The following is a 57,596-nucleotide window of genomic DNA, read 5'->3' on the forward strand; positions in this document are numbered from 1 at the left end:
TGGTATTCAGGGTTTACAGGAAGAAATCCTTGGGTGAGAAATTCAGGATGGTGGTCTACTGAGTAAAGGGGCCAAGGGACCTCAACTGTATTTGTCAAGTTTTATAAAACTTGGCATTAGTGGTTCATGAGTGTTTATGAAATTATTTTTTCTGCATTTTATAAGTCTAAATTATTAAATGAAAAGAAAAGAAGAAAACACCAAGCTGCTAACCCAGTTGGAAACTATTTATTGATCACTGAAAGGTTTTTGCTCCAAAGTGTGACACCAGACATATGACTACAATGTCTCATGCGTCTTTTTGTGCTTCAGTTCATAATTGCAAAACGAACACACACTTAGCATTGAAAATAAGAAACACGGCAGCAGAAACAAACCACACGGACTAGATTTCTCTTTTCTTGGTCCTCACCTCGACTTGGCTTAGGCTGCAGTCACCTGCCACCCAGGACTCCTTACACCCCACAGGGATGGCCTGTGAAGAACTGTACTTCCATTTTGCTCTCTACATTGCATCGCTTGGGGTGACTTGTCACTCAACCCACACCGAGAGTCATATCTCAAATTAGAAATGGAGAGACGCATGCAAGGTCTTGCTCAATAGGCACTCAACAAATAGATATTGATTTGATGTAAGAAGTGGAGCCACAGATGAATGAGTGCGGACTTTCAATTCTTTATCCTCATCACTGTACCTGTGAAAAACCAGATCACCTCGTGGGCAACAGCCTAGTGTGAGATCGTTTCTCACTTTATGTTCACCTCTGCTTCATGCCCTTCTTAGAAAATGCTCCCTGGCAAAGTAACGGTATTCCTTTCAAAAAGATCAGATGCACTCACACAGACTCAGTTACTCTAATTTGGTAGTAAATTGCAAACGTATCTGGTACAAGGTAAACTGATGCAGAGATTACGGAAGTTTTACGATCTGGCAGTCTGATATCTCTGGGTAATATAAAATTCACCAAGATGGAGTGTGAAAAGCACAGTGGTTATATTCTTTTCTATCATTAATTACATTTATACGGAGAGCTACGAATTGTCACTAGGTGAATGACTCAATGCCATGAATTTCTAAGCCAACTGAGATTTTTTATGTCTTTTCCATTCAGAAATTAGTTAGTGCTCTGATTTTTATACCATTTGCAGTGTCCTTTTCTGTCTACTCCCTTGTCTGTCCTGTATTCATTAATTCATTCAACAAATGTTTTATTGCGGGCCCATGAGTCAGCTTTATTCTAGGCGCTTGGAATACACTAGAGAACACAACAGACAAAACCCCTGCAAAACGTATCCCATTTCTAGACATGCCTTCTAAGTGAGATGATAGCTGACACCTAAGATGATTTGTGGTGGCATTTGACTCTTATCAGGGGTAGCCTTTAGTTTGGAGATTCTGGAAAACTAAACCTTTGAGATCCAAAGAAATGAATACCTCGTGGTAGAATGACCATGGGTAGAGTTGATATTTCTGGGATGAGAGACCCTAGCCAACCCACCTCAAACATCCTTGGGTGTGATGGTAAGGCAGGTACATAGATACCTGTATAAGGAAGTGGAACCACGTTTCCTGATTTTAAGTCTCGAATCCAGACTTTCCTAGATTGGAGTAGCAGATGGTACCAAGAAGGCAGTACTGGTCAGCTTACACAGAGAATGTTTTGTTCTCTTTCAGTCATGCCAACCCAAAAAAGGAAGACCAGAATGGTGGTGGGGGAGGGGTCTCTAAAACATGATATGGGAAACTCACTAACAAAGGTTTGCCTAAAAAGAACTTGGCAGGAGGTGGTCCACCATAGTGATCAAGATTTCCAACTATCTGAAAGACTTTCCCATTAAAGAAAGACTAAATATTTATTTTGCTTCTTCCAAGGGTGAGTGGAAGTTATTTCTAATGCTTTTCTACTGCTGCACAGAAAAGGAAAATAATGACTAACGGTGATAAGGTCCCTGCTCGGATTCTCAGGGAGAGGCCAAGAATGACTTGACTCGTTGAAGGTTGAAGGACAGCCCTTATCTATTTTGTCTAGAACAGGGGACTGAAGTGACATCAGAAGGCCCGGAGTTTGGATGCCCGTCTTGAGGAGTCCAAATGCAGAATCCATGGTTCTGGCAATGGCGGAGATGGTTGTGGCACTTTCCAGGCATGAATGTAAAGCTTAAAGATATCAGCAGGTGGCCTCGGCGTTTGTTTGTCGCCAGGGAACAACTACAGCTTCGGAGCACTATTTTGTCCGTCACATCCTCCACACACACACAGCTGCCATTTCATCACCCCTCTCTTGCAGATGGCCAACAACGGAACCCAGGAATCCTGGTTCATGGGCCAATATTATATCCACTCAGCAAGGCTCATCACGTAACTCACGATATGGACAACTATTTCGAATTATAAGGTAGGAATTTTAAACCTAGTTGCTGGTTATTTACTGATTATAAATGGATAGGCTCTGAAAACTGAAGAGGGAGGCACGGCTGCAAGGTCTTGCTTTCCTATTTAAAGTTACCTTCCTTCTCCACATCCGCATAGCCAGGCATAACAGACTGAATTAATATGTGCCCCGAACCGAGTTCCTCCGGAAGTGGCGAGAATGCTGAGAAGTGATGGGTCTGTCTTAGAGGGTCACTTCGGTATGCTGGAGGATGTGACCACTAGTGCCCAATGACTAATAGGGGATCCCACCTAAACGTTGTCAGGCAAAGTCCCCCCATGTATAACTGATTTTGAGATAAAATGATAAACTTATTCAATAAAAAGTACAAATTCAATCCAAGAGCAGAATCTGAAAAGCACAAATGAAAATAAGAATTAAAACAACTACAAAACAGAGGGCTCCCCCAATTTCACACTGACGGTTGAGATGTCCAGTGTTGGAACTGGCTGCCCCAGGGTATTGTGGCCCCAACAAGGACTGTAAAAACCCGCCTGGAATGTTGTAGAAGGGATTTCTCCAAGTGCAGTGCTCCAACCTCTGCATCAAAACCACTCAGTGCTTTTTAAAAAGGCAGGTTCCTGGGGTCCAGCCAGGACCACTGATTTGGAATGTCTACAGGTGGGCCCGGGAATCTGCTGGTGTTTCTTCACACACTAAGGTTTGAGAACCGCTGGGTCGCTGCCCTGGGTCGGGAGATTGATTTAATCCTGGCTAAGAGTTCACCCCACCCTGACAATCTCTAATTCTATGAGTTGATCCAGAATACTTTTATTTCCTTCATCATTTTTGAAATGCTTTTAAAGAAAGCCACATTCTTTGCATCCATTATTCCCCAAATTCCGCTTTCTCTGCATCTGTCCTGACACCCCCCTGCAAAACCTGCACATGGGCTGTGTTTGCTGTGTCTCTTCAATGACACGGATGAGCAAAATGAATTCCTCCTTGTGACCCAAATGTCCACACACTTCCCTGCCTTGCTTATTGTTTAGAAATGGGAGTGTGATGAGAGAGGATTAGGATTCTGGCCTTTGCAAACACGTCTGTCTTCCGGGTGTCAGCATGAGGATGGGGCACAAAAGGAGGTCGCAGAAGACAGCGGAGCTGAAGGGGTGGGGCTGTGCCCAAGAAGGGAGGTGGCCCGGGGGGCTGGCTACAGGTGAAGCTGGTGCCACATGGCGATCTGCCGGCGTGGGTTCTTGAGCATCTCCTCCCAGTGGCTGTGCCCGGAGCCCGAGGCGTGCAGGCCCAGGCTGCAGTGGCCCAGCGCGCAGGTCTGCCCTTCTTCCTCCTGCCCCAGCACCTCCAGCTCCACGCTGGAGGCCCGCAGCAGGTCATCGGGCAGCTCAAACATGATCATCTCGTTCCACACGGGGTTGATCTTGTGCTTGGCTCGCTTTGTCTGCTTCTTCTTCAGCTTCCGAGCCTGGTGCTTTAAGGTCACCTTGACAGAGACATCTGGGGAGGGACAGAGGGGGAAGAGAGACAGAGAGAAGGGCTAAGAGTGAGTTTCTGGGATGCGGTGGGGCCTGGGATGATGCTTCCTCTTGGGAATGGACAGGCAGGTTCTCTGGATCAAGACTGGCATTGACACCCCTTCTCTACTCAGCCTCCCACAATGGACCATGTATTCAGTCAACAATGATTAAATGTTCAGCATATGACAGGCACTGGTCTAGATGTGAGGACATAGCTAAAGTTCCTGCCTCATAGAGCTTACACTCAAGCATGGAAAACAGACAATGGCATAATATATAAGGCTGGTCATTGGGTGGCACATGATTGTGTCACGCTAGAGTATAGCCAGGGGACCACCGTTGGCCATGAGCCCTTCCCAAGTGCCTTCATGTTTCACATCCAACCAGGTCCAGGACAATGGCCCAGATATCCTGCCCCTTGATTTTAAACTCAGACCTGAAAAACCAAGTCGCCCCCACGTCTTTATCCTCTTGGCTCTCCGTCTAAGCGTTTTTGTCTATTATTAAGATAGTAGGTCACCTGCTGGTTGGTTGAGTTCTTCTCTGTTCTTTTGTAAGTTTTCCTTGAGGACCCCAACTTCGTGTGGAGGGTGAAGGCAGACTGCCTTGGCCCCTGTTGGAACTGCACCAATGAAGCCATCCCCTAAGAAGTCCCCCGCCCCCTGGGAAAACAGGTCACCAGATGAGCTTTCAGGTACTTCCCAAGGCTCAGGACCTGGATTACATTTTCATTAGTCAAGGTTTCCAAAGCTAAGGTGAGAATACTTGTTACTCTGCCTTTGTTGATACAATTATCACTCCCGGGTGGTTAGTTTGTTGCTTCAGCAGCTATTTGAGAGACAAGGTGTTGTGCTGTAGTTGTCCTGAAAGGAGCTATAAAAAAAAACAAAAACAAAAAAAACAAAAAACTGGAGGGGATAAGGAAAAAGCACTGAATTCTGACCTTTGACTCAGGAATCTGTCAGCTCTTCTGATTTCATTCACCCAAGAGCTTTTGCTCAAAGACTCTGAATGCAGTGGCAATTCTTTATTCATCCTGCTATAAATATGTATTTATTTATATCCTGCTATGAGCATTTGGCTCCGGGTCCAGGTATCACACAGCTCACCAGTGGTGTTTTCCTGCTCTGACAAGAGAGCCTATTTGGTCCCCAAGACTTGGGGCCTGTGCTGAAATATCCAGGAGAAACCAAGGTTTCCGGAATACTGAAAAGATGTTTATTTGGGTATATGGGGCACAGACGCCTTAAGCTGCAGGCTGCCTCAGCCCATGTACCCACATACCTTCTGCCATCACCCACACTCAGCTGGTGTGGGGGTGGCAGGTTGGCAAAGGCTGAAAAGATGGAAGAGACTGGGGTGGGTGTGGGGAGCATATTGATGGCTCGCTGAGATGCGACAAGGAGAGACTGAGCTTCTCAACACCTGCCCTGTAGGAGGTTCAGCCAAGTCCATGTGACAAGGGCTGGGCCAAGTTCCCTCTACAGCCCAGATATTCCACTCCATGGCTACAGTCTGACCCTTGGCTTCCTATGACCCATGGGGAAGACTGATTCTCCTCACAGTGGGTCTCCAAAGTTGGGAGTCCTGGGTAGGTATGAGCTCGTACCTGGGCTCTGATGGATGGGATTGGCCCAGGAGTAGGTGGATATGAACTTAAGGAAGTAAGTATGTCCTTAAAAATTGGTTAGTGGACTTGGGGTGAAGGACACAGCTGAGGCCGACCCCACAAATGTACACATGTCCCACCTCCCTGCTCACCTGTGTCCATTGCCTCCCAGGAGCCACCTCCCTCTTCACATATTCCCAGAGGCCAAAGGGGCCCTGGTTCTCTCCTTTCACACCTCACTCACCTTTCCCCAGGAGCTCCTTGGACTGGTTAGAATGGAGGTTCTTGGCCTTGATTAGCACTACGAGCAGGCGGTTGGCAGCCGGGAGGTAGCTGATGGAGAGGAGGACCTCTCCAGCTCCTGCAGAAGATTCCTGAAACAAGAGAGGAAGCGTGAGGGGGACTTCATTTAGGAGAGTCTTCTGCCCCATCAGCTAATGCTGAGGCTGCTGTCACGTTGAATCCGAACAGGCATCCTAAAACCCATTTATCCACCAGCGCTAGTTTCTCCACCTTGCAGAAGAAAGGAGGGCGCAGAAAAGTTATATATGGCATGTGCGGCAATAAGACATTGTTTTGTGTGACTGACTGTGATTTTCCAAATATCTTATATTCAACCCCAACATATAAAATAGATCAAAGAGATGGTGCCCAGGATGTGGCCAGGGCAAAGGGTAGGAACCCCTCTTACCTTCACCCCCACCCCAAGTCCTGGGGTATCTTTATAGAACCCTAGAGTCCTAGGAAACACAGCTGGAGAAACACAGTTGCACTGACCGGTCAGGTTCCAGGAGGCAGTGGGGAGTTGTGATTCATTACTCTGTTTGAAAAGATAATTCCTTCTGGCCCCTGCCGGGCTGAGAGAGTCAATAATGTCATGTACTAACACTCAGCAGGGCCTTGCTTGGTCACCAGAATAGCCAACCATGTCAACAAAAAGCCAGGCATATGATGTTAGGTAAAGTGCCAGAGAACACTGGCAATAACTGCGCTTTGCAGGAGGTGCGGAAGCCTCCACGAAGCATCCACCGCGTCTATTCCCATCTGCAGCTTTACAGAGCGTCTCCACTGAAATTCCTACAAGGATTTGTTCGGAATCTCAACAAATCCATTGAGGGACAAAAATGACCAAAAGAGCCCCACAGGAGGCAGATGCTAAGAATGTAGACTCTAGAACCAGACTATCAGACGCTGAGTTCTAATCCTACCACATACTAGCTGTGTGACCTCGGGCTAGTTACCTATCTTTGGAATATCTCCACCCAACGGGACTGTAAACGTTAAATGAGTTAATAGTTAATGACTTAGAGCAGTGCCTGACACACTAAGCACGGTGGCACTGTTTGCTTTGGTTATCACCATTAGTTATTAAGGAATGACAAGCACTACTTCTTGGGAACATTGTTTGTGGATGATTGAGGGCCAATCTGGGCTTTGGAAGGGAGGCTGAATGAAGTTGCTGGCCAGCCCTCTGCCTGAGTCACAGCTTTCATCTAGGAAAAATGTCTTCAACATGACCCCGTCGATTCAACTAGCCAACGTGACTAGACATATGATGAAATGATTTGGAAGCTGCAGGGAGCTTTGGCAATGACATGAATAATAGCAGCTAACATTAATTAATTAAACACTTACTATGTGCCAGGTGTAATTATTTTATCTATCCCACTCGGCTGTAAGCTCTACAAAGCCATCTCCAGCACCCGGCACAGTTGACACATCATAAATCTTTGCGAGATTTAATCTTGACAACAACCCTAAGAGCAATGTTGATCTTATTCCCATTCTAAGCATAAGACCCTGAGGCTCGAGAGGACTCATCACTGCCTGAGGCCACGTAGCTAGTAAGTAACAAAACTGAGCCTGGTCTGGTCTGACAGCAAAGACCGAGTCCTAAATCCGTGGCTCTCCAGAGTCCTCGGTGGATAGATCTTTCCCTTCACAGTGAAGGAACTGAGGCCCAGGGACTCGTCCAGGCATCCAGAGGGGTGGCAGCACAGCTGGGATGGGTACCAGCCTCCTGATTCAAGGGCATTTATTGGCAGTCCACAGGTAGCCACAGAGTGACCAGGCTTGAGCGCTCCACTGCCCCCAAACTAGGTGAGAGAAGCCTTGACCCGATGTCAGCCTGGGAAGGGCTTGTCACCTTGTATAAGGTGCCAAAAGCCCCAAACAAGCCCAGCCAGCTGCACCACAGCCAGAGGGTTTAACAGCATCTGCTGCTTCAAATACCTACCGATAAAAATACAGGCCTACTTTGCAGGTATTGAGGGTTCGGTTCTGGACCACTGCCATAAAGTGACTATCTTAATAAAATGAGTTGTAATCTTTTTGCAGGTGGAGGGTCTTGCCTTCAATTCATAAAAAAAAAAAAAAAAAAAAAGCAACATCTATGGAGTTCAACAAAGCCAGGTGCAATAAAATGAGGTATGCTTGTAACCCTCTTTCTTTCTCTCTCCTCTCCATCCATGGTTTTTCCTGTCCCATCTCCCCCATCTTTTTCTTCAGCTATTAATGAATCATTCAAGGTACCCTTGGAGTGAATCGCTGTACGGTCCCTGGGGATGCACATGCCACTTTTGGCTGAGTGTCTTCCTGTGATAATTGGGGCACTGCTGGCACCTTTGTTAACCCATTCTGGCCTAGAGAAGAAAAACACCTGGGCTGCAGCAACTGAAGGCTCCACCCACCTTGCTCACACGGCCTACCTCCTCCAGCTGGAGCCAGGGCCCCTTAGACTGGTCTCAGGGCTGTCTCCTGCCACATACGCTGAGAGTGCCTTCTCTTCTCTCTGACTCCAGGCTGCTCTCTGAGATTGCTGACATTTGTGGGACAACGGCCAGCAGTCTAAGTGGATGTGGGAGTATATCTGTGCCACAGAGATGACTACAAGTACGATGGTCATTAGAATGGATGAGCCATGCGGGCAGGGCTTTGTTTTAACTACCGCTCAGGTCCTAGTATGGTGCCTGCACATGGTGAAAACTGGGCAAGGAGTTTGTGGAATGAATGAATGATTTTTGCTCTTCTAGGGGGAAGGATAGAAATGGATTCAGTGCCTGACATGTCTGCCAAGATAGACTGGAGCTTAGCCTTTTGGGGGGCAGCACCTAAGTCCCCAGAGCCCTGGGGGAGCCCCTCCACCTCCCAAGAAAGACGGTTTACCAGATGAATAAACCAAAGTGTTGGTTCCTCTTCCCAGGGTCCCCGACTATGATTCTACACAAATCCCAAATCACACACTAATTAGAGAGTGTGCTTTGGAACAGCCTTGTTCCAGCTGAGAGTGGTTGTCAAATTTTTTTTTTTAATCAATTTCCTGAGCCCTGAAAAGAGAGAAAAACAAGGCAAGGAAGAGAGCGTAGCAAAAAAGTGTACTCCCCACTCCTGTGTGTCCATCAGGAGAGGCGCCTGTTGGTGGCACCTCACACACTCAGGAACTTACATGGCCCAGTGGCAAAGGGATGACACAGGCTTCATAGCCACACCCACCTGGTCTCAGGGCCAAGCTTGCTGTATCCCAGACAGGAGACCTTGCATGGGCGACTGAACTACTACTAAGCCCCGTCCCTTTGTAAAGGGGGAAGTCATGGTGCTACCTGGTTGTAATGCAGGGACTCTGGTCCCGCTTCCTGCACAAGAACGCAGGATATAGTGAGGTCAAAAAGGAACACCCACGGAGCCATGGATAGGGGAGTTATACCACTATATTCTCGCTGGCGGCTGGGTTGGAGACACCAGAAGCAGGAGCCACACAATCTGCAACCTGCCGTCCACTTCTCTGCCAACCAACCTCACTTGCTAACTGCAATCCGTGCTTACTAGCTCAGCCACGGCAGTTATACCAGTGCCTAATGGCTAACCAGTAACAGCTGATGGCCAACCAGTCGCAGATGATGACCACCTACTACCCAAGCCAGCACCATTCCACGTGAGGCCGAGAGCCTGGAAACTGCTCTGTGGGACTCTGTCCCCACAATACTCTCAACACCACAGCCAATACACTCATAACATGTTTCCCATGATGGCAGGGGAGGTCTTTGCATGGTAAGTGTGGGGACAGAGCCAGGAGTGCAGTTTCCAGGCTCTCACCCTCACGTGAAAAGGTGCTGGCTCAGGTAGGAAATGGCCATCAACTGTGATTGGATGGCCGTCAGCTGTAGCTAGTTGGCCATCAGCTGTAACCAGTGAGCCATTGGCCACTAATACAACTGCTGTGGCTACGCTGGAGAGGGGAGTCGGTCAGTTGGCAGAAAAGCGGACAGCAGGTCGCACATCATGTGAATCCAGCCTCCAGTGAGACTATCGTGGTATGACTCCCCTACCTATGGCTCCGTGGGTGTTCCTTTTTGGCCTTACCATGTCCTGCGTTCTTATGTGGGGAGAGGGAACTGAGACCCCACAGTCCTCCCCGCACGACACATGGCGCAGCGAGCAGGGTCTCCGGCATGACAGTAAGCTAGAAGCAAAACTAGACACCAGGAATCCTAAATCCTGGCCTATGGGTCTGCTCCCACCCTCCACTCTGTTCAAGACTTCAACTGTCCTTACACACACACACACACACACACACACACGTGTGCACACACACACACACACACACACACCTGGCTAGGAAGGTCTCTGAAGCTTGTTCCAGCCAGCTGGTCACCAAGCTTGGTCACTTTACCTTTCGTGGTGAGAGGTAATCCTACCTTAACTGAAGTCTTCAGCTCACCCCATTGGGCAGCCCCCAGAGGCACGGAGACCCCATCCAGGCCCACGCGGAGCTCCCCAGCCACACTGTGGCGGGAGAAGCGGTCACAGGTCCTCAGGGTGAGAGTCAGAGTCGCTGTGGGGAGCTCCTCCTCAGCCAGGGGGAGCAGCAGACCTTCCTCCCAGGTGGTGTGTAGTTCCCGCTTCTTTAGAGCTGTCTGGGCCTCCACAGAGCCTGTCCTGTTTGCCACACTGCCTTGGACATAGCAGTCACAGCCTCCGTCGTGGTCACTGGTCACAGCTGCAGCCAAGGACAAACAACACAGACATGGGGCTTCTGGAGGAAAAGGAGGGAAGGGAAGGAAGGGAGGGAGGGAGGGAAGAAGCAGGGCTCTGCTTTAAGCTGCGGAATCTGGCTCACAGGTCATGGCCTTGGGTGTGTGAAAGACCCCAGGGCTGATCACCAGGCTTCGGGGAATTGCCTTTACAGATGGGCGATCTCTGAGGGAGTCAATGTCAGTGCCTGCTAGTGCTCCTTGGAGAACGGGGACAAGACTTAGTGCTGCCCAGAGCCCTTCCCACCTCATGACTCTGAGATTTCCCCCAAGGCACCACAGCCCATAAACTGCTGGTGACTTTTATCAGCGTTGTTGCTGCCACCAGTAATTCATTTGTTCTGTGCTTTAAATACTTACCACACAACTACTTGTGATGTGAAACACTAGACCACCGCCTCATGAATGTTGTTTTATACAGTGGTCCCTCGGTTTTCGAACATAATCTGGAAGACCGTTCGAGTTCTGAAACGTTCGAAAACCGAGGCACGGTTTCCCCATAGAAAGTAATACAAAATGGATTAATTTGTTCCAGACCTTTAAAATCAACCCCTAAAACTGCAAATTTAGCATGAATTTTACTGTCTAATGATACCACATATCCATAAAATTTACGGCGTTCGTAAACTGAAACGTTCGTCAACCGAAATGTTCGTCAACGGAGACGTTAAAAATCTGAGGTACTACTGTATTCTGAACCTTGGTGTTTTTAACACTTACAATGTGGAAAGTTGCACCTGTGGTGCTTTTATGACTGGTTCCTGAATTATAACGTGAGAAGTGGTAGCTGATGTTCCCCAGGAAGTGAAGACTAAGGCCATGTGTCCTTGAAGCTCTTCACGGAGCTTCAAGAGAACTGGGTGGACTCCTGGCTCTGACACCAATAGTTGCAGTGATCTTAGACAAGGTTGCTAGACCTCAGTGTCCTAATCTGCAAAATGGGACCATGGTGAAGATCAAATGTAATAAAGTATGTAAAATCACTTTTTAAAATCTTAAAAGAAAATAAAAAGGAAAGACACTCCCTCAAAAAAATAAATACAAAAGTCCAATCAATCCTGCCTACAGCTTTCCGCTTCCTGGAGCCATGAAGTAGCCCATGGTTAGCCCTGATTCCTTTGTAAAGTCTTAGCTTTGTTTGCTGACAGTAATGTGAACTGTCAGGGTAGGGAGACCAAGGACAGCCTGACCTACTTGGAAAGACTACTTGGTTCTAGGAATGCTGACCATTCAGAACCTCCTCTGTGTCCAATGCCCTGTCCAATGGGAAAGACGGTTAGCTGTTCACCAAAAACCTATTTCCTCTTTATGCTGGGCACCACACATTATCCCATCCTCCTTTGCAGGAAGTGGCATGTGACTGAGTCCTAGCCAATGAGATGTAAGCAGGAGCGATGCATGCCATGTGTAGGTTATAGTTGTTTTTGTTTTGTTTTCCCCTTTTTTGCCTCCCCCCCACTCCAGTTCAAGCCGTCATTTCTCAGTCTAGTTGTGTAGGACACAGCTCCGTGGCCCATGCTGGTACTATGAGCCTTGCTCTCCCCCCGGGTACCAGCCGCTCCTGGCAGCAGCTGTGGCAGCCCGCGGCAGCTCATGCCCACCTCCGGCTGCTCAGGGAAGCCCAGCTCCAGGGAGAGCCGTTGTTCACAATCCTAGCTGTAGAGGGTGCAGTTCATTGGCCCATGTGGGAACTGAACCGGCGACCTTGACATTAGGAGCACAACACTCCAACTACCTGAGCCACCGGGCCAGCCCAGGTTATAGTTTTTAAGGAATAGCTGTGCGCTCTCCCTGTTCTCCTCCCCTTCCACCTGCTAGATACAGATGACACAGAGGATTGAGGGGATTACGGAGTCACAGATGGAAAAATCTTGGTCCTTGAATGACCATTTGGAGGAAAGATGCCCACCCCCCTGGAATCTCCACTTTGAACTGTTATATGAGAGAGAGAAAAAAAAGCCCTGTGTGTCTGAGCATGTTTCAGGATCTGCTTGGCACAGAGTACTAACCTGGCACCCAGGGATCCCTCCAGCTTCAGATGCTCCCATCCCACCTGCACAGCTCCTCCAGGGGAGACAGACACCCAGAAGTCCCTGAGAGTCAACTGACAGCATACCTTCCAGACGAGTCACAAACAGTTCTGCCTTCTGCTGGTCATACTCCAGGCAGTAGTGGAGTTTGGGGGCTTGGTTCCAACTGGCAGCCTTCTCTGGGTTCCAGGTCTCCATGACACAGACATCCTCCACCACACCTGTTAAGCAGGTAAAGCCATCACTGCCACCCACCCTGGGGTCCTGTTTCCACATCACACCTTTCCCGTCTCTTCTACCTATGGCACCAACCCAAACCCAAAGCTTCCTAGCCAGGTGCAAAATCATGGGGGCTGCACCTGGGGAACACCTGTGGTCCTGGACCTTATATTTCAAGGGACCGTCACAGCCCAGTGGTCAAGATGGGCTTTGGTGTCACATATGACACTGTTACATAATAGGTATGTGACCTTGAACAAGTTATTTGAATTCTTTGAACCTCAGTTTCCTCATCTTTACAATGGTAATGACGGTAGTTCCTTCTTCCTGGAGTTACTATGAGCATTAAATGAACTAATGTAGAGAAACTACTTAGCCCAGGGCCCTGCCCATGGCCCATGGTGAACTTTCATTAAGAAAAACTGTCACAGCCTGTGTGATTCTGCTCACCCCGTCTCAGCAAACCATCCCCAGCCCATCTGCAGCTCCACCTCCCCACAGGGGCCAGTCCCTGCGCCCCAGAAGTTCGTGACCAAAGAGAAATATAAAAGAATGAGTCAGGAGGAGATGCTGGGGCTAAGATCAGAGATAGTGGATTTGACTTTAGTGCATGTTCAATAAGTACTTGCTGAATGAATGAATGACCTTATCTTTAATTCAGAAGTTCCTAAAACCACAAATACTTCTCACTCTGCCCCTCACTTGAACAGGAGCCAAACATCTGGAAGATTCTCATTATTTAATCATAATACAAGAATTAAAGGATCCAGCAGCGGCAGCAGACTCCACGTTAAGCAAAATGGAATTTAAACATTTTTATTTTTAGAACTAATTTAGAGGGCAGATATATAAAGGACTATTTAACTTCCAAAATGGTTCATTATTGGGTTCCTGCAAGGAGTCAAAAATCTCTCTGGTGCATCTAAGCAAAGAACAGATTGGCCGGGATGTGAGCAAGACACCCCTGCACACAGGACCTGTGTGGCTTCCAAGGGCATGACAGGGACAACAGCAGCAAGGTCAGTGTTGGAAAGGACTTTTCTGGCCCCCAGAGCTCTCAGCCCTCTGAAGCCTCAGCCTTCAAAATCAAACCAAATGAAAACCAAACCAGAGCCCGAGCCACTTGGAAAAGCGGGAGTGGATCCAGCTTTTCAAGAATCGGGACTTTGGGCTGTACAAGTTGCTGGTGAGGACTGTGGCTGGTGGGAGACCGCATTCAGCGCGTAATGGGGACAGTGTCTGATCCATCGGGTGTCCCCCTCCCCTGTGTTCCCTTGCCTCTGGTCAACGTTTGCTGAGCCAATCAACTCTTGATAGATTTCTGTGGAATCAGAACTTGGTTGTTGCCTTGTGGTATGAGGAAAGGAGGAAGGAAACGTGAAAAGAGAGGACGAACTAATTTGTTAGGAATTCTTCAAAGTTCCAGGCTCTGATTTGCTCTCCTGCTCTCCTTGGTGGAGAGTTGTCCAATCCTGGCTTCATCTGAGCTTTGACACATCTGGGACTCCTGAGACAAGGGAGCCCTCCTGCCATTTTGATTATAATTAGCACCTCCAAGGGTCCTCCAGCAAATTGTTTCCCACCCTCCAATCTTAAGCTCTCAAGTCTTCAATGGGTGTGTATTTTCAGTCTATTTAAAATGTGGTTGGCAAACCTGCAGGCTAAAAGCCAACCAGGATTCCTGCATGATGCAGGCACTGTGTGAATTTGTTCTTAAAGAAATGCTAGGCTAATCACTGTAGTTCTGGGCCAGATTGGGGTCGGGGGCACCTATTTACTGACCAGCATGGGGTACAGTTGAACCCAGGCCAGGAGACACATTAGGAGTAGGGTCAATGTCAAAGCTGGTTATGCTGCTTCTGCTTCCACTGTCTCCATCTCCAGCCACACAAAACAAAATCCCAAACCACACAATCAATTCTCCTAGCTACAGTTTTTGCCTCCCTATAAAGGTCCATATGCGCCTTTGGGTTAGGGACTGTCTCTGCTTTGCATATCTGCCCCAGTGCCCAGCATAGCACTGTACACCTGACAGTGTTACATTCTTGCTGGTGATACTGACAAGGAGAATAGAAATAATAATAATAATATATTTTGATGACATCTTTTGTGCCAGGTCCTGAGCCAAGCACTTTACGTGCATTATTTTATTTACACTTTACAACTTGACCAAGCAGGTAATAGTATGATTCCATTTTATAGATGAGGAAACTGAGGTCCAAAAAAGTTAGCAACATGGCCAAGTCCACACAATAAGTATATAAAAGGACAGAGCATTTAACTCAAGTCTCTGAACCCTCTCCATAGCTGTACATGTGACTTGAAAGGGACTCTCCAGTTCCTAGTGGAAAACTGGGGGGGAGGGAGGATGCCTAGGAGAGAAGCCATGTGGCAACACATCGGCTGGAATAAAGGACTATAATTCTGAGGCCCTGTGCCCACCTGCTTGCCCAGTGTCAGATGCCACAGACACTGGAGCTGGCCACACCCAACACCTACAGAGATGCTGGCAAACCCCCTGCGTGTTGCTCATGGAAGTGAGGTGCAGGAGACCCCTACCATTCTGAGGAAGAATGAACAGCTCCTCGGTGACCTGCCTCTTGAGGCGGCTGTCACTCGGGGCTGGGGGGTTGGCAGACACGGCCGGCTCCTCCGTGGTCCTCAGCGTGTAGTCTGCATAGTTGATGACTTCTGGGGCCGTCACAGCCGGCCTGGGTCCGTAGATGTCTGGGAACCTGAGGAGGGTTCGGGGCTGGACGGGCTCCGTGGATTTTTTAACATTGAACTGCAAACCCAAATCACTCTGGTTAGTCCATGAGAGAACCTCTTGTCGGTTTTCCACCCACCGGAGGGAGAAGTGATGACCTGACCTTTCACGGGAGGCAGGAGGGCTGTGGTTCCCTCCTGCACCAAAGAGCGTGACCTGGGAAGGCAAAACATCACCTCCAAACCCAGCAGAACCCACAACATCATAGTCATGCCAGGACCTGCAGAGATGTGAGCCTCATTCACCCATGCCTTCCTCCATCCATCCCTCCTACCATCCTACAGCCGAGCCCCCAGATATTCTCCTGGCCTATGACGGGTGGTCCTTCCTCGCTGCTCCTTCTGTGCCACCAGCCTCTGTTTTCTCTCCTCCCGGTCTCGCTCTCTTATTCCTTCTCCCCCACCCCTTTTCCACCTCATGGCTCAAAACTGCCAGTGGTCCCACCACACTTAGAACAAATTCCTTGCAGTGACCTCGAAGCACTTGGCCAGCCCGGCCCAGCTCACCTTTGGGGTCACCGCAAACTGCTCTCGTTTTGCTCCCTTCCAGCCACTGAGCTCCCTGCTCCTCAAACAGGCTGAACTCTTTCTGGCTCTAGCCTCTGCCCCTCAACCGCCCCCCTGCAGCCACCCACCCCCACCTCCTCGTGCTCTAAGTTAAGTTCCTCCCCCAAGCCTCTCCCTCTCTGTCACCACATGCTGCTCTTTGCTTTCCGGCACTGATCTCACTCTACATTGTTTTTGTCACAGGTTGGCCTATTTGTGGACAGTCTCTCCAGTTAACGCATGAGGTCCATAAGCACTGGGATGATGTCTTATTGGGCTCCTGCTGCGTCCCCGGTGCCTAGCAGTGTCTGCTCACAGGGAGATGGGATACATACCTGTTGCTAGGGCTGCCATGTTCAGTTGTACGGTTTGTGCACTGCACAAGGGTCCCTAGATGAGGGGCAAGTGGGGGCTGAAATGCAGTCTGTGCACCCCTTGCCCGGCTGTACGCCCTGGGGAAGGGCTTACTTAGTCTACCTGGGAGGAAAGGACATCTTTTTCTTTCCACAAAGACTCGCTTGCTTATCCAGCCTTATGTATATGGGACTGCCTCATGCAGGAGTGGAATCTTCTATCTTTGCCTCCATTAGGGACTGAGGTCTCTCTAACTTGAGGGATTCAAAGTTATAGAACAGGTAGCAATACCAGGGACCTGCCTGGTCCCCGGGAAATCAAAGACTGACGACCAGATCAAGCATTAGAAACGCTGGCACACTGGCTGGGCAGCCCACACAAGGGCTTCCAAATAGAGGTAACACAGACCCATCATGGAGTCCCCTAAGAAGCTTCCTGCCCACCATGCTGGTCCTCTGCTTCTCCCTTCTGAGGCTGCTGGAGGGGCTGACCAGGGGTCAAGGCTGCTCCACCCAGTGGCAGGAGTGGCCCAGGGGCCGAGGAGTGCAGGGTTGGGGATAGATGCAGACCTGGGGGGCAAGCAGTGCTTACATTTTACACGGCTGCAGAGTTCGCGTTTACCGTGTTTTCACCCTCTGTGTTTCATTGCTCAAGACAAATCCTGGATATTTAGCCCTGGTTGACACTCTGAGGGTGGTTGGACCTTGGTGACAGGGGCATCCCAATGATCCCCATCAACTGGACAGTGGACGGGGAATGCACAAGAAGGCGCAGCAAGGCCCAAAGGGGCAAGAGGCAGGAGCCAGCGTCTCCTGCAGCCCATCATGTAGGTGGCCGCCAATGCCTCACCTCCTGTATTCTTCAGAACTCCCTAAGGGGCTCAGGGGAATAACATACTTCATTCCCCTCTCAGAAACGCTGCCCAGCAGACTGTAATGCACCCAAGCAAGGAAGCATCTGATCTATGCTGAGTGGACCTGGCACGTGTGGGCACGAAAAGCATCTAAGTGGAGTGAAGTTGCTGAGATCAAACAGTGAGGTAGAGGCAGGATTCAACACATCAGCCTGCCTCCAACGCCCACTGTGCCAGTGGCTGCCAACCTTTCTTCTGCCCTCAAGCCTTTGCCAGACACAGGACTCGCCCATCAGAAACGTTTGTTACACATAGTAACTACTACCCCCCAGGAAGGACCTGTATGAGTTGCAAAATCAGGTCCCCTTTGCACCTCCACCCCACGAAGGGGGTCACTGGACATCAAGGGGCCTGGTTCTTCTTGTGCTGACGCTACCACCGGAGCTGAGGAACTTTGGGGAGGTCATTTCACCTCACTGAGTCGTCACCTCACGTGACAGGCGATTTCAAGGCTTGTTCCACTCCCACATTCTGAGCTACAATGAAGTGGGAGATACAGGTCTTCATTTGTCAGGACAGGTGAGTCGGGGACATAATCACAAACAAGAGAGTAAATGACAGGTACGTTTGGCAGTTCGGAATCAGCGTGCAGAAGCAGGAAGCAGGCAGTGCGTGTGAGTGACCAATGAGGGAGAAAATGATACACGTGGGAGGCAAGCAAAGCAGTCCAGGAGGCCGGGGAGGGGTTGAGGCAGGAGCCAGCCCCTGAGCTAGACCTTGGAGGGGTGACTGGATGATGAAGGGAGGGATGGGGAGGAAAGCTGTGCTCCTGACACAAGGAGCTCAGGTTCCCTGGGGAAGACACACAGAGCAATGACAAATGTCCCCATGTCTCTCTCCTTTACAAAGTGGTGTCCACCTCCAATATTTCATCTAAGTCTGACTTACATTGATTACACTATTTCACAGGGATATGGAAGCTCAAAGTTCAAGGTCATACCACTGACAAGTGGTATATAACTGAGCTTTCACTTGGTTTGACTTCGTATTTGTGTCATTTCCACCACCCTGCAGCTTCTTCTCAAACAAAAAAAGTCCCGTTCATCTTGGGTGCTGGATTCTAAGTGGCAATTGCAGCATCCTGGGGTTCGGCGCCCTGCTGCTCCCTCCCGCTCACCAGCACACAAGTGCTCAGCTCCCCACAGGCCACGGAATGACGCGTCCGCTTCTGAGTTATCCTGTTCCATCACTTATTGGGGCCAGAACGAAGCCCGTTTGGCTGGTTTGGGGACGATTTGGGGGTTTATATTTGGTTTCATCCCAGTTCAATCATGTTAGAATAAAGCTATGCTGATGAATTCCCAGTGTGATACGATTTGGCCGACTTTGCATTTTTACTGGGGCAATAACTATCCGCCTCAGATCAGAGTGAGGTTCACTCTGTGTTGCCTCAAGTCTCTGCAGAGCCTGGGTCCACCCGCCTCCCTACTCGGTGCGTCTCAAGTTATGAGGCCCCACATAACCTCCAGGGCCAGAGCAGTAGGTCAGGCTTTTCTCGGCTGTCCACCAATATCCATCCCCTCACCTTCCGCCTTCCTTCAAGTCACCGGGTTTTCTGGGATCCCCTTCAGCTCCCAGAGAGGAGAGGAGAGGTTCTGTTTGGTCTAACCCTCGGCTTAGTACCTGTCCTGGGGAAGCCAACCCAGACAGAATGGAAGGACTTGCGTTCCACGGCAGAAGAAGAAATTCTCTCCTCTGCTGGACTGGAAGCGTGTGGCCCCGTCTTGTGACAGTGTAGACAGTGGGTGGAGAGACAGAAGAAGCTGTGTCTCTGATACAGTGTCATTCAGCCATTGAATCAACGCAGCCCCAAACCTGTCCTACCTCTGCTCTTCAAGTTACATGAGCAATATTATTCTCACTGTTTAAGCCGGTTTGTATTGGGGTCTTGCAGCTAAGAGCATCGAAACTGCATTTTTACCAAGCATCCCAGGAGATCATGACCCTGGTACAGAGAAACTCTGCCTACCGTCGGACACCCACCCCCATCCCTGAACCTTTCTGCCTCCAGCCAAAGGCACCCTCATTTGCTGTTCATCCTTGCCCTGCCTTGGTAAGATCTTGTGAGCAACGGCTGCCTATAGTGGATAATGATTTATAGCCCCTCGACCAGGCCGAGAGCAGAGTCTGATGGCTGCTACACGAGCCTCTTCACGTAGTGCCAGCAGCAGCTGATTACCTATCTCATTCTCTTGTACAACTTTATTTATTGCATTTCCAAACCCTGGTTTCACCACATCATTCAAATGTATCTATGTTTCCACTTAAATAGCTTGAACTTCAGTGCCCAAGAAGCAGAAAAGAGGTTTGGGAGTTGAGGGAGGGAGCCTAGGAAAGGATTATAGGTGGTGAGCGTAAACGCCGGGGAGGGAGAAGGCCTTCAGGGGACCAGGCCCCCGCAGAAGGGCCTGTGCTCAAGCTCTGCATCTCCATGTAGGAGGGGCAGGATTTGGAAGTGGGGTTTCTCTCTAAATGTCCCCTAAACCCAGGGAAGAGGATCTGGAAACATAGATGCAGGACAGATGAGGGACGGTTTCCAGTGGAAGCAGACATTCAATAATTGGGGAATGCCCAGCTGTGCTCGGCCTTGCAGGTAGAGGAGAAACAGCCTCAGAGGGTGTATCACACCCCTCTGATGTGTCTCTTTGGATTCGCCCTGTCTCGCCCGTCTCTGGGGCCTTGGACTACTTCCTCCTCCCCATCATGGCCGGCTGTGCACGGACTCCGACTGGCTTCCCGGGCACAGCCACACAATGCCTCATCGTCACGCTCACACCCCACCTCTCTTGTCACCTGTCCTGGGGCTTCTCAGTGGCTGCTGAGGTGTGAAACACCCAGGGACACTCTGTGTCCACCCCAGGGCAACCCAGGTGTGTTAAGAGTTAAAACTCCACAGAGGGAACGTATCCACAGCGAGCTAGAAGCCTAAAACCGAGCTCTTCTCCCTTCACGACCCCTCCCAGCAGGTCTTCAGTGGCCTTTTGGAAGAGGACACCTTGGGATCCAGCAGTTGCCTTGGACACCAACTGGTGCACCCTGTGTATGCCCCCCCCGCTCCCCTGCACCCCTGGATAGCACTTCCTGGTGGAGAGCAGCACAGAAGCCTCTAGCAAGCCCAGCTTTCCCGTAACACAGGCTAAGACAGATGGCGCAGGGAGGTGGGACCCAAACCTTCATTAATGAACAAATATTTATTAAGCCCTACTACAGGAAAGGTCCTGCGCTAAACGTTAGGAACACAGAGTGAAAAGACAGATGCTGTTCCTCCCTATGGGCCTTCTGTTGGAAAAAGAAAAAAAGAAAGAAAGAAATTAATTATGTAATTAATGATCTGTAAACAAACACTTAACCTTACCAGAGAGATTACGTGACCGCTTTTGTGACATGATTACTTTTTTCACCTAAGGATTGTTTATTAATTTGGGTTTTCACACTGGGGTCTTCATCTTAAAGCATCACAGCATCCAGGAGGTGACATGGGGGTGGGGGAAGCAGAGTGGCTGGAAGAGGGGACAGATGGTTTTGACTTTAAAGACCAATGACTTTGACTTTGAACTTTAAAAAGGAGAGAGAAGAGTTGGACAGAGTATTCTAATGGTGCCAACCATGGGCCACTGCAGCTGGGTTCTGCAGCTAAGCAAAGTGAAGCCCCTCAGAGGAGAGCTGCGCCAGGGAAAGGCACCCACCAGCCTCTGTCACTCTGAGCTCTAACATGGTAAGTATGCATACTAACATGTACACAAGAGTTTGAAATATGACCTGGTGGTCAGCGTTCGAGCTCTAAAACAAGACCGGTTGGTTGGAGTCCAATTACTTGCTGTGTGATCTTGGGTCTGATTAATTAACCTCTCTGTGCCCCATTTCTTCATCTATAAAATGGGGATGCTTACTCCAGGGAACGGACAGTCTCTGAAGCAATTGGGAATCTTTCTTGAAGTTTCCAGTCTTATCTGAGAATTCATGTGACTTTTTGTATTTGACTTTATATGATTGTTTTAGTATGAAAACTTCCCATTGTTTATTTTGTCACTTGGGATGTATCCGAGGACCCTGGCTGACACCACTCTCCCTCTGCTCATCTCTTCCCCTCCCCACCACACACTAACACTCTCCCCTAATGGAGAAGCAGGACTCTCTCCCTATGTTGGCCAACATGCTGGAAGTCAAGCTAGAAGTTAACAGAGAGAAACAGTCATTTTGCCTCCGGGGAAGGACCAACTACTAGACGTTGAGTCTGTCAGTGGAAATGCCCTCTGTCCAAGTTTTCCTTCAACCATATAAATAACTCTTCTAGAGAGAATTTGCGGTGTAGCTGCAGAAGCTCTTAACCAACCCAAAGACTTGATCTCCTCTGCCCTTTCCCTCTGTGGAGCATCTTTGCACATACAATTGGTTGAACCTTCACAGGCAACAGGCCACTCTTCACAGCCTGTATTAGTCAGGGAAGGCCAACTGCTATGTAACAAACCATCCCCAAACCTCAGTGACTGAACACAATAAAAGCTGATTTCTCACAGCCTGAAAAGAGTATTAGCTCTTCTCCAAACTCGGAGTCCCGGCCTCTTCATTCATGTGGTTCTGCCCACCTGTGCTCTGCACTGGTCAGATATGAGCTCACTGAATCCTCATAGCAAACAGGATCAATCCCATTTTACAGAGGAAGATTCGCGGCCAGCTTGTGGTGGTAGAGGTTCAATTCAAACCCAGGCTGACTCACTCCAGAGCCCTAAGGTGACCCACACTCCAGGGCCTCCATTTGCCCACCTGCTCACATTTCTAGTCATACTTTACTGCCATTAAGCTGATGCCTGGGCCACTGCCTGGCCCACCATCCCTGCCCCTGCCCCTGCAGGCCCTTTATACAGAGGAACAGGATTGTAAGCGCTGGTTCCCACGCTCTGATGTGCATACATTTCACTCGGGGAAATATCAAATTCAGATCCCCAGAAAACCCCCCAAAGGGTTTGACCCAGAGGTCTTAGGTGGAGCCCAGGGAATCTGCATGTCTAAGAAGCTCCCTAGGGTGACCGTGATGTGGGTGCTCCCTGAGGCTAACATGGGAACACCCTGATTTGGGGGAGGCCCCAGAAATCCAGGTTGGGGAGATGCAGACATGTCCTCTTATACGGTGAGCCGGTCCAGACATAACCTCCCCATGTCTCAGTCAAGTAACGGCTCCCCACAAACATTTGTCTGGTAGATCTCCAGCTCCTGGTGAGCTGCTAGTACTAGGATTTCTATTTCTTGGCTGTTTATCGTCCAATCCACACGGCCAGGGCCCAGGGGGAGAGCATATTTCAAGTTGCAAAGTTGAAATTCACTTTGAAGAAGCAGCTTATCTTCCGGTCCAGGCGCCAAGCCGTGTTTCCATGGTGACCCAGGCACAGCACCATCCTTCAGTATCCCTTCCAACACCTCCTCTTCTGTTTATTACAAGGCTGTGCCCCAAATCCCTTCTCAAATCCCCTTCCCTGGGGACTCACCTCCTGCTAGTCTCTTTCCCCTCCGTGCTTATTTTAATCTAAAAAGGCTAGTTTGTGGTTCGCCCAGTACACTCCCCGCCCCCTAGCCTGTACCTGATGCAACGGCCTAGGAGGTTTGTTGGTGGATGAGCCCTGCTGTCTGTAGGGTAAATGTACCTCCCAACCTGGCAAGAATGAGACATTACTGGAAATAACAGCCACCCTTTCTCTGCTGATAGTCACTCATCCAATCATTTGTTCAACGTTTATTAACTCTCTAGAGGCTGATCAGCTATAGAAACAACCCTATTCAATCATTTGCCTCGTGGAAAGAGCATGGCCAGTGGAGTAGGGAGCAAGAAACCAGCAGAGGTAATCTCATAGGAATAAGTCCTATCAAGACAGGGACAAATGGGAATGGGGAGTAGTGTCCACTAAGAATCTGAGGGCCGGGAAAGGCTTCCTGAGCTAAAATTTTGGAGGAAAATCGTATCTAACATGAATCATGTGTCAGATACAGGTGTAAGCATTTCACCTTCATTTAAACCTCATGAGGGCGGGCTTATTGTTATCCCCACTTTACAGAGGAGGAGAGTGAGGCACAGAGGACGTCAGTCTAAAGTCACACAGTCAACTAGACACAGAGCCAGGATTGAAACCCAGGCATGTGACTGTGGAGCCTGCAGGCTTTCCAGCTTGGCCAAGTACTTCCTTGCCTGGAGACCAAGGAACCAAAGGTGCAATGGTCCGTTATCTTTCTAAGGCCTTTGGTAGATCTAAGGAGAAGCCTGTTGGGGCTGGGGCAGGATGTCCCACCTCCACCCTTAGACCCCAGCCAGCAGGCCATCCATTCATTCATTTCATTAATCGTTGTTCGACACTGAGAACCTTTTACATGATGGAAGCCACGGAAGACACTGGTTCTTGCTCTCACACACTATATGGGTGGGAGGAGTGGACAGCAGGGGGTTTAGTATAATAACTGCTCTGATGGAGACCAGCAAAATACGAGACAGAGTACATAAGAGCAAATGTTGCCTGGGGAGGCGACAGGGTGATGTGTGTATTGGGGAGAGGAGATGTTTCCGGAAGATTCAGAGGCCCTCACTTTTGGAGGGCAACCTCCTCTGCAACCCAGGCAGCAGTTGGCCAGGTAGAGAGGTGGGAGAAGGTCATTTTGGGCCAAGGCAGTGGCTTGAGAGTCTGCGGTGTGTTCAGAGGACAGCAGGTACAACTAAAGCGTAAAGCCCCAATGAGAAGAGGAGGGGCAATGAATGTTGCCATTATCCCAATATTTCCAGAGGAAACAGAATTCAAAAACAACATTGAACAAAACAAAACAAAATTCCACGGGACTGGAAACCACCAAATGTCAAGGTCCTGCCTAGAGATTTACTTCTTGTAGGTAGTTCCTGCATTGACTTCATCAGTCACCATCATAATGCCTGAAAAGGCAATATGGCTGCCATCTCTTGACCACTTCCTGTGTAGCAGATGTTCTGAGAAGCGCTACAAACTTTATTGTATATAATCTTCACACCACCCTATAGATAAGTGTCTACTGTTTTCTCTATTCTATACACCATTATTAATAAATTAAAATAACTTCAATATTTTCTCTACAGAGGAGGAAATTGAGGCTCAGAGATTTTGACACTTGTCCAAGATCCCACAGCTAATGTATGACAGCTCCAGGCTTGGACCCCAAGTCCATTCTAACCACACACTACATCACACGGTTCCCTGGGGGCTACGTCTCTGGATACCAACCATAAACAGGTAAACATGGAAACATCCAGATTCATTGTTTTCGATTTGCTGGCAGGTACCACATCATTAGATTGATGACCCCATTCTTCTCCCCAACCAGTTGCCTGGGTTTTTTAATGAACTGCCTAGATGTTTGGGTATCAGTTTTGTTAATACTCTCAGTACTAAACCTAAGCTCGACATTCTTTGTGCTGAAAATGTGTTTCATTTGTGACATCGGCCAAGACAATGTCAAAACGATGTCACAACCTCATTAGCACTTGTCATAAACATTTCTGAAAGCTGGGATATCGATAAAGGTCACTGAAAACCCCTTTGGTCAGTAATCTGGGGCTCAAACAGCCTTCCCACTCCAGCCACCATAGCAGGGCTGTTGGCAGTGAGATTAACTCCGAGCAAAGTCTCTCAGCCCTCCTTTAACTTCCAAAATTTCCACTCCCCCACCCCACCCCTGGCACTGTATTGGTTACTAGGGCCTTAAAAGTCTTTCTGTTAAACTGAGCCCATGTGTAGGAGCGGATCTCAGCCTTGCATCATCAATAACGTCTGTGAGACGAGAACACTCATGTTTAATATCGGTCTCTCTGGTCTTAGCCAACAGTGTCTGTTTGAATACTCTAGACATTTTTTTCTCACTTTCTCATTTCTGGGGGCTATGTTTTTAATGTAAGAGAGCCATTTGGTATTAAAAGCTGGAAAATCTGGTTATATGCCAGTTTCCTTGACAATGAATTCAGAATCTTCTTCCAGAGCAGCTATAGGACATTTTGATTCCATGATGCTTGACTCATTGATGAAACCATTGACAAAGGCGATAATTTTTAACCTTGGTATTATGCCAATATTTTACAAATGATAGCTAAAGTACTGAAATGTGATAGCTTTTTGTTTTACCCATTTTAAAAATTGATTAGAGCACATTCAAGGTTATTCTTATAATAAACAATACCTCTTTCACACTCTGATAAGCTTTTCTTAGTGGGAGAGAAAAAGGTGAATTCTGTAGAACCCTTTGAACATGTGAATGCCGTCCTTCAAAGGTGGTGCAGCATGGAAAATACGTGCAGAGAACCACTGATGGAAGACATCCGTCCACTTATGTGCAGACACTTGGAAAGTACATCAATTTCCAAACTGGCAGTTTAGAAACAGCCTAGTTGTAAAGTGTGACTTCAAAACAGGACAGTGACTATTTAACTAGATTCTCCTTATATTTCGGTTTTAAGCCAAAACCCTTGAATCAAGCAACCCCATATTCCTAGCCAATCAAACAGAAATCAGCACACTTGTTGCCTGCTCTGTATTCACCCACCCGACAGACCACAGAAGATACATGAATTAGTCCTTGCCCTCAGGAAGTGTATCATCTAATGATGGAGATCATCCCATATATGGGAATTATGAAGTGCTAATGCTACCCCTCTCCTACCCTATGCCCATGGCAGACATGAGTAAACTGATTAAAGCATTCTTTCTTGTCATGCTCAGACACAGCCTGTTCAGCCCAGGGCTCCAGGAAGCTACTACCAATTAAATAAGAATTGATACGCAAGATAAAAGCTATATGCTCTTCCTGATGCGTACTTATAAAAAGGTACGTGAGTAGAGACAGTAGTCTTAAAAGGCCAAATGTCTGCACCGTGTGCTACAGAAGACCTAAGGAGGAATACCTCATTGTCAACGAGATCAGAGAAGTCTTCCTAGAGGAGAGCTTCAGCCCACCATTCAAGGATAACTGCAAACAGGAGAGGCAGAGGTATCTCAGATGGAGAGAAAGGCAGCAGCATGGCTACACAGGGGGCCTGGTGAGTCTGGGAAACCTGCCGAAGAGAGAGGTTGGATGGCTTGGAGAAATGGATTTGCGAAGGAATGGGGAGGCCAGGAGATGAAAGGCCTTGAGTGCCCAGCAAACTATTTTGAATTCTGTTTTCTAAATAGTGGAGAGACTTTGACAGTTTGTGATCGGGAGAATGGCGTCAGTAAATCAAACTAGCAGATGCGTGCAGGAGAGACTGAAGCAGAGCAAGCTGGAGGTGAGCAGGCCAGCCCGGAGACACGGTGGGAGTAATCCAGGTGAGAGGAAGTAAGGGTAATGTCTGTGGAGATGACAAAGGAAAGCAGCAATGCTTGAGACTTCTCCAAGGAAGATGTGGCAGTGTTTAGGGGTGGAGTGACGTGTAGGGAGCGGGAGAAATACAAGAGAGCTATATCAAGAAATAAGTACTTTCATTATTATCTCTCAGGTCTGCTATTCCAGAAAAGCATACTCCCTGAGCATCATTACATGTCAACAGCCACAGCCACTGGGTCTTCCGTGTGACTTTCGTGAGAGATCAGCAAGGAGATTTCAAGGGACCGCCGCTGAGGGGCTGCTTCTAACATGCTCCTCTCAGCCGTCATTTTAGCTGACTCAAAACTGGTGAGTATCATCCACAGATGTAGCTGTTCCTTCTTTTAAGCAGGATACAAGCCTACTGCATTTTCTTTCTGCCTCACACGAGACACCATTCCAACAGTCTACGAATGTTGTCACGAAAATACGATTTCATCACGGAACGTCGGTAATATCAGAGTACTTGTTTCTAAGTTACTACAAATGTCAAATATTTTTCCTTAGCTCACTTCAAGCTTTTTGAAATGAGAAAGAATTGAAATTTCTTATCAGCAGGGGGGTCTGCGTGGCAAGCACGTGTCAAAAGCTTTGAGATGCACAGAGCACCAGGCTAGAGACTGGCTCAAATGGGAAAACAAAAGCAGTTTTGAAACAATCAAGCCTTGTGCAAACAGAGGGCTTGCTTTATTGTTGTTGGCCCCGAACTTTGCCAATCTGTACACACTCACTCTGATGCACACTGTCCCGTTATTGTTATTAATTATTAGGGTTGATAATAATAGCTAACGTCGATTGAGGACCCTACCAATAAGGGTTTGGGAGGAACAGAAGACACATTCAAAGTGGGTTATTGAGGGAAGTTTCACAAAGCAGATATTTATGAAGGTGTGGATGGTGAAGGAAAGCAACAGGAATGGAGAGTATCCTGGGGCCAGGAGAAGCTGGGTACCGTTCACACTTCCAGACCTGGCCTTCTGGGGTTAGGGCATGGGAGGTAGAAAATGGGACAGGTTTGGGGGGAGCGGGAGTCAGGGTGAGGGGAGGAGGATTAGAGATGCAAAGGGCCAGGCACTGCCCTCATGGGATTGCCTGATTTAACTCCCATAGCAATTCAGTGACAATGACACAGTAAACAAATGGCCACACTGAAGCACAGAAAGATGAAGTCCTTAGTCTACCATCACACAGCAAGCAAGGGGCACAGTGACACTGGAACCCAAAGCCCAAGGGCTTTCTGTCCTCCACTCATCTGGGACATAAAGTCAGATCATTTTAGGGTGGTCATTTGAATGACAACGTAATTAGTAATACTATTTATGAATGCAATAACCATCTCATGTACTGTGGCCATTAGTGCAGCCTTCCAAAGGTCACCTGCAGGAGTCATTGAGAGTTTGGTTTCTTTCCAGTGGTGGCAACAGCCAGAGTTACCCCTTCTCCTCTGTTCCTGCAGAGGCCATGGGCCCTGATGTGCTCTACTGGGGACAATCTGTGCACTTTTGGACATTGCCTGGATTTAAGGCTGTGATTCAGGGAACTGAAAACACTCTGGTAGTGTCATGACTACTTTCCAGAGGCTAAGCCACTGGGACAGCCAGACTCACGGCAAGCGCCCTGGCTGAGCCTCCTGCGGGCTTCAGAAGTTATAGGTTCAAGGTGCTCCTTCTTTCGAGTCTCATGTTTTCCTAAAATAAAGAATTCCAGAAACACCATATGGCACATGACTGCTGACTTCACCAGCTGCTGACTCATCTGCTCGGCTCAATAATAACAACTTCAAGTCTATCAATTATTCACTCTAATGCTGTGCCCTCACCCCGACCTCTGCCTACCTTGTGAAGGAACTGAAGGATGGTTCTGGCACTTTGACCCTGGTTGGCATATTGCCCGCAGGGCCACAGCCCCCTGCTTCCAGCTGGCGACCAAGGCCCTTCACAGCTGTTCTTCCACCCAAAGGAGGCTTCAGACCTGGGAGCCCTCCACTCTCTCTCCCCTTTCTTCACTTTGGAACTTTCCCGATTCCATTCCCTGGACCATCATTTCAACTACACCTTTTTAGAATCTAACCCTCCGCCCCCCTTGCCTCCTTGTCCTTTCCCTGATGCCAGGTGGTAAAACTCCAACATTGGACGTCACAGTTACACCATGATGCCTGCATCCAATAGCCCTGCGCTGCCGGAGAGTCACTCACCGCGGCGGATGGTTCCATGAGGAATCCATGGTCGCCGACCCCAAGCACGCTCTCATCCTGCCCGCAAATCCTGCCGTTTCCCTAACTCCTCCCTCAAGCCCACCTCGGAACTTCTCTGTCTCCTCAGACTTCCTGCATAGAGAAAAAAGAAGCCAAGAAAATTGAGGCCCCTGAGCGGCCTGCTCACAGGCATGTAAACCTGCCGTCCTTCGTTTGGACTGATGCTGTGTCCCACCCCAGATGTGTTACACCGCAGGGAGAGGATCCCTCTCGCTCTCCCTCCAAGACCAGTCTTTCCATCCCAGCCTTGCACCCCATTCCCACTGCCTTTGTGGGAGCCTTAGACTAGTGTAGGGACAGAACCCCAAAAAGCAGTTTCCAGGCTCTCGGCCTCACATAGAAAGGTGCTGGCTCAGGTAGTAAATGGCCATCAACTGTGATTGGATGGCCATCAGCTGTGGCTAGTTGGCCGTCAGCTGTAACCAGTGAGCCATTGGCCACTAATATAACTGCTGTGGCTACGCTAGCAGCAAATGGGGGCTAGCAAGAAGATGGTGGCTGAGCCTGCAAGCGGTGCAGTGAGGGTTGCCAACTGTGTGGCTCCTGCTTCCTGTGTCTCCAACCCAGCCACCAGCGAGAATATAGTGGTATGACTCCCCTACCTATGGCTCCGTGGGTGTTCCTTTTGGGCCTCACCGTGTCCTGCGTTCTTATGTGAGGAGCGGGAGCTGAGACCCCGCCTGGCACCCTTCACGACAACTAGCTATTTTCAATCTCTGCCTCTTTTTCTCTTGAATGTTCATTTTCTCTTCAACTGGCTCCTTCTCATCAGTTTTCAAATGTACTCAATGATCCTTTGACTTCTTGTCCCCTGCTCCACCACTGCCCTCACCCTCTCCACCCCTGTAGCCACGCATCTCAGAAGAATTGCCGATACTGAGTGCTTTCTTCATTCATCACTTGCTACCCACTCTCTAATGTAAAAGTTCCCTTGACCCACTGAAGGTCATCATTGGTCTCCAAGGTCACCGAAGACCTTCATGATCTAATTCCCGTGGATTTTGTCAGTGTTATTTTACTTGACTTTTCAGCAGCAGGCTTCCCAGTTGATGATTCCCTTCCTCTTAAAAAGTGTTTTCTATTATTATTATTATTTTCACATTACATTCTCTAGGTTTTTCTCCCTCCTCTCTGACCACCTCTCCTTGTCTCATTAAATGATGGTGTCCCTCAGGACTTGTTCTAGGAACTTCTTCCCTCTTCATTCTCCTCTCCTCCTGGGTGGTCTCAGCCATGCCACCACTGCAGTTGCGGTCTCCTACGTAGGACTCCCAAGGACACGTCTCCAGTTCCCCCATAGACCTCACAGCCACACTGCGAGCTCCAGACCTGCTGAACCACTGGCGCAACCGACTTCTTATGGAAATAGCTCAATGACTCCTCACGTTCTCCCTGCACACAAGTGAACCAACTCATGACTTGAAACGCATGACCTCAACTTTTTTGAGTGTTCCCTGTTTCACTAATTGCTACCAGCATGCAGTGGGGCAAGTGGAAAACTCCGGTGTCATCTCTAACTCACTCCCCCTGCCTGAAGCCCACATCCCACCCACAGGCAAAGTCAGTCCATTTATTTTCTAAACATCCCTCCAAACCACTGCCACCATCATAGTGGCCTAAACCCCCAGAGTCTCTCTTCATGTCTTCCCCTGGTTTCCTCACTTCCCCCACATCCAAAAGGATCTTTTTACAACCCAAATCTGACTCTGTCACATCTTGCTTGTCACATCAGTAGCTACCTATGGTGGCCCAGAAGGCCCTGTGGGTGCCCTAACCCACCTCCCCCACTTCTCATCACTCTTTCCTGTGCCCTCTGTGCTGTCCCCATGTTGACCTTCTTCCAGTCCCTCCTAAGTGACATTTTTTCTTTCCACAGGACCTTTGCACATGTCCTATGTCAAGAAGACTTTGACCCCTCATCCCCAAAACCTTTACCTAGTAAATACCGTTCACTGTATGCCACAGGGGTGAGCAAGACAGTCCGTTTAGGGTATGGGAAGAAAATAACAGAATTTCGTTTTATAATTTGTTTTTATCATACTGTTTTAGAAAGTTTGTTTTGTGAATGTTTTATAATGTACATGATACTTTAGTGGAATAAGCTATATATAATATATAAGCATATATAGCTTTACAAAGAATTAACTATACAAGTATAGGGGTACATGCCCACGACTTTTTTTTCTGAAAGAGGTCTCCAAAAATGTTGAAGATCAGAGCACTAATCAATTATCACTTTGTGGGAGTCCCCTCAGCAACCTCACACACCTAACACAGCTGTAGATTTATATTCATTTGTGTGGCTGTGTGATGAATATCTCTATCCTTAGAATATGAGCTGCCGCAGGTCAGGGATGTCGTCTGTGGCCACTGTGGTGTCCCCGGTGCTCTCAGTGCCTTGCATGTAGTAGGTGATCAAGAAATGTTTCGAATGAACGAATATCTTAGAAGTGGAATGTTCATGCTCCCCTTCCCACACTTTCTTTTTTCACAGCTGGAATGTTTTTAATGGACTCTCTTTTTCCTGCTTAGTGAAGAGACAGACAAGTCATGGCTTTGGCAAAGGATAAATTAGAAAATGATTCAGAGACACGTAAAATACGCTCTGAATAATAGCCAGGTGCTGAGTCTGCTGAGCGCTTTCAAAAACGTTATCTCATTTAGCCTTTACTGTTACCTTGGAGACCCTTATTGTCAGCTCTCTGCTTTACTGATGAGAAAAATGGGGTTCAGAGTGGCGAAGGTCATTTAGCTGGACAGGGGTGGGAGGCTGAGTTCAAATTCACGTTGGGGGTCTAAGTCTACTTGCTTCCTATTAGGTCCCAGTCGCTGGATCCTGAAACGAACATTTTTATTCGAAGAGGCAATTTCCTCTTCTGAGTGGTCTCAAAAAACAGGGTTGTTACTATCCAAAATCAAATTCAGGTCTACCATGCCGTGGTTACGGGCGGATTACCTAAGCTCGTGTTCATGCCTCTCTTTTCCGTCTTTGTCTCCGCGTGTTTTGTCATGAGGCTGTCGCACAAAGGGCGACAGTCATGTTGCTGTTTAAAGGATCCATTCTTCTTTCATTGTAAGAAATGGGATCATTAGATGACGCATTTGCAGGGAATGTGCCAAAAAGCCCTCCAGATTGTGTTGATATTTTACTGTGGAGTGTCGTCTCTTGACATATCATCGCTGCCTTCACTGTACGTCTCTGATAGCCTCACCCTTTTGTCTACATGAAGTGAATTGCCGGAAATGAAAATGCATTTGAATATACTCCGGGGTGCACTGGGAGAGAGGCGGAGGACCTGAAACACAGAATGAGCTTGGAGCTAACTGAAGTTATTCTACACACGCCGCTGTTTCCATCAGCTCTTCCAGGTGCCCAACCAAACAGCTTTTCCCCAGCCTTACTTTCATCTTCAAATGCCGTCCTCTCCAAAACATTATTCTGAGTGCTATTTGAAGAACAGTCTTCAGGAGCCTCAATAACCTACCTCCTGCTCATTCTGCCATTCTTAGCAGCAAGTCCCAAACTGTGTGGTTTATGATGCTTCTCCAAGTCTGACACAGTTTTGGGGAGCATTATCTCATTGGCCTTGCAAGCTGAAGATTTTTTAAACTGTCTCCAATGTTAGCCAAGTGTTGGGAGATTCAAAGGGAAGGGAACCAATAGAAAGTGAAGCTGCCACGGCCTCCCGGCTTGTCTTGATTCCTTGCTGTGTCACTAAAGGCAGGCGCAGAGATTCTTCAGCGAGCTCAGCACCTTGCTCTGCGTTCCTGTCCTTGGGATTTCTTTTCTGGCTGCAGCGGAGGCAGCGGCCCCATGAACCCCCTCATCCCCATTCATCTATCCATCCATTCATGGATTCATGCAGTCATTCAACATTTCTCCCCTCTCCTCTTGCTATCTGCCAAGCCCTGCTCAGTTTTCCTATGAAGAAAAAGTATATATTGGACTTTAATGAGGCTAATGAGCTCCGGTGGGGGAAGTCAGTGACAATGTCAAAATACCCTAGGGTCTATGGCAGATGAACTAAGACTCAATTTCACAGAATTCCCATAGGACGCTTGTCTTCCTTTTTCATGCATATGTACATGCATTTGCATATATTCATATACGCAACTACCTCTCATTATTTAACACTCATCTGTTCATGGAAACGTGCCAGCTAGTGCATTTCAGACAGCAGTCACTTGTATTCTATAGTATTGTTTTAAGTGGGGAAAATTATAACGCATTCCAAGTCCACTCCCAAACCCCAATCAACTTCCAAAATATCACTGTATATCACCATAACACCCTTAAACACCATGTGAAAGTTTCCTGGCAATTTTTTTTAATAATACAAATCAATTAAAACAGTCTACCTAATTAGGGAACTCCTTGGTGGGAAGCTTTGAGTGTGTGTGCAGAGAACTGACACTGGAGGGAATTAAGGACTTTCCCAGCATCGCACTGGCCTGGTAATGCCGTGTTTCCCCGAAAATAAGACCTAGCCGGACCATCAGCTCTAATGTGTCTTTTGGAGCAAAAATTAATATAAGACCCGATCTTATTTTAATATAATATAAGACCGGGTCTTATATAATATAAGACCGGGATAATATATAATATAATATAGTAATGTAACATAATATAATATAATATAATATAATATAATATAATATAATATAAAATATAATATAATATAATATAATATAATATAATATAATATAATATAATATAATATAATATAATATAATACAATACAATATAATACAATAAATACCGGGTCTTATATTAATTTTTGCTCCAAAAGACACATTAGAGTTGATGGTCGGGCTAGGTCTTATTTTCGGGGAAACACGGTGTCAGTCCACACGGAAATGACAGTGAAAGGATAGTAAATATCACCTCAATTGGACCCAGGTTTGTAGGGCCCCTAGGTAACTGGGTGAAGCAGATCTGGACACATGAGGAACTAAAGCTTAGGGGAAACGGGAGGGGAAGGTGACAGTGAGAACATGCAACATAATTAAAGGATGGAACAGCAGGTGCAAATTTGCTGGGAGAGCCAGGGAGCCAGGACTGCCACATATCCCCTCCTCTTACGAGACTCATGAACAATGAGGTGTTTTTATGGGTGTGCCCGTGTGGACTCATTTAATGGGCATCCAATGCAGAGAGCAAATGTTTGTTAAAAACTTGCCAGATACCGATGAATATTTTTAAAATGAGAGTTTGGATTACTTTTTTAATTAAAAGTTTAGAAAATACCACAATGAGATGCCACATCACACCCACCAGAATGTCTATAATAATAAAAAGAAAATAACAATTGCTGGCAAGGATGTGAAGAAATTTGAACCTTCATATACCGCTGGTGGGATTGTACAATGGTGTGGCCACTGTGGAAAGCAGTCTGGCAGTTCCTCCAATAGTTAAACATAGAGTTACCATAGGACCCAGCAATTCTACTTCTAGGTATATACTTGAAAGAACTGAAAACAGGCACTCAAACAAATATTTGTACAGAAATGTACCCAGCAGCGCTGTCCACAATAACCAAAAGGTAAAATCCATCCAAATGTCCATCAATTTACGAACGGGTACACAAAATGCAATCTATACATACAGTGCGATGTTATTCAGTCATAAAAAGAAATAAAGTACTAATACCTGCTACAACATGGATGAACCTTAAAAATATGATGCGAAGTGAAAGAAGCCAGACACAAAAGGCTACATGTTTTATAATTCCAACGATATGAAATGTGCAGAAGAGGCAAATCCATAAAGACAGAAACAGACTGGTGGTTGCCAGGGAGTGGAGGGGGAGAGAGGAATAGTGTCTGCTCAATGGGTATGGAGGTGTCTTCAGTGGGGAAGAAAATGCTGTAGAACCAGATGGAGGCGTAGCTGCATAACAATACGGGTGTACTAAATGCCACTGATATGTACACTTTTATAATTGTGAATTTTATGTGCATTTCACCTCAATTAAAAAAAAAGTTTTGAAACGAATGGCAACCTTCATATTATCAGTACACAGGTCAGTGTACCTCCCGTGTGTGTATTACGTGCCGTTGAGTTGGCGCTGACTCCTGACGATCCTATGAATGAGTGATGTCCTATCCTCAGCCGCCCTGCTCAGCTCCTATAGACTTGTGCCTATGACTTCTTTTATGGAGACAATCCGTATCATATCTGGTCTTCCTCTTTTCCTGTTGCCTCCTATGTTTTTTTCCAGTATTATTGTCTTTTCCAAAGAACCCTGCCTTCTTACGATGTACCTGAAGTATTAATGCCCCTCCCCTAGGCATTAAATGTTTGATACGTGAATGTATGAACCTGTCCATGGTCTACAATGCCCTGCTTGCACAGGTGCCTGCCAACCTCCCCAGCCTCATCGTATACCAGGCTCCCCCTTGCTCTCTGCTCTTCAGCTGTACTGGCCTTTCCCTAGACCCTCCTAAGTGCTAGGCTTCCACCTGCCACAGGACCTTTGCACAGGCTCCTTCCTCTGTCTGGAGTCCCTCACACTCCACCCATTGCCCTGGTTAACTTCCCATCTAACTGCAGCTCTCAGCTTGGCCATCACTGACCGAGGAAGAAAGGCCTTCACTGACCTCCTTGACTGGATCCGTTCCATTTTACACTCTCATAGCACCAGAACTTGCCCTTCAGGCCACTTATCACCATCTCACATTTTCATTTATTCGTGCTCTTCTTTTATTAACTCTTGTCTCCTCCATTACACCACAAGTTTCATGAGGACTGAGAATGGGTCAGTGTGTCATTGAGGAGAGGACAGTTACTACTGTATCCCCACCCTCAAGCATCGTATCTGGCACATAGTATGTGCTCAATAAACATAATGAAGGGAAAGAGGGGGAGGGAGGAATAGATTTACCCTTTCCACCTGTTTTCCTTTAGAAACCTATAAACGTTATATCTTACCAAATTGGTCATGGGGGTCCTTTGTATGCATATGTCGATTCTGACATATACATATAGAATCCCTTAGTTCTTAAAACCTGTCTCTGCGAAGCTCTGCTCCTCCATTCTCCAAGCAGGGTTTCCCAATGTTTGTTAACAAGAAATAAGCTCTGGAGGTAGTAAATACAGTAACTTTAAGGCAGAAGTGGGAGATGAACTGTTATTTGTTGTTAGGAGATTGTGGGTCAAATAGAGTGGACAGTACAGGAATCGTCTCTGCTTATTCTGATTTCTCCCGCTGGTCTCCAACTCTGGGTGGTTTGTTGTTCTTTATCTTGTCTCATCTTTGTCTTCTGGGTCTGCTGCTTCCCCATCCTGCTGGCCTCTCCCTTTCCTTCTGGCATTGCCTTAAGCTCCCTCTGATTTCCCCTCCAGGTGTTTCTTCCATCAGGGTCCAATGGCTTCTCTATTCCTCTTCCTGCACCACAGGTACTTGATGGTAACCTGGGCCAGTACCTGAAAATCTGAAAATTTCCAAGAATGCAGCAATGTTTTCTGCTGGAGTTAACAAAACGCGCTAGTGGACCGTCAATCACTAGGAGAAACTAGGATGGGAAGCTGTGACAGGTCCAGGACAGGCCACTGGAAAGGGATTGATGGACAGACTGAGGGCTCCGTTGTGTTTCCAAGAGCCTAGTGTATTCAGTGGGTGTGTGTTCATCTCCCTGAAATAATCTATGCTAATTTCTTGATGAAAAATTCATACTGTCTTCCATGTTGCTAAGCAACCAGCCCAAACATGTCTACCATGCAAATCTCTCTGGAGGGCCCTGGGCTGCTCCCAGTGCCTGAAGCCTGGTGGATGTAAGAGGCAGAAAAGAAATCCAAAGCTTTGATAAAGGTTTCCGAAGCTCACCTGCAAAGGTGCATATTTGTAGACACTTTTATGCTATATTGGGGAAAACAGAGTGGCTCAAATAAAATTCTGACTCGGTTTTTTTTTTTGCTAATCTCCAGCCTAGTAGTCAAAGTGGGGCTTTAGAGCCAGACTTCCTAAATTCAATTCCCAGATCTGCCACTGAATAAATTATTCCATGCTTCACTTTTCCCATCTATAAAATGGAAATCATAATTATGCATATTTCATAGGGCTGTTGTGAGGATAACATTAATATGGTTAAAATGCTTAGAAAGTGTCTGGCACATGTACAGAGCTCAATAAATGTTACTACACTTTCACTACTATGTATTACTCTATGGACATGGGATCTATTTTGGTTTGGTTGTTTATATGAGAAGGAGATGACCAGCCAGGACATCAGCTGAGAACTGAATCCTTTAAAGGGTGAGAATCCATGCAGGAAGACCTTCGAGCAGTTCCAGGAGTTCCATTGGTGATTCACGGAGCCTCCCTGTGATCCCTGAGGTACAGGGGAGACAGGCAGAGAAGGCAACCAGAACCGGAGAAAGTTCTACTTTGGGCTGACGGTGGGGATGCCCCTCCTAAGGGTTTCCCTCGCCCCTGTCCCTCCCCCCCCATTATGGTCGCACTGTTACACGCTTCATGGCAATAGCTTCACTGTCTGTCTCCCCACTTATCAGAAAGATCATACGCCTGTCTTTTCATTGCTGTATCCCAGTGCCTAGCATTAACCTTTAATGCTTATTAATCTTTAATGAATGAAATTGTTAGCTAATGAAAAGCAGCATCTGGGCTCTGATTGATCCTCACTCTGACAAGGATGAATTCAGATAAATGATCCAAGAGGCTGTTGCTCCAGTGACCTAAGGAAGAAGAGAGCGGGCAGGAGGGTTGACAGACAGGGCCACATTGATGGTTTTGAGCCCACAGTCCCAAAGAGGCAGCAGAAAGCAGACCGGGCCAGGGAGGCAGTGCGTAAGAGTCCACAAAAAGGAGGGTCACATCTCCTGATGACGGCCCCAAAGTCCTTCTGTTAATAAAAATACTGGTTGGGACTAAATTAATGTTCACAAACATTATGTCACAATATGACACATTTTAATAAAAACTTTACTGACGTATAAATACCTAGAGAAAAGTACACAAATCATAAATGTAGAGCTGGCTGACTTTTCTTTCACAAAGTGAACATACCTGTGTAACCAGTGCCTATACCAAGAGGCAGAGCTTATAAAACAAAACCCCAGAAGCGCTCTCCACACCCCAGGCATTACCTGCCCCCACTAAGAGCACCATAAATAAATCGGCCTTGATTTCTAGCCTTGGGGAAATGAAACCTTAACTGTATGTGCTTCTTTGTGTTTTCCCTCTCTAGTTCAGTGCTGTGTCACAATGTGACAGTTTAATTCAAATACATTAAAGACTTATCATTTGCCCAGCATCACACTAGATATTGTCAGGGATACATGAAAAATGAAAGACACACTCCCTGATTTGAAAGAAAAAGACTCCACTCTACATAATATGTTGTTCGATACAACTGCAGCACTAATATTATTTCATAAAAACTTGGAATCGATCTATTAGTGTTTGCTACAGTCTGAATGTCTGTGTCCCCCTAAAGTTCATATATTGAAACCTGCCCCCCAGTGTGATGGTATTAGGAGGTAAGGTCTTTGGAAGGTGATTAGGTCACGAGGGGGGAGCCCTCCTAAATAGGATTAGTGCCCTCATAAAAGCAGCCCATGAGGGCTCGCTTGCCCCATGTAAAGTAAAGTGGAAAGTCTAGGAAGGGGGCTCTCACTAGACATTGAATCTGCTGGAACCTTGACCTTGGAATTTCCAGCCTCCAGAACTGTGAGAAATCAATTTCTGTTGTTTGGAAGCCACCCACTGTGTAGTAGTTTGTTGTAGCAGCCCAAACGGACTAAGGCAATGTTCCACTGAGAGCTACTTGGGTCTTCTCCAGTCTGTGAGAAGGAGGGTAGCTGTTTATAATCTGGTAGTAAGGGGAAGTGGGGGCTGGTGAGGCAGATAGGAGAGGTGTAGGAACTACTGATGACGGGACGAGGAACTTGAATAAAGCCTTTGACCATATGTTAGCTTCAAAGTGATAGTGCCTAGGGAATCTGAGACACATCTGAGAAGATGTCCTTAAGGGTGAACTGAGGTACACACCTTGTGGGGAGAAAACTCAGATGCTGAAACTAAAGTTTTCTGAAAATGGGACCCCAACTCCTGCTAAGGGATGGGTAATGAACAGGGAGAAAAGGGCAGTTCTCTCTGCTCACTCTTTAGTGATTTAGGTTAGCCAAAAAGAGGGCTTTCCCTGCCAGGACCCAGAATGCAGATAAGCGTGGAAAGGAAATTCAGGGGAAAGGAACCAATAGGTCTGGCTGCCTCTCGTTAACAGATCCAGAAGCAGCGGAGAAGGGAAGATGATCACACACACACTTCTGCTCTCTTGCTCAAGCAGCCTGGTCCCTGCATGATAACCAAGCTTCAAAAGTGGGACTGACAGCAGTGAGGGCGTTCCCAGGTGACCCTGCCACACCATGAGTGGGTATGGTAGTGCAGTCCCCACAGACTGCACGTGGGTGAGGGCGACGGTTCTAAGGAGGCAGAATAAATGGTCCAGGATACGTATTTTGGGAAAGCAAAGTACTATGAATTAAAGCTGGCTGGAGGCACGAAAGGCGACGGATCACTGCTTCCACCCTCTCCCACCTTCCACTGAACAGAGATTCTGGACCTTTTTTATTCCATGGACTCCTTTAGCTGTCTGGAGAAGTGTGGGGACAGAGCCCCAAAGAGCAGTTTCCAGGCTCTCGGCCTCACGTGGAAAGGTGCTGGCTCAGGTAGTAAATGGTCAACGACTGTGATTGGATGGCCATCAGCTGTGGCTAGTTGGCCGTCAGCTGTAACCAGTGAGCCATTGGCCACTAATATAACTGCCGTGGTTACGCTAGCAGAAAATGGGGGCTAGCAAGAAGGTGGTGGCTGAGCCTGCAAGCGGTGCAGTGACGGTTGCGAACAGTGTGGCTCCTGCTTCCTGTGTCTCCAACCCAGCCGCCAGCAAGAATATAGTAGTATGACTCCCCAACCTATGGCTCCGTGGGTGTTTCTTTTTGGCCTCACCATGTCCTGCGTTCTTATGTGGGGAGCGGGAGCAGAGACCGCGCAGGCTGCCCCGCATGACAAATGGCGCAGCGAGCAGGGTACGGTGCCAGCCAAAGCTCTCCGAAGGGCGGTGGAGCAGTTTGTGTGTATGAACACTCAGTCTCAGGAAGACCAGGAGCAGCAGCTGCGGGAGAGCTGGACACCGTGGAGGGGTGGGAAGACGTGGACGTTTCTCCAACCAGCACAGGCTGGAGAAAGCGAAGGTCGTTGCGGCCCTGTGGGCTGGGAAGTGCTTGCTGAGGCAGCCCGGATGCAGGACTTGTAGTCCCAGGAGGAAATGCTTGCTGAGTCCTCCATGGAGGCTGAGGGTGAGGTCAAGTTCGTCCCTCACCCCAAGACAGCCCTGGCGAATGACTATGGACTATGGGGAATTGCCTTCCATCCCTAATATAATGGACCGCTTGACAGTTTGCTTGGTAACATACCACCATGTAGTGGAACTGGGGGATATTTGCTTTTGTGTCTTGACCGGCCACCATCGAGAATATGTAAGTACCTTGACTATGCGTCGCTGTTGTTCCAGCAGGGTACCCTGAGAGGCACAGAGAGAGTGGCAGTGCCCTAAGAGCCCTGGCTGAGTCCAGGAAGTCTGGCTGTGCCCAGAGAGAGTGGCAGTGTTCTGAGAGCCCTGGCTGTGTCCAGGAAGTCTGGCTGTGCCCAGAGAGAGTGGCAGTGCCCTAAGAGGCCCTGGCTGTGCCCGGGGAGACTGGTGGTGCCCTAAGAAGCCCAGGAAGTCTGGTCGTGCCCAGAAGTACTTGGTGGTACCCTGAGAAACCCTGGCTGTGTCCGGGGAGACTGGTGGTACCCTAAGAAGCCCAGGAAGTCTGGCTGTGCCCAGAAGCACTGGTGGTGCCCAGATAAACTCTGGTGGTGCCCTGAGAAACTCTGGCTGTGCCCAGAGAACTTGGCTGTGTCCAGGATATTGCATTCACCTCCAGGCTCGTTGCACAGGGCCCCTTGCGGAAGACACTTGTCGTGTAGATTGTGAGGCGAGAGCCTGTAGGGGTGGAGTGTGGGGACAGAGCCCCAGAAAGTAGTTTCCAGGCTCTCGGCCTCACATAGAAAGGTGCTGGCTCAGGTAGTAAATGGCCATCAACTGTGACTGGATGGCCATCAGCTGTGGCTAGTTGGCCATCAGCTGTAACCAGTGAGCCATTGGCCACTAATATAATTGCTGTGGCTTTGCTAGCAGAAAATGGGGGCTAGCAAGAAGATGGTGGCTGGGCCTGCAAGCGGTGCAGTGAGGGTTGCGAACAGTGTGGCTCCTGCTTCCTGTTTCTCCAACCCAGGCGCCAACGAGAATATAGTGGTATGACTCCCCTACCTATGGCTCCGTGGGTGTTCCTTTTTGGCCTCACCATGTCCTGCGTTCTTATGTGGGGAGCGGGAGCAGAAACCCCGCAGGCCGCCCTGCATGACAAGAAGCCTATGGATACTTCCTCCAAATGCAGGGAAAACTCGAAAATAAAAGACATAAGACTACAATGGAACATCTAACAACATCAATTTGTGAAATAGCTACATGTGTGCCTCCTTCTTCATTCATTAAATAGCAGGATCGAGCAGGAGGTTTAATAAGAAGCATGATTTAGAATTGGAGACGTGCATAAATGATATTATGAGTCTGTGGAGCAGCTGCAGTGTGCTCTGAAACGATCTGTGATTTCCCTTGGGGACAAAGTTACCGATATTGTTAATACTATGGTGTGTTGTTTATATTTCTACTCACAGGAAATGCTATGTTTTAGTTAGAGGTTAGTGAAAATCATTATGTAAGTTTTTCCTCTCCAAGACTGTGAACGTTTTAAATTCTGTCTACAGACCCCTTGATGGGGAGACGGGGGTCTATGGACCTCAGGTGAAGAACCGCTGGGTAAACCTCAAAATTCTTTTCAAAATCTCTACAAAGTTCAACTTCATCCAAACATTCATGGCCAGAAATCAGATTTCCCAGGCATGGCCTGCAAATCCAAGGAAGTTTTCCAGCAACCGCAACCAGTGACTTTCGGAGACATGGGTAGTCATCACCCTGTATCGTAGACATCCCAGTTCTCAGTGGCTACAGGAATCTAGAACCCTGTCCCCCAGCCCTCATGCCCTCTCTTCAATGAACACCTTCAGAGAGTTTTCCCTGACTTTTCCCTCCTTGTCAACACATGCCATGGCCACCACCCTGCTGTCACCTGCCACCCCTAATGCCACCTCCTTTACTTTCTTTGAAATGCCAGTTGTGTTGTCTTTTCCCTGTTTACTCTATCTGGGTCATGGCTGACTCAGTCTGAGCACAGTGGCAGCCACGCCGACACGGACCTCACAGCTTCATCATATTCAGGCCTGTAGATTCAGCCCCAGGTGGCTCAAATCCTTGTCACTCAGGGAACTAGATGAGGGAATGTGGACGGATGGGTCTCGTGTATTGTGTCCTGCTGAGCTAGCGCTGGGTTGCAAAGGCCTGGTGCATGCATGCGCGTGTGAGGAAATCTCTCAGACAGTAATCCCGCAGGGCTGGACACTGGGATGCTTTTATTTGTCAACAATTTCCTGTTGGGCACCTATTAGGTTCCAGGTCCTGAGTGGGTGCCAGAAATAAATATACAAGAAAGCAGATATGAACGATCACGTCCAACTTTCACAACTGCTATAAAATAATTTGGAAGGAACATATGGGGGAGGGGGAGGGAAGGGTGCTTGGTTACATGTGGCAATGGGCAATAGGCAATAGGTGAAATTTAAACAGAAAGAGACTTAAAGGAGAAGAAGGAACCATCTGTGTGAAAAGCAGGCAGAAGTCTGGAAGGCTTGGTGTCTTTAAGAAGGATCATAAATCCAGTGCGGCTGAGGCTGCCAATGAAAGGAGGAACTGGCAGGAGTTTAGCTGGAGAGGTAGACAGCTGCCAGATCAAGCAGATGGGGAGTAGAGTGGAATGGCTAATAGCACAGACTCCAGAATCAGACCAGCTTGGCTAGATTCTGGCTCTGAAACTTCTCTAGCTGTGTGACCTTGGGGAAGTCACTGACCCTCTCTGAGTCCAACTTCCTCAGCTTTAAGTTGGGATCACCATATATGCATTCACTGAGTTGCTAAATGCATTAAGCGTAACACACTTAGATAGAACGGTGCTATGTAAAGGGTTGTCATATTTGTTCCATGCTCAATGAGAAGTTGTGGAGGATTTTAAGCGGGGGAGAGGCACAGTCTGTTTGTCTTAACAGATTATCAGGCATCATGTGGGCTACTTACTGGTTGTCAATAAGACAAAGAGTTGGAAGGGATCCCAGGGTCACTCACATCAACACCTTCCCCAGGGGTTCTCTCTGAGAAGGGGAGGGGATGGTGCCTGTGAAAGGCGGAGGAATGGCTGTCCCTCTAGTGTCCTGGGCTGCACAGAAGGTTGAGAGGCAGCAGGCCACAACTTCTAGAGAAGGGCTCATCCAACTCCCTGTCAGTGGGGAGCCCACTACTGCCATTTCCAGAGGATTCCGGATTCCACATCAGCTGCCCAGCTGCTTCCTGTTGCAGCCAGTGTCAATGTCACTTTTCTTGGATTGTAAGTGCCTCAAGGACAGCAGCCATTTCCTGCCACTCACACCATACAGTGACTGACACAAGCCCCACACGACTGGGTCTCAGAGCTTTTGAATAATTGATTGGAAAAAGGAGGGTGGAATCACAGCATGTTAGTGCCGCTCCCAGACTATAAGCTCTCTAAGGAATCCAGGGGACCTTTGGAAGTTGTGAAGTCATGCCCCCGCCCAGGGGCAGCCTTCCTCAAACGCTTTAGCCAGACTCTTTCTCTCCGGTTCTCCGGAGGACATTTTGCTCTTCCCACCTTAGGACCGTGTCCTGGAGTTCACAGCCTATGTAGGGAGGGCCTTCCAAACCTCTTCCCAGACCCCTTCTACTGCACTGTACAATGGGGGCACCACCCATTTCCTACCCAAAGGGGCTCTGGGGACAAGCCAAAGCATGGGATAAAAGCCCTTCTGTCTTGAGGGACATCTTCAGAGACACTTGGGGGAAGCCACAGCACGCCCCTCAGGCTGGCTGGAGCTGAGGGCTGCTGGGAGGGGGCCAGGGTCCTCAGGCCCCTGCAAATGCACCTGCCTCTCCAGACACCAGACACTCCCTCCAGCTGCCTCCTCTCCAGCTCCTATGAGGACAGCAGCAGCTCCACCCCTCTGGGTTTTGGTGGCTTCCCACCTTCTCACTATATCAGTGCTTTCCCTACACCAGCCCATAAGGACCCCTTCCCTCACCTTCTCTTCTCTTTCACAGTCCCCTTCCTCCTCACCCCAATTCTGCAAGCTTCTCCTTCTCCAGATGAGTCCCGGCCCTCTCGGTCTTCTCTAACCCTCACAATCCCCTTCCCCAGTCCCCTCTCAGCCCCCCCCCATATGCCCCACTGAGTGCCTGACGCGCATTCTCCTCCCAGCTGCCCTCCCCGCCCAGCCCTAATTCCTACCCCAGTCCCCTTTCCCATTCCCTCCCGTCCCCTCCCTCTTAGCCCTCGCTGTCCTCTTTCCTCTCTCGTCCCCTAAGTCTCCCGCCGACTAACGACGCCCACCCCCGCTTTCCGGACCCCTCGGCGGGTCCCCGAGCACGTCCCCTGTCCCCGCTCCCCGCCTTTCTCTGTCTCGCACAGAAGAACCGCGACGGCTCCCCCCACCCCGTGTTCCCCTCCGCCGCAGACCTGGAGACGACGCCTATCGCAGGGAAGCTGAGGCGCCGCCCCGCTCACCTGTTGGGCTGGCCGGAGCACGCCAGGTCTTGCCTTCTCCGGGTCGGGGTCCCGGTCACGCTGCAGCAGCCCCTTCTTGGGGTGCATGTGCCGGCACAGGCAGGTGACCCCACACAGCGCGAGGATGCTGGTGGCCGTGCCCAGCGTGGCGCCCAGCGCGATCACGGGCACCGACAGCACCATGGTGCTCGCTCCCCGCGCGGGGCTCAGTCCCGCTGCAGCGCACCTACCCCGCTGGGCCCGCTGCCCGCCACCAGGCAGCTCCGGGCTCCCGGCGCGCCAGCAGCTCTCCCGCCGCCGGAGGGGCGGGGAGGGAGGGCGGCGGCGAGGACGTCAGAGGAGGGGGCCGGACGCAAGCTGGCTGCTGCACCCGCAGTACCACGTCAACGACACCCCTCCGCGTCAACACGTGACCAGACCCCCAACCCAATAGGAGCCAGAGCTTTTCAGGTGGCAGGAACCTCAGGGTTGTCTCAGGCCGTTCTTCAACGCTTTATGTATGAAGACACTTGTGCCCAAGAAGGGCGGGAGGTCACACTGCATTAGAGGGCAAACCAGGGCTCGAACCCAGGCCTGTGGCTTCTTCTGGGGAGAGGTCATTTTGCCGGGCTGCTAACCCTTTGTTCACCCTCTCTGGCCCAGGAGTCCATAACATTGGCTCCTCCAGGAGCATTTCATACACAGACGCACCAAGCTGGAGATTTCCCATATCCTGAACTTGCCAGGTGTTCACTACCAGGGAGAGGGCCAGGTGGCAGGTTAGAGGAAACTGATGGGGTATATGGGGTTGAGATCATACCCACGTCCTGGCGAAGATGATTGCAATGATTCTATTTATCCCTGCATCTCTTTTAGTGGCCACCCGGCAGTTCACCTATATTACCTAATTTGATCTGCGGGAATTCTCATGTCCATTTACTGATGAGAAAGCTGAGATTCAGTGGAGATGTGGGGCTACTAGAAAAATCCAGTTGTTCTGAACCCAAACTCGGGCTTGCACGTTCCATGTCCACACCTCACACTCAGAGAATGGACTTGTCTTAGAAGGACGAAGAGTTTCAAATGCAGCAGCCAGGAGTCCACACTTTGATTTAGAGAGGGGGGGGGGGGGAAATAAAGGAAGTGCTAGAGGGAGAGGAAATTAGAATTCCAGGCATAAGGAGTATCATCTTAGATCAGACAACAGTAATTTGGGGTGTTTTTCATTATGTGGAGTATTTCATTCAGCAAGCATTTGCTGTGAGTCCACTGTGCTGTAGGGGTGCTGGGCATTTGGGCGAAGGGGTGTAGGTGATTCCATCCACAGTACATCTTCACTTTCCCATGGAGCTGATGAGTCCCAAATCTAAAACTGCTCCAGCCAGACCTTTCCTGCTCAGCTGCAGACGTGACCACCAGCTGGTACCTCCCGGGGTTTCAGTTATCACCCCTAATAAACTACCACCAGGATTAGGGGCGCTGACCCCCATACAGTTGAAAATCCTCAGGTAATTCCCCCCAAAACTTTACTAATAGCCTACTATTGCTCAGAAGCTTTACCGATAACGTAAATAATCAATAACACATATTTTATATGTTTTATGTATATAATATACCACATTCTTCCAATAAAGTGAGCTAGAGAAAAGAAAATATTATTAAGAAAAAGATGAGAAAATACATTTATAGTGTTTATTGGAAAAAAACCTGTGTATAGTGGACTGATCCATGCAGTTCAAATCCATGTTGTTCGAGGGTCAACTGTATGTTGTTACTTCTCATGATTTTGTGGGTGAACTGGGCTCAACTGGGCAGTTTTCCTGCTCAACATGATGTCTTCTGGGACTGCGGTCAGCTGGGCTGGGCTGTCCAAGATGGCGTGCCGCATGGTGAGCAGTTGGTGCTGGCTGCCATTGGGAGCAAACTGCTCTGCCAGCCAGTGCACCTTGGTTCTCCGCCATGTGGCTGGAGCTTCTCACAACATGGCAGGCAGGGTCCAAGAGGAAGGAAGCAGAAGCTGCCAGTTCTCTTGAGGCCTGGATTCAGAAGTTCTAGAATATCTTTTCTTTGGTTACAGCAGTAGTGTGCCTCTAATCCGTTCCCTACAGGACATCTGAAAAGGATGCTTCTGACATGCAAAGCTGACACTGTCACATGCATGAAAGCCTTCAGGATTCCCCAGTTAGAGCCAAAGCCCACTGTGATGTGGTCCCTACTAATCCTTTCAGACTCTGCACACTTCCCGACGTGCCCTCAAGCCCCAGCCACTCCCAGGGACTGAGGATTCATTCAGCAAGCTAGTCCCTTTACATCCACCCATGGGTGGGTACAGCAGGCACTCAGTAACTGCTGAAAGGGTGAATGACTTACACGACCATTTCGTGCAGGGTTTCCCGTGAGCTGGAAGGAATCCCATTTGCTAAATGAGCCCCATTTACTTAAATTGACTCTTCCACAAGTATTTATTTTGTGCCTGCTGTACGCCAGGCACATTTTCCTCCTAAGCCCCGTTTGCTGCCAGCTGTGGAGCCAAAGTGCCTCAGTCCCTGGTGATAGACTTAGTGTTCCCTCTCATAAGAGCTTCCCCAGGAGGTTTTCTTGGCTCCCGGGTCTGGCAATACAAAATGTTCTGGGGAAATAAGAGGTTTAATTAATGCTGTCAGTCCAGATCTCCCCTGCCTGAACTGCTCCCCTGGGAGACCTCAGTGCCGTGTAGCATGATCCGGGGTGGGAGTGAGGGGAAGGATGAAGAACACTTAATATCAGACATTGTCTAATGAGGATCAGACACCTGCCATGTGGTCCATTGTTACTATGGTTACTGGGATGACAGCTGCTGCCATGCCTTTCATCTTTAACAGAAAGAGGGACCCCAGCCCAAGAAGAGCAGCTTGCCTTTCACCTCTTTCACACACAGTGAACCAAGACAAGGCTAGGTTAGGCCTCAGGAGATCTGAAAACCAATTAAGCCATCAGGACTCTGGGTCACCTTGGCTGTATCTCATCCAAGATGCGACTTTTGCTTCTTGGTTACTGATACCCAGACAGTAGCCTTTAATGACAACTCTCTAAGAAAAAGCATTAGTGGGTTCCTTTGAAAAATGAGATCATCTCTATTGAGAAAGGCAGTTGACAGAGTCAGCTGAGTGGAACAGTTGAGACAGTCGAAGGATGAGGCTTGCAAATAATTGGAAATGCTGGGCACACCAGACTGCCGAGGACGGAGAGGACAGGAAGCCTGGGGGAAGCTTCTGGAAGGCTAAAGATCTCTGAAGGTTCCCCAGCCTCTTTGATAAAATGTCACCATCGCTCTTTTGATCGGTATTTTCCTTGTTGGATGATTAAATAATATGAATGATGACTCTACATTTCTAAGGTATTGAAACGCTTTTATCTGAGAGAAAGTGTTTCAAAAACAAAAGGTTCTCTTAGTTATCAAACATGTATGGTGACTGCATATCGGGCAGGGCGGGTGGGAAGAAAATGTATAAGCAGAACAGCTGAATTTTAACACTGGAAGGATTTCAGAGATCACCTTTCATTCATTTTACCAATAGGGAAACTGAGGCCCAGGGAGCCTGGCCTGCCAAAGGGTAGAAGGACTGCATGACAGAGCTGGGAAGGTCTTGTAGGTCAGTGTCGATTAGGTTCTGCTGTAGTCATGAATGACCTCCAAACCTCATGGATTAACTCAATAAAAGTCTATGTTGCTCCTATCACAGTTTAAGGAGCGCTATGTGACTTATGTGGACAGCTCCTCTCCCATCAGTGGCTCAGGAATCTGGGCTTTTTCTGTCTTTTTCTGTCCTCCACTTCCAACCTTGCAGATGGGGAAGAGAGAGTGCATTGAAGACCACCTGTGATATTTTGGAGGCCTTGACTAGAAACACAGTACATAGTTTTCACCCCATTGTATTGGTCAGAATTTGGTAACAAAACAAATCGAATAAGAAAGATGGGAAAATATAGAGGAGAGACGTGAATAAGAGTAGTCTCTGCCACAGAAGCCAAAACTGAGGACTTCTTGTCTAATACGTATTTCTCTAACTCATTCATTAGTTCAACAAATATTTTGAGTTTCTACCATGTACCATGTATGTTCTGGGTGATGGAGTGGAGATAATGAGCAAAACCAGGCGAGGTCCCTCTTACCATGGAGTTTACATTCCCGTGGAGAAGATGGACAGTAATCATTCATCACACAAACACACGGGAAATTATAACTGTGATGCAAGCCAAGGAGGTCAGGTTCAGGGTTGTGATTTGATTTGTTCCAGGACACCAAGGAAGGCTTCCCAGAGGAAGTAGCAATTGGACTGAGGCCTGAAAGAGTAAAGTTAACTCAGCAAGAAGGAAGAGTGTTCCAGGCGGGGCAACAGTATGTAAGAGGACCCTGGGACAGAACTGCACAGTGGTCAGTAGGCAGCAGTGTGTTAGTCAACCAGCTCTCTGGGGCAAAATATTAATTTTTAGCACTTGTTGATTTCTCTGTAAATAAATTGACACCCCAGTCAATTTCCAGCTACTAACAAATTCCTGAATATTTACCGATTGGCTCTGTGAGCTGGTAGGAGCCGACTCCAGCCCACCACTAGGAGAAACTCTGTGTCAGATGAGCCTGAAGGGAGAAGCAGGGGCCAGACAATGGCCATAATGAAAGGCCACTGGGTATTCTTAGGCAGGGGACCATGATATGATCAGATTTCTGTTTTGAAAAGATCCCTCTGGCTACAGTATTGAATACAAATTGAAGAAAGTGGACGCTGGTGGACTAGAGAAGAAGTCACAGCAGGCATCCAGGACAGGAATCAAGCTTTCCTCAAGACACATGTAGCCATGATGGCTGCAATTGTTGATGGCATGAGGAGAGGGCAGGTGTAGTGGGCAAGTCTCTCTGTCTGTCTCTCTTGTCTGTCTCTGTCTCTGTCTCTGTCTCTCTCTCTCTCTCTCTCTCTCTCGGCTGGCTCCCACTTTTCAGCTCTGTGTTGCTCTCTCAGTTGATAACTCTGGGTTCTCCAAGCTGGACCACTGCTAGCTGGAGATTCTCCAAGCCCTGGGCCCTGCTGAAGGTGACATGAGCAGGAGGAAACTGCCCGGGATAAGGGGTTGAAGATCCTGGGTCCCTAGCAGGGCGATGCAGACCCCGGAGAGCTGAGACACTGGCAGCAGGGTAAGGAAATAAGGAGCTCAGCCGAGGCCCAAGAGTGAGGTCCACTCTCAGGACCCCAGCCGCTGGCTCTGAGCAATTCTGAGGCCACATCTTAAGGTAGAAAGGAGAAAGGGGTTGGGTCTGGAGGCCCCTGATGCAGAAATGCAAGTCTGTAAAAGGTAGAGAAATATTCTAGAGTTGGAGCAAATTGCAGCTACCCTTACTGACCACTGCTAGTGGCCACCTGGCCTGGCAGGTCATTTTCAACAACCCAGTAATTTTTTAAACCCCTGATTCCATCTCAGCACAGATGAAGTAAACATTCTGATTGTCAGAGGCAGACCCCCTCAACTCCATCCAATTTCTCTTGGAGCTAGTCTAAAGGCTCCCTTTCTCTCTAGGTTTCTAGAATATATGAAGATTATGGAACTTTGCCTGGAGAGTTTCGCTTGCCTGGTTGGGGGAAGATCAACACTTCTGCAGATGTGGTGCTTAACTTTATGGGGGGGGGGGGGAGATGGGACATAGATTCCTTTGAGAATCTAACAAAAGCTATTTCCTTTTTCAGAAAGGAGTTTGAGTGTAATATACGTGAAATTTTGTATGTGATCCTAAATTATTCAAGGACCATGTAACGCCTTCTGGAAGTTCATGGACCTCAGAAAAGGACTCTTGAGCATGATTGAAAGAATTGTGAACTTGAAATCAGAAGAAATGGGTTCAAATCCCTTGTCTTTATGTGCATAGGACTGCATGACCCATTGGCAAGTAACCTAAATTTTTCTGAGCCTCAATTTCCTTATCCGTAAAATGGGAATGGTCACCTTACTTCATGGAGACGCTGTCAGGATGACCTAAAGCATAGTGCTGTGTACATACTAGGGGGTGCTCAACTAATGTTAATTTAAGAGTTAGAATGATCCCGTATGTCTCAGAAGCTTTAATTTCTTAACAAAGCAGTTTAGCTTAGTGAAAAGAGCAGGTATTGAAGTCCCACAGAGGTGTGTTACTCTAGCTCTGTTGCTTATTAGCTGAGAGACCCTGGGTAGGATAGTCAGCCTAACCTGCTTGGGCTTAGTTTCTTCCTGTATAAGAGGGGTGTGTTAATATTGTTTGCAAAGATGGCTGCAATTACCCACTTCCTGTATCCATATTCTTTGAAATATTATCACTTTACAAAGAGGTGAGGGTCTATTGCTTTACCCCTTAATGTGGGCTGACCTTGTGACTTGTTTGGCTAGTAGACTGAGGTGGAAGGAATATTGTGCCAATTCTGAGACTAGGCCTAAAGAGATCGTAGATGCTTCTACTCTCTGTCATGGACTCCTGCCCAGCCACCATGAGAAGGAGCCCAGGCCAGCCTGCTAGAGGACAAGAGATCAAGTGGCCCATTGTCTCCATCACCCCAGCCCACAGCTATCAATTCCCAGAAGCAGAGCTGTGCAGCTGATTGGCAGACACATGACCGAACCCAGCTGACACTAGAAGAACCACCCAAAGTGCCAACCACAGAATTATGAACAAAATTAAAATCATGAGTCATTTTAAACCACTAAGTTACACATTGAGAGCTGCTAAGTGATTAACAGAGTCAAATGGTAAACGATTTCTAGCCCTCACAGGATTACTGTGAGGGTACGTAAGGCAGCTAGCATGGGGCCTGGAACACAGAACTTGCACAATAAATGGTTTTGATTGTTGTTCCAAGTTCCCAAAGGTAGCCTTACCAAGCACTTCTAGCAATGCCTGATGGGCACACTAGCCCATGAATAATCGTATAAGAATCAATCTTGGGGACCCCAACACTTAAGGGGAGTACAGTAGTAGCTCTCCGACCCAACCTCCACCGAACCAATTTTCCAGACTGGCTGAAGCTCTTCAGTCTTTCTGGAAAACTTGCCTCCTGGTGCCCACAGCCTGGTGGAGTCTCATGGCCAGCGGGCCCCTCTCTAGTTGCCCTCATCATTTCTCCCCTTCCAGTTGGGTCATGTACTCACTTAGGGTTGGTTGCGTTGGTCTCCTCCAAATCTTTTTATGTTAGGAATCTCATTATTGAATTGTATTTTCTAATTAATATGTCAACTAATGAAACAGAAGTGTGAAGAAGAGCTAGTTCTATGAAAATTAAGGTGAGTACTTGGAAAGACCCATAAAGGTCAGTTGTTTTGAGAATTTCTGTTAAAATAGGGCTGAGCAAGTTGTCCGTGAAAGGTTGGGGAAAATCATGAAATTCTAGGATTCTGCCATCAGCTTGCTAGGCCAGTGTTTCTAAGTTCTTCCTCCATTGCAAAGAAAGCAAGACTGGAGATCACAGGTGTTGCCTCGTGGTGTGTACAAACGCAAATGGTGTTAACATTTATGATGTGCTTCCTACATATCAGGCAGGGCTCTGAACATTTTATCTGCGCTAATGTGTTTAATAAACTTTAAGAAAGATGGGACAGAGTTCTAATCAGCAAAAGGTGGGAAAATAATGACAACTATGATTTAGATGAAAAGAAAATCCTTATGGTTTTGTGTGTGTGTGTGTGTGTGTGTGTGTGTGTGTGTGTGAGAGAGAGAGAGAGAGAGAGAGAGAGAGAGAGAGAGAGAGAGAGAGAGAGAGAGATTTTTAACTTTTTACTGAAGTCTAACATACAGGTTAAAAGCGCACAGATCCCAACTAGAGCTAGTGGATCTAAGTAAACACATCTGTCTATCCAGCACCCAGATCATGAAACAGAACAATACTCACACCCCAGGAATTCTTCATTCATTGTTTTCTAGTATTCCCCATTTTAACCAGTATTTTTACATAGGCTGAGTTGCCCTGGTTCCCATAGCATCATCCCAAGGCAAGCTTCCCTGGGGGTGCTCCTCTAGGGCTGGGTAGAGGACCCCACTGTGCTGCGGGGCAAGTGGGAGGATGCTGCCACCTAGAGGACGGAGGGGGAAATGGACCCTCCCCTCCAGGTCTTAACTCCCAAGTTCACCGTCCTTCTCTGCTCACCTTATCTAAAATGACCAGGCCTCTGCCCTTTGCCCCATCACTCCCTGTTTCCTTTTATTGCCTTACCCTTAACATTATATAATAGTCCATACAACTTCCTTTATCTAATGAAACAGAAGTGTGAAGAAGAGCTAGTTCTATGAAAATTAAGGTGAGTGGTGGCCTGAGTTTTGGTGGTGGCCTGAGTCTCCCTTTGGGAATACAGGCCCTACGACGGCAGGGATATGGGTCTGTGTCATCCACTGACATAGTCCCAGCCCTAGAACGGTGCCCAGCACATAATAGCACCTTAATAAGCATGTCAAGTATACAGACAGGAGCCCTGACCCTGTCCCACAGCCTGCCTTGTGGGTCTTAACCCAACCCATGAGGCTTTGCTCTACCCTCACGCACAGCCCCTTTGCAAGCTCCCTCCTCCACTGCCACTCCACACACTATTGCCACCTAATGGGAAGCCACTGGCACTGTTTAAACTGTGCCAGGGCTGGGGAGAGTGACAGGAGCCGTGGCTGGAGGCCTTGGACACCCTGATCTGTGTCGCAGCCTGGCCAGTGGTCATGAAAGCTGGAAAGGAGAACTGTGCAGCGGTCAAGCCAGAGCGCTGTGGCACCCGTCTGCCTGGAGCAAATCCGGGTCCTAGCAGGATCTGGCTGGGTGGCTTGTGGCAGAGTGCTTTACTCTTGGGGAAGCCCCATTTTGCCCTCTATCCATGAACAGAATTAAGTACCATACTGTGTGTGAAGTGCTTGGCTTAACATCGGCAGGTGGTGAGTGCTGGGTGGTTGGGAATTATTACCATTATTTTGAAATGTCAGGGCTGAAAGGAAAATTGGAAGTTGTATGGTCAAGGAGAAGCATTTTTTATGGTTATTGAAAAACATTTTTCCCTTCACAGTTTTTGTGGAAATTTGACTTGTAAACAAAAGATAAGCTGCTCTGGTGGAAGGGAGTGCGGAGAAGAGGCACCTGGGGCCCCCTCAGCACCAAGCTGCACTCTCCTGACGTTACACACCGCGCATCTCTAAGGAGTTTTAAAGCCCTTAGCACCCGTGAGGGTGCTGATGATGGTCGACACTCATTTTAAAGTCAGGGACACCAAGGTCCAGAGAGGGAAGGGCCTTGTCCGGGTCACACCAATGGTGGCTGAGCTGGGCTGAGTTTGCAGACTTCTCTCTGCTACTGCGCAGACTTTTCACAGGGTTATCACTTCGCTGGTTAGTGACGAGGCTAAGGGGCCCTCATAAGAGATGGTTTCCTTTCCCCTCACTCAGATCGCACTGGGCTTCTCGGTGAGGCAGGCGGAGTTTATGGAGGACACCACTGCACACTGGAGAAGTCTCAGAGGTGAATTTGAAGAGCTCTGTAGACAAAGCCGGGGCCAATCTGGTGTCACAGAGCAAAGACACCAGTGGGGGTTCAGGGAATTATTGAGAAAACCAAATCGAAAACTCAGTGACGGTACTTGGAAGACTGCTAAGTGCTAAATAAATGACAAGATGTTTCTTGTCATCGTTCTCATCATTACACTCTGAATCACTTTGAAAGTGATTCAAATGAGGAGGAAAAGAATTAATGCTGTGATAAAACAACATGACTGAAAATCACAGAATGCCAATTTCTGGGCCCTACCACTAGAGAGGCCGATTCAGGGTCACTGGCTCAGAACTCAGCTACTCACTTAATAGCTAGTTGCTTAACTTCTCTTAAGTCTCAGTTTCCTCACCCGTAGTATGGGGTGAGGATGGTTAATATTGGGGTTGTCATGTTGCAGGGAATAAAGTAATGTTAATGGCAGCAAAATAATGTTAACTCTGACTAGCTGGAACCCAGAGTTTGTCTAATACCCTCTCTATGGTGAACCTCATGTTAAATGTATTGTTGAGGGTGTGTGTGTGTATGTGCGTGCATGTGTGTGTGTATGTGTGTGCGTGCGTGTGTGTGTGCACACGCGTATGTGTGTGTGTCGCCCCAGTTCAGAGGTTGTCAATGGGACAGTTTTGCCCTCCAGGGAACATTTGGCAATGTCTGTAGACCTTTACGGTATTCACAATTGGGAAAGGGTGAGTTGCTACTGGCACCTAACTGGGAAAGGATAGAGACGCTGCCTAAGATTCTACAATGCAGAGGACAGCCTCCATGCTCCAATAAAAAATTATCCAGCCTCGAATGCCAATAGAGCGGAGGTTAAGAACCCCGGTCCTTGTTAGAATATCAGCTCCACGAGGGCAGGGGCTGCTGCTCCTGTTCACTGCTGTATCCCAGACCATAGCAGAGTCTTGGTCCACAGCAAGTACTTACTGAGTGAATGACTGACATGAAGGAATGACAATCAAGGTTCTCAGAGGGTAGCGATGTCTGTGGAGCTACATGATCACATGGTTTGGCTGCAGACCTGTTCTCCTGCCTGAGAAGTCACCAAACCTGGGAGAGAGTCCCAAGCCTGGGCGGGGTAGAGGATGGGTTAGGGTGAGCTCTGGGATGCAGGGTCTCTCTCGGGGCGGGATGGGGAATCATGCAGTCTGCAGCAGGCATGCCACTCCAGGAAAGTCATCAGAAAACTCACGCAGCAGCCATCACATGCAGAGATTCCCCTTAGTGTCTCCTGGAGCTCTCTCGACTGCAGACGCCTGAGAGAACTTAGCCAGGCTATTTGTTATTAGCAATTTTGAGTTGACCTGGTGGGGGCTGGAGGTGGCACCAGGTAGGGTTGCTTCTCAAAGCACTTCGGGCAAATCCTCTAGAGTCTGCCAATTCTAGCAATTCCCCAGGTTTTTCTTTTCTTTTCTTTTTCTTTTTTTTTTTTTTTGAAGTGAGTATTTCCTGCGCTGGAAAGTGCTACCTTCCAGCATTTCGGCAATTTTGAGAAGAGAATCCACATCAGTAACCAGCAAATTCCAGCAACCCCCTAACTCTGGCCCAGCATCCATTTTGTGGAAGCAAGCAGGCAGAGGGGCTTGAGTCCCCCAAATCCCGTCTCCCTTTCTCATTCCCTGCTCCTCTTGCAAAGCAGTGAAACCCAGTACACCGTGAAGACTCAAGGCATTTACGGTGAAGGCTCGGGGTGCTGTCCTTGGACACATCTTCATGAGCCCCCTTCCAAGTCCATATCACAACAGTTGCCGCAGAGGCCTTGGAAGTGGGGCCCAGAGCATCATCCAGCCAAATCATGGCTGGGGGACTCTTAGGCTGGTAATGGTGTCCCACTTGAGCTTTTCCAGGGGTGCAGGTCTGAGCTGGTACCTCTAGGCTTTGGGAAGTACAAAGTAAGCTTTGAGATCAAGATACACATGCGTTTGAAAAATGTTTAAAGTACTACATTTAATTTTACTTGAATTTAACAGAAGAAAAAGAAATTCAGGTTAAGCTCCATGAATTTCTGAACTTCAGATACTTGCTCTTTTCTATACGATATTAATTTAAACAAATTTTTAAGATGAAAAATTAGAGTGTGGAAAAGTTAGAATCATTATAGTTTTTTTTTTTTTTTTTTAACTCCATGTTTTAATTTGAAGCAGAGTAGGTCAGTGCTCTTCTAAGAGAGGGGAGGACATTAGCACCATTAATAATGTCCCCACCTTCCTTCCCCACCTCTGCATGTTATTATTATTTATTTTGTCCAGATTTGTATCAACCATGGACCTTCTCTTCTGACACCCCCAAGGCTTTTGTGACAGAAGTTGTTTACCAAATTGTTCACCCTTTCTTCCCCCCACACAACTGGACTACACTCCCAGCCTCCTCTGCAATCGGATGCTCTTGCGCTCTAGATGATGGTCCCCAAGCAGAAGGGCTATGTGACACTTGCAGGCCTGGCCTGTGAGAGCCGCAGCGAGTGATTGTCATGCTCCTTCCCACCCCACTGGCTGGATGCATGAGAACCCAACACCCCTGGACACCCGTGCTGAACACTCTGGATAGGCCACAAGATAGAAGACACCTGGAGTCCTGAATCGCCACTGACAGGAGAGCGGCCACCAATCAGGAAACAGCTATTTTGGAATTTATGTGATCCAGAAATAAACTTCTATCATGTTTGAGACCTTATATACCTTAAGGTAGTTAACATGCCCTTAGCTAATACCTTTGTTCTACAATTAAATGGACACAATAATCTCTATAGTTTTTCTAATTGCATGTTCTTTACTTTGATTAGTAGGTTTTAGACACAAGTAAATTCTTTCAGAAAAGCCATTTTATTATTATTATTATTAAAATTTAAAATTCACTGAGCTATTACTGTGACAGGCACTGTGTAAATTACTTTACATATATCATTCATGTAATGTTTACAACAATCCTACGCTGTATTAATGTCATTCCCATTATACAGATGAGTAGACTGAGGCACAGAGAGGTTGTGTAAGATCACACAGCTGATAAGTTCCAGAGCTGGGTTCACAAGTCCAGTCTGGCTCTGAACTCATTTTCTTCCTCTCTGTATTGCCTCACTTTTACTGTGCACAGGTTACTCGTCATATCCTTTGATGTGGTACCAAATTCTCTGAATATATGAAATATCTGAAATCTCTACTTTTCCAGGCTTATTCTTGTAGCTGGAATCCTGGAACTTCCCTTACTCACTCTCATAGGTTTCGTGCCACATTTTTCTCTTTCCTTAGTCCAAGAAAGAGGACTTTATTTGCTGGAGCACATCCTCAAGTAACTTCCTCAGAAAAATGTGTGTGGGAGACAAATGTTTTGAGTCCTGGTAAATCTGAAAATGTCTTTTATCATGCTTTCAGACTTTGTTAAACT

At 47.9% G+C, this 57,596-nt stretch overlaps 1 protein-coding gene across 1 annotated transcript; it reads right to left on the bottom strand.

Annotated features, from left to right (window-relative positions):
- Positions 1-212: 212 nt before the first annotated feature.
- On the bottom strand, positions 213-45,063 carry SYT13 (synaptotagmin 13). The gene is made up of 6 exons (XM_019746445.3): positions 44,725-45,063; positions 15,358-15,583; positions 12,666-12,800; positions 10,214-10,515; positions 5,764-5,893; positions 213-3,890 (listed from the first exon to the last, which is right to left on the bottom strand). The coding sequence occupies exons 1-6, from the start codon at positions 44,905-44,907 to the stop codon at positions 3,586-3,588; spliced, it is 1,281 nt and encodes a 426-aa protein (XP_019602004.2). The 5' UTR covers positions 44,908-45,063; the 3' UTR covers positions 213-3,585.
- Between the last annotated feature and the right edge of the window lie 12,533 nt (positions 45,064-57,596).

This window comes from Rhinolophus sinicus, chromosome 14, assembly GCF_057876585.1.
Source record: "Rhinolophus sinicus isolate RSI-liver-muscle chromosome 14, RSI-T2T, whole genome shotgun sequence".
In the NCBI taxonomy this organism is placed as follows: Eukaryota; Metazoa; Chordata; class Mammalia; order Chiroptera; family Rhinolophidae; genus Rhinolophus; species Rhinolophus sinicus.

Coding starts and splice junctions, on each gene's coding strand:
- SYT13 (XM_019746445.3), bottom strand. CDS start 44,907: ATGGTGCTGTCGGTGCCCGTGATCGCGCTGGGCGCCACGCTGGGCACG. Junction 10,516..12,665: donor GTTTGTGACTCGTCTGGAAG/GTATGCTGTCAG, acceptor CCTTGGCTGCAG/CTGTGACCAGTGACCACGAC. Junction 3,891..5,763: donor CAAGGAGCTCCTGGGGAAAG/GTGAGTGAGGTG, acceptor GTCCCTCCCCAG/ATGTCTCTGTCAAGGTGACC.